At 38.2% G+C, this 72,089-nt stretch overlaps 2 protein-coding genes and 2 long non-coding RNA genes across 11 annotated transcripts; all 4 read left to right on the top strand.

Moving 5' to 3' along the window:
* Nucleotides 1-34,864: 34,864 nt before the first annotated feature.
* Nucleotides 34,865-38,546, top strand: LOC130410654 (uncharacterized). Its single transcript, XR_008905034.1, has 3 exons — nt 34,865-35,259; nt 35,997-36,083; nt 36,201-38,546. It is a non-coding gene; the product is annotated as an uncharacterized LOC130410654 (long non-coding RNA).
* Nucleotides 38,547-49,623: 11,077 nt separating this feature from the next.
* Nucleotides 49,624-53,253, top strand: LOC130410653 (uncharacterized). Of its 3 annotated transcripts, none has more exons than XR_008905032.1 (7): nt 49,624-49,717; nt 49,915-50,014; nt 50,253-51,354; nt 52,009-52,083; nt 52,294-52,386; nt 52,582-52,681; nt 52,918-53,250. It is a non-coding gene; the product is annotated as an uncharacterized LOC130410653 (long non-coding RNA). The 3 variants fall into 3 exon arrangements; XR_008905033.1 differs by having other exon boundaries at nt 49,630-49,717; nt 49,802-50,014; XR_008905031.1 differs by lacking the exon at nt 49,624-49,717 and having other exon boundaries at nt 49,724-50,014; nt 52,918-53,253.
* A 465-nt stretch (nt 53,254-53,718) lies between these two features.
* Nucleotides 53,719-57,133, top strand: LOC130409941 (polyadenylate-binding protein 3-like). 2 transcript variants are annotated; one of them, XM_056734173.1, is made up of 10 exons: nt 53,719-55,015; nt 55,093-55,208; nt 55,291-55,372; nt 55,460-55,555; nt 55,636-55,857; nt 55,947-56,034; nt 56,154-56,251; nt 56,347-56,434; nt 56,580-56,871; nt 57,020-57,133. In XM_056734173.1, exons 1-9 carry the CDS (start codon nt 54,833-54,835, stop codon nt 56,660-56,662), a joined length of 1,056 nt encoding a protein of 351 aa, XP_056590151.1. In that variant the 5' UTR covers nt 53,719-54,832; the 3' UTR covers nt 56,663-56,871; nt 57,020-57,133. The 2 variants fall into 2 exon arrangements, with proteins under 2 accessions (XP_056590151.1, XP_056590152.1); XM_056734174.1 differs by lacking the exon at nt 56,347-56,434.
* A 3,179-nt stretch (nt 57,134-60,312) lies between these two features.
* On the top strand, nt 60,313-63,712 carry LOC130409940 (polyadenylate-binding protein 1-like). 5 transcript variants are annotated; one of them, XM_056734172.1, is made up of 13 exons: nt 60,313-61,197; nt 61,393-61,586; nt 61,664-61,779; nt 61,862-61,943; nt 62,031-62,126; nt 62,207-62,428; nt 62,517-62,604; nt 62,724-62,821; nt 62,917-63,004; nt 63,148-63,212; nt 63,301-63,336; nt 63,367-63,439; nt 63,587-63,712. In XM_056734172.1, the coding sequence occupies exons 1-13, from the start codon at nt 60,978-60,980 to the stop codon at nt 63,640-63,642; spliced, it is 1,434 nt and encodes a 477-aa protein (XP_056590150.1). In that variant the 5' UTR covers nt 60,313-60,977; the 3' UTR covers nt 63,643-63,712. The 5 variants fall into 5 exon arrangements, 4 of the variants coding, with proteins under 4 accessions (XP_056590150.1, XP_056590148.1, XP_056590147.1 ...); XM_056734170.1 differs by having other exon boundaries at nt 60,314-61,197; nt 61,396-61,586; nt 63,301-63,439; nt 63,577-63,712; XM_056734169.1 differs by having other exon boundaries at nt 60,314-61,197; nt 63,301-63,439; nt 63,577-63,712.
* Nucleotides 63,713-72,089: the final 8,377 nt, after the last annotated feature.

Here is a 72,089-nt window from a genome sequence, read left to right as displayed (position 1 = left end):
ATATTCTTCCCTGCACGGTCCGGGAGGCAGACACACTCTGTCAGTTTAAATCTAGACTAAAGACTCATCTTTTTAATCTTGCATACACTACACCTCCATAATATTAATCCTCAGAGGATTTAGGCTGCATTATTTAGATCAACCGGAACCAGGAACACATCCAACAACAAATGATGTACTTGTTGCATCAAAGAGTGCAGAACAGTACTCTACTCTCAGCCAGTCTTGTCTCTTTGTTCCAAGGTTACCGCAGGTTGCAGTTCATGCCCAGACCTGATGGCAGAGCTGAGAATGGGAAGCGGTGACCTGACAAGTGCTAAGAGGATAGAGCTGGATAAAGGACGCGACAACTTTGTTTTTTTCTACAACATTTCAAATGCTATTAGATTGTTAATGATAATCTTTAATTTTTATATTTTTATTAAGCCTTGTTGTGCAAGCACTGATGAGCTTGTGCAGAGGCAGCAGCTTTTGCCAGAGGGGAACTGGAATCCCCTGGTTGGGCCTGGGTTCCCCTGAGGTTTTTTTTCTCGATGGGAGTTTTGGGTTCCTCACCACCATTTGCATATTGTTTTGCACTATCTGCCTGGCCGGGGGGGCTGCTTTAGAATTCATACTTGTATTCAATGTGTCTCATGTACAGCTGCTTTGTAACAATGAAAATGGTAAAAAGCGCTATATAAATAAAGTTGAGTTGAGTTGAGTTGAGTGTGCATATAGTGTGGGTTGCCCCCTTCAGGAACCGACCATTCGTTTGTGAAACTTATTAGAAATCGTGTTTCTATAGGCATTAAAAGTGGAAAAATTACAATTTCTCCCAAATGCTACAGTAAAATAAGTCCATATATGGTGTGCATATAGTGTGAGATGCCCCCTTCAGGAAGAGACCATCCGTTTGTGTAACTTATTAGAAATCGTTTATTAAAACCACTAAACTTTTTTTGAACAAATAACCCACCCAGCAAAAAGTCGTCTAAAAGACGTCAGTGCCAGACGTCTAAACAACGTCGAAATGTGGTTGAAAAGTGAAAGGTGAAACGACGTCTTTTCCGCGTCTTTGAGAAGATGTCTTGTTCGGGTTGTTGAAAGACGTCTATAAGAAGTTTTGTCTTTTCACAGACTTGAATTTAACTTCATTTTAAGCATAAAATCATTTTTATGCATTCCATATTATATTATATATCTCAAAATAAGACAACTGACTAAAAGTACTATGAAACATTTCCCACCCAGCAAAAAGTCGTCGAAAATGTCAGTGCCAGACGTCCAAACAACGTCGAAATGTGGTTGAAAAGTGAAAGGTGAAACGACGTCTTTTCCGCGTCTTTGAGAAGATGTCTTTTTCGGGTTGTTGAAATACGTCTATAAAAAGTTTTGTCTTTTTCCAGACTTGAATTTAACTAAATTTTAAGCATAAAATCATTTATATGCATTCAATATTATATTATATATCTCAAAATAAGACAACTGACTAAAAGTACTACGAAACATTTATTGTCAGTTACATAACATACAAATGATCGAAACATTCGAATAACAAAATGTAATAAGAACACTTTAGTTTTCACGGTGCCCGGTATCGCCAGATCGCCCAGGAGCCGTGTCGTCTCCCATGGCTTTGACTATGATGTGGTCGGTGGCCTTGCTGTTTCACATTTTGACTGCATCTGCAATAACAAAGAAAAACACATTTGTTCTCAGTTTGTTACTCAAAAGGAATAATTAATTTGTTGTAAAGATGGTTCAGTTCGCATATAGCCTAAATGAAATGCCTCGATTCACAGTTTAGGAATATAGATTTACGGCGCCTTCCGTACAATAACATTGGACCCGGAAAAGGTATTTTACATTATACGACAGCGGCCTTTAACATTATACGGTTCAGATGTAAACAGCACACAAAAGACAGGAAACCATGTGTGAGCAGATAATGCAGTAGCCTACATTTCACGGAAAAGACGGTCCGTCAACTGTTGTGTGAAAGCGTGAAAGAAACTGTCCCCTCAGACTGTCTGTGTCCTTACTCGATGATTATTACTATGACTATTATTACTTTCTTCATAATATGTAATTTCGTTTCGTCAATTTTTGTTGTAAGCTTATGGTTTAGGTTGAGTTTAAATAAAACGGCTAAGTAAAAAGCTTTTACCTCAGAAAAACGGCTGTAATCTGGTCCAGTCAGAAGTGAGTCCGGTGTACTGCGCGTGACGGTCACAGACCACAGTTTATATTCCATGTTTCGCGGGGTTGGCACGAGCAAGCAGCCAAGAAGTACTATTTTAATATATTTTTTATACATGACATTTTTAATGTGTATCTATGGAAACATACCTTGCGTTATACTACCTTATGACAAAAAAGTAGATAGGTTAGAAAAAAATTGCAGTGCGGCTCCGTAAGCTTAGGCTAACTATAGTGGTGTGTGTGGCTCTTTGCTAAAAAGTACACTTTCAAAATATACTTAAATTGCTCTTTTCCGCACACTAAATGTATAGTTGTATTCTAAAAATTAGCCTTTAGTATTTAAGCCTCCTCAGAGACAAACTCTTAAGTTGAAATCGTTGCTATAGTAACAGTTCCGCTCTATCTAGAAGTCATAGTTGATGTAGCGGAGCTTTCCTGCTCCGGGAGAAGTTATAGTTCACACTTCCTGTTTCTTGATTTATGTGCTTTTAACATACTATTTATGTAGGCATATTTAAAATGTATTTAATTACCACCTGTAACTAACTGCTAACTAAATAAAATTTGATCACATTTCATATTCGTGGTGTCTTAAAACAGGGCCGACCCATCCTGTGTTTGTACCCTATGCTTTAGGGTGAGTTTAATATATGACATTTTTAATGTGTATCTATGGGAACATACCTTGCGTTATACTACCTTATGACAAAAAAGTACATAGATTAGAAAAAATATGCAGTGCGGCTCCGTAAACCTAGGATAACTATAGTGGTGTGTGTGGCTCTTTTCCTAAAAAGTACACTTTCAAAGTATACTTAAATTGCTCTTTTTCCGCACACTAAATTTATGGTTGTATTCTAAAAAATCTGCTTTGTACTTCTGTTTTCAAGCCTCCTCAGAGACAAACTCTTAAATTGAAATCGTTGCTATAGTAACAGTTCAGCTCTATCTAGTAGTCATAGTTGATGTAGCGGAGCTTTCCTGCTCCGGGAGAAGTTATCGTTCACACTTCCTGTTTATATATTTATGTGCTTTTAACATACTATTTATGAAGGCATATTTAAAATGTATTTAATTACCACCTGTAACTAAGTGCTAACTAAATACAATTTTATATTTCATATTCGTGGTGTCTTAAAACAGGGCCGGTGTTATGCTGAAAAATGCACCCCTGCCAGATTATGCACCCCCTCATCCCCACAATGGTTAGGGTGAGGATTAGGTGTTAGGGGAGGGGTTAGGATTAGGTGTGTGGAGGGGAGTGGTTAGAATTAGCCAATCAGACAGCGTGTGTTTGAAGGGGGTGCTTAATCTGGCAGGGGTGCATTTTTCGGCACATGTTGTGCCGAGAAAAGCATGCCTGCCGTGAAAGGCACCCCAGTCGCGGGAACGCGCATTTGCTAAAATTCTTCTAAATATAAAAGGCGGAAACTGCAGTGCTGTTTAAATCCACTAGATGCCCTCAGTGTGTTAAATTACAATAGTAAGACCATCAAAGCACTTATGAAATGCAATTGCTTTTATAAAACGGTTACTAAATACGCGTAGCATAGTTTCATAATCAACATTCAGACATTTTATAATTTTATAAAGCAATTATAATTAAACATATTTAATAATTTTATAAAGCAATACAAATCAGGACCAGAATTGGCAGGATTTTTTGCCAATAACCTTGTAAAGGGTCATCTGCTGTGTAACAATGTACGTGCAGAGCAAGTTAACTGCTTTTCAGGACAAATCAACTCATTTAAATGAGCCAGTCTGCACCCTCTTGTATCTCCCAATAGCAATATTTGAATATTATAGCTCTTTACCAAAACGCTATAAATCCATTTTAATAGTTTTCATGAAAATGACATTTTTTAACCTAGACCCATATATTTTTTTTTAAATTCAATTTATCCTGTTAAAATGAACACGTTAAACAATGATTGTTAAATGAAACAACAATATTGTAAATTATAAATACACATTTTTTTTAAAAACGCTACAAGCCATCCTTTTAAAAAAATGGTTTATTTATTTTAAAAACAAACAAACAAGAGAACATGAAACATATGGACTCGCACTATAAATTAATTTAAATCAAATAAATGCAAATGCAAATGCATGAAATAAATAACAGCCAAATAACATAAATAGTAACGAAATAAATGGTAAAATAAAATAAATATTTTCATGTTTCAATATTTTCCACCACATACAACAAATAATTTGGAAATAACACATACAAATGCCACTAACGAACGAATTCTGATTGGTCCAGAGGACACATTTAGGCTAAAAACAGGTTCGGGAGTTATAGCGTTTTGGAAAGAAACTGCATCTTGCAGTACATTTTAAACAAGGAAATATAGCAATTTGGCATGAAACATTGATGGAGCAGTGAAAAGGTTTAGTAAACGGCAAAATGGTGTGACAAACTTTTTTTTTTATTTGGCACTTAATGCGTTTTGGAAAAGAGCTCTTAATTTACTTCACGCTGAGGCACCTGTTTGCCATAAAATGCACCCTCCCTTATCTCCCACTAGGAACGTGTCACAAGCATGAAACTCACCCAATCAGACTGTATGAGTACTATAACCATACTTTCTTAATAATTACATTCTGGGGCGAACACGAGCAAATTTAAGATGGGGTGCTTTTCACAGCAAGCCTGTTTGGCAGTAAAATGCACCCTCCCTTATCTCCCACTAGGAACGTGTCACAAGCATGAAACTCACCCCATCAGACTGAGTCCTATAACCATACTTTCATAATTATTTCATGCTGGGGCAAACACGAGCAAATTAAGATGGGGGTGCTTTTAACGGAAAGTCTTTGATCTTTCCGTCAATGTATAGTTTTTCATGATTAGATTGCAATTTGTATGTGAAATATAATATAAACTAAGATGTACGGTGATATTGGACGACGGAAGTTTTAAACATATTCGCCTCAACTCTTCTGGTGGGAAAGCATACACAAAGCATTTATTGCATTTTAGTTCAAACTATTACAAGAAACTTTTTTTTTATAAAAACAATATCTGTAAAACATCTTGATAACAAAATAAACAATCTAGGAAATAAATAAAATATAACTGACAAAATCTTCAAGGCTTGCATTGTCAAAAAAAGTGAAAAAGAAACATTTCCAAGATACCTCGACAAATACAAGTTAAACATAAACTACTTGGCACAGGTAGTAAAACAAATATTGCTGCAAGGGACACTTTTACTGGCATGCAGGTCCGTGTACGTTTTATTCATTTGATATCCTATATTAAATAAATTAATGGAAACTGAAAGATGACTCGTTTTTTCCTTTCTCGTTTAGTTCAACAAACGAAAAATTAGATTTCTCCCCGATTTTTCATTTTTCGTTTGTCGTTTAAAAAACGGATTTCGGACTCAATATGGGATTCGTAGAGGTGGGCGGTTCTGTAACGCCCCTTTCACCCGATTGGTCAAATCGCTCACCATTCTGTACGGACTTAATTCTACCCAGCAGATTAAGAGTCTGTACGAGTGCGATACTGACAAGTGTTAGCACTTAATTTATGTTTACTTGAACCACCAGACAGCCTCGCATATCTTTGACCCGCTATGTTAAGAGGGACGTGCTCAGTGGACTTTCTCTTGTTTACTGTGAACCCGTCACACAGCAGTTTTAGGCATTGTTATGTTTTTTGCTATAAATCAGAAATGACAAGGATGCATTTTTCCGCAATAGAAAGTCGGTTGGATTGTTTCCCCGGTGTGGGCGTGGCCTAAATGCGCTCTCTCTTTATGCGTTAGCTCAAGCTCAAAGTCTACTCCTGATGCAAGTTGGGCCAATTTTCACTTATCTTAATGTTTATTGTTATAAAAAAGTGGATGAATAGGCTCTATATCACGAACTTGGATACAAATCATTTAGATCAAACTCCAAAAATTCCATGATGACCATAATTCTTAATGCTGTCCACAAGAGGGGGTGTCAGCCTCTTTCAATCTACTTCATCCACTCTCCGTACAGATAAAGTAACAAATGTATCTATAAATGTAATCTGCACGGCCATGAATATGTCGTAGCTGTATGTCTGAAAAACAAACATCACACATAAGGAACAATCAATGAATCTGCACAGTTGGGAGCCTGCATGCAGATGTGTATGTTAGTTTGTAAAACACAAAATTTAATTCTGCAAAAATTTATTTTATTCTCACAACATCACATGTAACCAAACGAAATGTGACATGAAATGTTTTAGAAATTTGAGTCAATTTATCACAAATAATTTTCTTTAAACAGCAACAATTTTATAGTGCAAGTTTATGAACATTGCTGAACTTAAAACAGTATTCTATAATGATGATTGGGAATATTCATCGATTCATGTTTAAGGAGAAATAGTTCACGCCATGAAAGTGAAAGTGACCGATTCGTCAGATATGGTGACCCATGCCTGAAATGTGACCTCTGCTTTTAACCCATCCAGTGATTAGTGAGCACACACACAGCAAGTGGTGAACACACGTACACCCGGAGCAGTGGGCAGCTGTCACTGCAGCGCCCGGGGAGCAAGTAGGAGTTAGTTAGGTGCCTTGCTCAAGGGCACCGCAATCGTTACCCGCCGGCCGTGAGGATCGAACCGGCAACCTTCTGGTCACGAGTCCAACCCTCTAACCATTAGGCCATAATGACTACTACTAACCCTAATTGCCCCGTCAGTTATATTCCAAAAATAAATAATTCAATCAATATTCTTCTGCCCAATAATTATTGTGATCTGAGTAAATGTATGTACAGTGAGGGAAATAGATTATTTGATCCCAACACTGATTTTGTAAGTTTGCCTGCTTACAAATAAACGCAGGATCTATAATGTGTAGGTTTATTTTAACTGAGAGAACCTGAAAATCAAGCAAAATATCAGTCGAAATAAAGGTTATAAATTGATTTGCATTTCAGTCAGTGAAATAAATATTTGATCCCCTACCAACAAGCAAGAATTCTGGCCCCAAAGATTGGTTATGGGCCTACATGGCCCACAGATTAGTCCTGTCACTTTAAGAAAGTTCTCCTAAATCATCTTGTTATGTATATAAGAGAGGCCTACCAACATAATCTGTATCTCCCATTTCAACCTCTACACCACTATGGTCAACCAAAGAATGGCTTAAGGAGACGCACATTAAATGTCCTAGCCAGTCTCTATACCCTAGTCCTATAGAAAATCTGTGAAGGAGGTTAAAACTACAATTTACTGAGCGACAGCCAAGAAACCTTAAAGATTGACAGAGGAGTGGACTCAAATATATCCTGACACATGATCAAACCTGGTGACCAACTATCAGAAATGTCTGACCTCTGTGCTTGACAACAAGGGTTTCTCCACCAAGTACAAAGTTATGTTTTGCTTGGGGATCAAATTCTTATTTCACTGACTGAAATGAAAATCAATTTATAACCTTTATATAACATTTCCCCCTGATTTTTTGTTGTTGATATTCTGTCTCTATCAGTTAAAATAAACCTACCATAAAAATGATGAACCCTTCATTTCTTTGTAAGCAGGCAAACTTAAATCAGCAGGGGATCAAATAATTATTTCCCTCACTGTACGTATAATTAACAATAGTTTAAGCATTTGTCTTTTGTTTTAGTTTTTAGTTTAGGCATTGACTCTTTGTTTCTAGTTTAAAATAATAGCTTTATCTGGTTGTGAGAATCTACATATCACTATGTTTTGGAAATGTTTGAGATTAAGCTTGAGGGAGCAGTGTGTCTGTGTGTGTGTGTTTGGTGGTGGAATGACTATATGTAGAAGACCAGATTTATAGATATGCTAACCGTGTTGTGCCCAAACTAGGGCTTCTGTTGTCTTACAGTATTGAAGATATGCTGTGAATTGGACATCCATGTAGATATTATCCAAATTATCTTTGGCTTATTTGTATCAGTACCTATTGTATGATTGCTCCTGTTTGACATGTCGCTTATTGCTGCCTGAGCTCTCTGTAATACTCTTTGGATAAAAGCGTCTACTAAATGACTAAATGTTAATGTAAATATACAGTTCTATCATTTTGGTTTTGTAACAATTTCTGAACCAGCTCATGCAGACCAAATGAGGAACCCATTTATAAAGCACAGTTATATACACTGCCCGTTCAAAAACAGTCAACAACTGCATGAATTCAACTAAGCAAATAGGCAAGAGCCTCCAATTGGATTTGAGGTCTAGGTTCAGCAATGTTATGTGCCCAGAGTGTGACGTTTGTTGTATGTTTTGTTTGGTTTTTACCTCCCGTTGTTTATCTCATTATTAGTTCATTAGTTTCCACTTGTGTTTCATCATTGTTAATTAGTCCCACACCTGATTCTGTTTTTCCCTGAGTGTCTTCGATTGTATTTAAGCCCTGTGTCTCCCTCTGTTCTTTGTCGAGTATTGTTAATGCTACGTGTGTTTGTTTCCCGAGTTCCTGGTTCCCTGTTTTCCTTTTGTTCTTATAATAAAGTACTCATTTTGGAATATCCTTTGTGTGGACGTTACATTCTGCCAGCATCACCCGTGACACAGAGAATGAGATCAGTTGACTGAGTGACTCAAAGTTATGCCATCAATGGGTTCTTTCCTCCCGATGGCACGGGCAGATTTCAACATGACAATCGGGCTCAAATTGTGAAAGAGTGGTTCAGGAAACATATACATAATTTTCACTCATTGGCCACCACAGAGCCCAAACTTTGACCCTATTGAGAATCTTTGGGATGTGCTGAAAAAGACTTTGCGTAGCGAGTAGACTCTCCCATCAATACAATATTAGTTTTATCGTTTAGATTTTGTAATAATTTCTGAATAAACTCATGCAGACCGAATGAAAAACCCATTTATAAAGCAGATTAGTTTTTGAGGAGAAAAACCAGCACATCTAAATTTTCAGGTGAAAGTCGAGTCTGTACAGTAGCCTAGGAGTCGACAGAGACACTTACATACAGATGTCACGGTTTGTTCAGCGAACACTCAAGACAAGCAGATACTCCAAACTGGTATAATTTAATCCACAGAGACACAGGAAAAAGCACAACACCATAAACACATTCAACAGCGGACAAATATCAAGACCAAAGGAATAATTTAAATAAGACAGTAAACAAGGGGTAGACAAGTGATGGGAATAGTGTCCAGATGATGGGGATCAGAGTTATTCTGCTATTTTTTTTTATAATTGAGGAACATAAATTGCTGAATTGACGAAATGCATGCAGCAGGCAGTGAGTAGCTGGACTGATGCAACTCTGTCAAACACCCGCAATGCCCCGTTAAAAAGAATCTTTGTTAATGTTTTTACTTATGCTATTACACATGTATGTTTTCTATGTCTGCGTGTCAGCAGAGACCTTCTGTAGTACTTTGAAGAGGTCACATTTCTTATTCTTGACTGTCTGTGTCTTTTAAGTGTTTATTGTAATGGGTGACTTTTGTTGGAAAGATACTATATCATCATTAATCATCATAAATTACTGTATACAGAGGGATCTTCAACCCTGGACCTGGTGAACTACCGTCCTGCAAATTGCAGCTCCAACCCTGCTTCAGCACACCTTTCTGTAATTATCAAGCAACCCAGGTGTGTTTGATTGGGGTTAGAGCTGAAATCTTAAGGAGAGTAGCTCACCAGGAGCAGGGTTGGAGACCCCTGGTATTCAGCATACTGCATCTCTTAAATGTCGTACATTGCAACAGATATGTCTGCTTAAATATCACGCACTGTTAACAATAAGCAGTGGTTCGCGCCGACATACTTGCAATAACTTAAAATTGAAGGACTAGAGGTGACTCTTATTCTGCCTGGCAGAATTAAGGCCGTACGGGATGGTGAGCGATTTGACCAATTGGGTGAAAGGGGCGTTACAGCACCGCCCACATGTACGAATCCCATATTGAGTCCGAAATCCGTTTTTTAAACGACAAACGAAAAATGAAAAATCTGGGCGAAATCTAATTTTTCGTTTGTTGAACTAAACGAAAAATGAAAAAACGATATCAAATGAATAAAACGGTCCGTGTACTTTTGCGTCCATTCGTTTTTCTTTTTTTAACCATGACGATAAAAATAAAATATAAACGGTTGTTGTATTTTAAGCAAAAAAAGTTACATTCAAAATTTTGAATTAGAACTGTATTCAGAACATTCTACGAAAAAAATTTATATTGACTTATTTTCAGATTTTTGTTTATGACTTTTTGCACCTTACTTTACATTTATAAAATACACAAATTAATATCGAATAAAAGCGAATTGTACTAGTTTTCTGAGGCCAAATTAGTGACCCGGAAATATTTTTTCCCGCACCATTGAATGCGAAGCACCATGTCTCTGGAACCGTACAGACATGATTTTAAAACATCACACACACAAGGACGTTGCTGAGCATCTGTCTCAAATTGGTGTTGGACGAGGTTGTTCGGCGAGGACTGTTAGAAGATTTAGATTTTTGAAGCCATGATCCCGAGCTATCCGTAGTGCAACTAACACAAATTGCATATACATTACATTAAATATCCAGAAGTTAGACAATAATTATTTAAAAAATTGCATTTTTGTAAAACTGAAAAAATAGTTGTATACCAATAATTTGATTTTCATTTATAAAATAATTTTAAATAAGAAAATGTACTTTGTTTGTGGTTAATCTCTCCATTAACTTGAAAACAAATATAAAGAAAAGCACATTTTTTGTTTTTTATATAGTTGTTAAAAAAAGAAAAACGAATGGACGCAAAAGTACACGGACCTAAAACGTACCAATCCGTGTATCATTCGTTCTTTTCATATTCAATTGAGATTCCAAAATCTGAAAATTAAAAAACGGTTTGTTATTTCGTTATTCGTTTATAAATGTGATACCAAAAAACAAATAACGGGTCATTTTTCGTACTTTTGATTTAATGCTCAGATCAAAAATAGGAAATGAAATAAAGGGGACCCCAGCCGGCATTTCAACGTTGATTCACCGTTGAAACAACGTCAGGTACCATGGTTGAATCAACGGTGAATTACCTTTCGATTTTGCAAAACGGATCAACGTTGATATTGTGACGTCGTTTCACCGCGGAAGAAACAACGTTGATTCACCGTTGAAATCGCGACGTCGTTTCACTCTTGCCTTTCGGGTTATGGTCTTCTGTCGACGTTGAATCACCTTTCGATTTTGCAAATTGAATCAACGTTGATATTGTAACCCTGTTTCACCGGCGTACCTGTAATTTTGCTTAAACGTCAAACACTGAGATGTAAACTATGATTTTCGGTACACATAGTGTTTTCAGCAACTCATAAAACTTGCTGTACATGATTTGCAATTGGACGGCATAAAAAAATTCTCTTTCTAACAATTAGATGTTCATTAATCTGCAGTGCAGGGATGAGATGCTTCATTTTCTAAAGAAAAAGTTTTGAACAATTACACCAAATGGAAAAATAATTTTCTTAGAATTTAAATATACATCTATATTCCACATTTACACTTTCACATAATTAATTGAAAAAAATTCTCATTCAACAACAAAGCACTTTCTTAAGGGTTTAATGATATCAGAATGCAGAGGGAAAAAGCTTTTAATTCTAATTTCATACACACTGCAAATATACACAATAGCCTATATATAAATAATAACAAACATATGTACTCATTTCGTGACCAACATATGTACTCATTTCGTAACATTCTAAAATCTCAACAATTAAGTGAAAAAGAATCCAAGTAAAAGTAAGGAAAGTTTGTAGAACAAGAAGTCTTTAGTAGAACTTAACATTTTACTACCAACAGTCATTAAAAAGAAGAAGGAAAAAAAGGTGTCTTCAAGGAAGAGTCTTCTTATGGCCACCACCACCCATCCTCTCTGGTGCATATTTTTAAATATTTGGACATGGTCTGCATTACTTTTGTACTGGTTGTGTTGTGTGCATTGACGACTGCATCTAAAGGGAAAAATTAAAACAGCCAAGATCAACAAAATTGCTATAAATTTATGGAAAAGCTTTTAAGGATGTCAAAGTTATTAGGATCACAATTGACCTTATGCACAGTAGCTTCCCTGTTTTCGATAAGCCAGCTCAGTCATTCTCGCACATTATACATCATATATGTCTGCTTCAATTCAAACATCTTGATCCAGTAATACCAATTTTCTCTTCCATTCTATTCTGTTCTATTTTTTTTTTTTTTGAATTACATAACATTGTTGTCCTACTGTTAGTTTGAGAACACTATTTTATTAAATCATTGTGAATTCATTAGGTTTAGTTGCCGTTTGTGCGTTGTTCCAGGAAGAGGACGTCCGCAACAGTCACACATCTGACAAGCACACATCTGAGGCAGCGTTGGTGACAAGTTGTAGTCGTTATATTTGATTATTAAATAATTAATTTAATTAATTGATCAATCTCATCAAAACATTTTACAATCCTACTAACCATTGTCATTCATTTGATGAGGAACATAGCGTTTTGAGCAGGATTTTCAGACCCTGTCATGCTGTTGGCCATATGCCACTGCAGTAGCATATTGAAGTAACGTTACTATTATTTGCTCAGACAACTTGCAAAACAGTAAAACTAACCTGAAAAAGAATCGTGATAATATTGTGAATCATATTTAACACATAAAATAAACTCGATTGGATTGTTTTCCATATCGCCCATCTCTTTCATGCTCTTTCCTTTGGCCAGTCTCGCTTCCAATCTCGCGATATTACCGTGAATGGACAGTAATGACGACGACAAACGGAAAATTTAGCTTATGTAACGTTACACTTTTTTTCCTGAAATTTTGTATCTGTGTGCACACGTATAATGTCTTATCCTTTAAAATCGAAGTAGCAACCGCAAAAGCACAAAATGTCACTGAAGCGGCACGAGTAACGTTAGGCCTCAATCGACATCTGTAAAAGTAACGTTAGCCCTCCGCGACACAAATGTGGAAAAGCATTCCCTGAATATCGAGTTAGTAAATTCATTCAACAAACTGTGCATTTACAATTTTCCAAGAACTGACATAATGCGTTTAACTCCTGACCTTGCGTATATTTGTGAAATCAGACTTATCTTTTTGATCCCGCGCCCTCGCAGACCACTTTCTATCGTGCTCTTCCTCTGGCCAGACCAGTCTCGCTTCAAATGACGTCCTAGATCAGAAAGACGGACAGGATAACGGTCATATTTTCAAACATAAAATGGCGCGCGCAGTTTCATTGGCCAGTTTCATGAATGACAGACAGATTAACCAATCATAATCAAAGCAAATAAGGTTAAATAACCAATAGGAATTGTTTCAGTGTGGTAAAGCAGCGCAATCTTTTATTGCTGTTGATAATATTTATACCAGAAGGTTGAAGATAAAAATGTAAATGGATAATAAAATAATAATAATGATCTTAAAAATTTAAAAGGCAGAAATTATTTATTCTGTAAATACATTAATTGATTCAACATATGGATCTTGTAAAAAAAAAGTTGATTTATAAGTGTTTTTATTACCCTTTTTCAACCATTTAGCATTTCAATCAAAATTTAAACAACAGCTGTCATTATTTCAACCATATTTCAACGTTGAAGGTTGGTAATGTACCGGTTGGTTTTCAACCATTTAGCATTAAACGTTATATCAACGTTGTTTCAACGTTGAAACAACAACTGTCATTATTTCAACCATATTTCAACGTTGAAGGTTGGTAATGTACTGGTTGGTTTTCAACCATTTAGCATTAAACGTTATATCAACGTTGTTTCAACGTTGAAACAACAACTGTCATTATTTCAACCATATTTCAACGTTGAAGGTCGGTCATGTGCCGGCTGGGACACGACAGATTTTGATTTTGAGATTTAATTTGTTCGATTTGGGTAAACCGGAAGTTATCTTCGTGTGTATGTGTTGCACTTGGAAGTTTGCCGCATTTGCAAAAAGTTAAAAGAAGCCTGAAAATCCTCAATCTTGCAGTGATTGACTAAGTAATTGTTTTTGTAATTTCGTATCGACACCATGGCCGTACTGGAATCATATGCTGATTTAATTAAAGACTTATTTGAAACTGTCAAGACACATAAAGAGATGTCAACTACGCTGCAGAAGATGGGTATCCAGCGAAGTTCTGCTACAAAATGCTACAATAAAAATATCTGCTTTTTGGCTAGATGTTAATCATGAATACTGGGTATAACTCCAATGTAGAACGTCTAACGCACCCTCAAAGAACTCGAGATATGGCACCCCAAATTGTCCAATAACCCAAAAATGCTACAGTAAAACTGTTTTCTTGCATGACGGTAGACATCAAGACAAGGTGTAACCTAGCTGTGGAACTTTTAACGCACCATCAAAGACATACTTGTACAAAAACACAGTTCTGTGTCAAAGTTTACTTAAATATATATACATGTAACTACATAGCAGTAATATAATGTGTGTATAATGCACTGGCTAAGACCAACAAGAGTATAATAAATTGTATAAGAACAATGGATCAGTAAAAAATTAGAATAAGCTTTATTTTCAAATTGTGCACACAAAGACAAGCAACGTGTTGTGGTTTCAGGAGCTCAGAATGAAAAAATACAGTATAGACAAACAAAGGAAATAGAAAAAATAAATATATAGAATAAAAACAGTTAATTATATATATGCAAAGTATAACAAAACGGTGTATACTATGTTTTTTTTACAAATATACACGTAAATTACTCATGCATAAACCGTACTGCATGTTCTGCACCAGAATATTGCACTTTCAAACATGTAGGTACTTTTGGATTCGATTAATATTCATGGTGGACATAGGCTGCCTAAAAAAACTGTTCGATCAAAGTAATATAGAGAATGTTAAGGGGAGTGGGTGATGGAGGTTCCACGTGAAGTTCACGGTCATCTCAAGGGGCATTCAGCAGGTCATGACTTAGACAGCGAGCAGCAGCCCATCCTCTGTGCACTCTCTCTCACACACGCACGCAGGCAGGCACAGACACACGCCAACAGACACACACACACGCGCGCGCACACAGAAACACACACACAAAAAAGTTTTTATTTTAAAAACGTAAAAGAAGAGAAACGCGAGATGGTCCCTAAGAAGCTAAGCGTGAATAAGAAACTGCGAATAAGAAGCTGGATTCAGCCTCGTCTCATTTCAGAACTTCGCTGGATACCCATCTTCTGCAGCGTAGTTGACATCTCTTTATGTGTCCTGACAGTTTCAAATAAGTCTTTAATTAAATCAGCATATGATTCCAGTGCGGCCAGGGTGTCGATACGAAATTACAAAAAAAATTACTTAGTCAATCACTGCAAGATTGAGGGTTTTCAGGCTTCTTTTAACTGCAACACATACACACACGAAGATAACTTCCGGCTTACCCAAATCGAACAAATTCAATCTCAAAATCAAAATCTGTCGTGTCCCCTTTGTTTCATTTCCCATTTTTGATCTGAGCATTAAATCAAAAGTACGAAAAATGACCCGTTATTTGTTTTTTGGTATCACATTTATAAACGAATAACGAAATAACAAACCGTTTTTTAATTTTCAGATTTTGGAATCTCAATTGAATATGAAAAGAACGAATGATACACGGATTGTACACGGACCCATGAAGTGGTCCATGTTTTGAATTATAGGGTATTTCTAAAAATAGGTGATATCTGAATAAACTGAATTTTTATATTCTTACTATTCCTTTAATTTTGGAATTTCTCAACAACATAATCTTGTGTTCTGACTACAATAGGATTTCCTACATCACACCTCGTTCAATAGAGTTATCACAGATTTTTATACAAAATCAACATTAATAATGAATACATTAATAGATGATGCAGAAAGAAGTAATTACTACTGCAATCGTACATTTTTTTTTGTTTGTATATTTTGTAATGTGAATAACTCACCCTATGTGTTTAACCCTTGTCCTCCATCCCACAATAAAAGCACAAGCCGCTTAGATCATCTGGTAAGACAAACAGTATTTAACAAATAAGTTCACTAGCAAAAATTCACTAGCATAGAGCTGCATTTTTATGATAGGCCTATAAAATGCATAAAACCAACAACATGAATTGATTAACATGCTGAGCAAAAAATAAATAAACAGACTTGATTCTCTGAGGAGGGAAGTAGCTATCTCAAGCCTCAACTTGTCCACTGCCTTCTGTGAGGTGTGAATATTTATCACCCCCCCCCCCCCTTGTAAAATGTTCTCTGCAAGCTGAAGTGAAGTTTGATTAGCAAAATGGCACAATCCATGCACTATGTCAACCAACACTAGGAAAATACCCCATAACACCCAATTGTACTTGTTACTTTATGAATGAATGGCATCTACACTAATATTTGTTCGTTTGTTTCATTCTTATTCCAAGGTCACAGTAGTCATCTTGATCTAGTTTGTATCCAGTCCAGATGACCACTGTAGTCACCTGGATACAATCCTTATTCAAACAATGAAGTGACCACAACAGCACTGACAACTAGACGAGTCTTAAAGACAAATCGCCTGTGAAGACTTTGTCACTAGATGTCCACCTGCAGAAAACCTCAGCTAAAAAATGAGAACCAGACCAGTCCGTATATATATGTGTGTGTGTTATCTTTGTCATGGTTCCACCTCTCCTTGTCAGGTATTTTTTGGTTTAGAGGTGGAATCATACAGAATCCTCTGTTTCTTGTGGGGAGAGATGGTTTTGACACTTATGGCCATCCATAATGGTTTTGACACTTATGGCCTTCCATACTCTCCCCGAGTCACGTCATTGTTTCCCTACCCTCCTGTTTCCTAGTTTGTGTTAATTACCTTACCTATAAAGAGTCCTCATGTTTCTTTGTCTAGTGCGCGTTCATTGTTTGTGATACCTGATGTTTACCGGTGGTCTTACCTTGCCTGTAAGTTGTGGATGTTCTCGTATGTTTCATGCCCTTGTCTTGCCTTGTTCCTGTCTCCGGTGTTTAGTAAGTTTAGTCAATTGTTTGTTCCGAGTGTTTGTTTTATAGTTTAGTAAGTCGGTGTTCTTGCTTTTGTTAATAATTATTACATCCCTGTTTTCCCCCTCGTGGGTTTTGTTTTGTGTTTTATAGTCTTGTTATTATTTAATAAATCTGTTAACCCCTTCACCTCCTGTTGTCCTATCTGCCTGCACTTGGGTTCTGCTCACACCGCCCGTGACAATCTTTGTGCACCAAAGGTTTGAGAGTAATGAAATTTCAATCCTCTACATGTATGTAGTTTACATGTGGCAGAATTGACAATAAAGCAGACTTTGACTGTTACTAAATGGTTACAGCATTTCACACCCACTTTTAAGGCCAGGACACCACAGGATGAGCCATCTTGCTGACGTCTATGAGGGAGACTGCTGCATGTCCACCTTGAGGCATTGCAGCCCTTTTTCCTCATGAATGCTCTAAAAGAAATAGCATGTGTGAAATCTGTTTCACGTCACAATTTAACAACAGAAAAGACAGTACAACTACATAATACTTCAATTTTACCTTGTAGACTCCAGGCATCTATTGATCTTTGTGTCAGTTTCTCCAAGTGGATCCATGAAAATGGTTCTTTTCTCGTGTGGGTACATAACCTTTTATTATTGACATGGAATCACGGCATACATTAGGCAGAAACCTATGGTGTTAATGATATTAGTGAAATTACACAGTATGGGGTATTGTAGATCAATTTTAATAATTGAGGGCATGTATGGATTAAATATAGTATAAATATAGCCCAATTTAGGTAAAGGGATAGTTCACTCAAAAATAAATTCTGTCATGAATGACTCCCTCTCTAGTGCTCACTTTTCTCTGTGCTCATCTGTGACATTCTCGTCGGTCCCTAGTCTTGTTTTCTCCGTTAGTGCCCAAAAACGTTACTTTTCCCATGCTCCTTCATCGTTGACTGTTTTCACCTCTAGTTTATCTTGCCCCGTTTAGTACTTTTTATTGGTTTTATTTAATGTCTACCCTTGGAAATATATCGTACCATGTTCCGTGGATTTATTTGGATTACCTTGTTATTTGTTCCCTTGGATGTTTCCCTGTTTTTGGATTGTATCATTTTGTTCCGTTGATGTTTTTTGGCTTACCTTTTTGTTCCTGACTACACCTTTTGTTATTAAACCTTTTTTATTTAACTACTGTTCCTCTTCGATTTGTCATCAGTGAACATTACATCATCAGAACAAAGAAATGTGTACAGATGTGAAACCACTTGAAGAAGAGGAAGTTATGACAGAATTTTTATTTTTGTGTCATGGTTTCACCTCTCCTTGTCAGGTATTTCTTGGTTTAGAGGTGGAATCATACAGAATCCTCTGTTTCATGTGGGAGAGATGATTTCATCTCTCTCTTGTCTCGTCATCGCTCCTACCCTCCCGTTTCCTAGTTTGTGTCAATTAGCTTTCCTTGAGTGTAATCCCTTGCACCTGTTCCCTCGTGTTATCTCTCCCTATAAAGAGTCCTCATGTTTCTTTGTCTCGTGGCTCGTGCATTGTATGCAGTACCTGTGAGTGTGAGTGTTACCTTGCTTGTTTGATGTACTGTTGCTTGCTGATCCGTAAGCTGTTAGCTACCTGTTCTCGTATGTTTCATTGCCCTCGTCTTGCCTTGTTCCTGTCTCCCGTGTTTAGTAAGTTTAGTCAAGTGTTCGTACTAGTGTTTTTCTTAGTTTAGTTAGTCAGTGTCTTTATTTATATATCTTTATCCTGTATTGTTTTCCCCCTCGTGGGTTTTGTTTTGACCCTTTTGTAGTGTTCTTGTTCTGTGTTCAAATAAACCTGTTTACCCCTTCACCTGCTGTCACCACCGTCTCTGCCTGCAATTGGGTTCTCACGCCATGTCTCAATTTGAGGTTCATGACATTTTGGGTTAACTATCTCTTTACTAAATGTTATTTTGTGGAGTGTATATATCACTAAAGATAAAGAGCTTAAAGTAGTGAGATCTATGCAATGCTCTTGTTCTCACCACCAACATCCAATGATTGTGCTCATTCACAATTCCCACAATAATTGTGTGTGCCATTGGATCAATCTGAAAGTAGTCACAAGAAATACAAAGTCACTTTTACCTGAAAAGTGCATATTTGCATCATTTACAGAATGTGAAATTATTATGATCAAGTACAGACCCGGATTCTTCCAAAGGTTCCCTTCCAGATTGCGTTCATTGCAAAGCTGTCAATTACAGCTGCTTCACCAGCATTGCACTTGTTATATTTCCGAACAAGAACTGTCAAATATGCATTGATCACCTATTAAAACAAATTGTCCCACACATGGCATTATGTGTTAGACAGATTGTAGTATTATCAACTATTTTGTTGTTGAAGTGTTGTTGAATTTCCTGGCATGACTTAAGGTCTTTGTGTTGTAATACAGTGTGTGGTGACTGTAAATGTTTGAATCCTAGACATTAGGGAGTGGAAAGTCGTAATGTAATACAATAACAAAAAAGGGATACCTCACTCTCAAGGTCCCTGTTGGGACGAATCTTCAAAATATCGTCATAAAACAGTCTGTATGGACCAACTTTGGAAAGAAGTACATGCACATCTTTCCCTGCCCATGCCTCATGCAAATCTAAAAAATACAGTGGTACTTTATATTGTAAAATATACATTATAAAAAATATCATAGAAGTCAAGGTGATATTTATTTAGCTTATGGTTCTGTATATTTCATTAGCGTTGCTTTATTAGAATGTTGTTTCTCTCTCTAAAAAAACATGTACTGTATTGTATTCTATCTTTCACATTTAGTCATTTGGCAGACGCTTTTATCCAAAGCTTCCATCTTTTAAATGTTTTTCTTTTTTCCTTTAAAGCTACTTTGAAACAATGCAACATTGTCTAAACTGTATAACACTATATACATTTTTTTTTGAAAAAGGTCTTACTTTTACTGTATCGTACTACTTACATTTTTCAACTAAGATGGATGTTAAGACAGGGCCTGGTGCTGCAGAGGAGCTTGGTGCTGCTTGGACAGGGCCTGGTACTGCAGAGGAGCTTGGTGCTGCATGGGAGAATGGTGCTGCAGAGGAGAGTGGTGCTGCAGGGAAGAGTGGTGCTGCAGAGGAGCTTGGTGCTGCTTGGACAGGGCCGCAGAGGAGCTTGGTGCTGCATGGAAGAATGGTACTGCAGAGGAGCTTGGTGCTGCATGGAAGAATGGTGCTGCAGAGTAGAGTGGTGCTGCAGAGTAGAGTGGTGCTGCAGGGGAGAGTGGTGCTGCAGGGGAGAGTGGTGCTGCAGGGGAGAGTGGTGCTGCAGGGGAGAGTGGTGCTGCAGGGGAGAGTGGTGCTGCAGGGGAGAGTGGTGCTGCAGGGGAGAGTGGTGCTGCAGGGGAGAGTGGTGCTGCAGGGGAGAGTGGTGCTGCAGGGGAGAGTGGTGCTGCTCTTATGTCAGGGGCTGCCGAGAGGGTGGAGGATGCTGGTGCTGCTCTTATGTCAGGGGCTGCCGAGAGGGTGGAGGATGCTGGTGCTGCTCTTATGTCAGGGGCTGCCGAGAGGGTGGAGGATGCTGGTGCTTCCATAAAGTCAGAGGCTGGAGAGAGTGGTGCTGCTGGTGAGACTGGTGCTTGTGAGGCCAGTGGTTGCTTTATTTTATGAGGAATACGGTGCAGCTTTACCCTAGCAATTTTTAAGTGATCTGCATTCACTTTTTTAAAAACAGTACCATCCTCTCTGAGCAGATCAGAGCTTTTCCCCTGTAGTGCAATCACTGTAAAGGGGCCAAGGAAATTTGACTCCAGCTTGCCACCTTTTCTCTGTTGGCTTCTAACATTTTGTCTCCACACCTGGTCTCCTATTTTTAAGGCAGGTTTGGGAGCACCATGCTTCATTCGCCTCCTTGTGCTCTCCTGCTGTTTGGTGATATTGCCCTGAACAATATCCTTAAGTCATCAAGTCGCTTTTTGTCCTCTGAAACAGCTTCCTCAGCCACAACAACCTCACCACTGCTGTCTACCTTTGAACACATTTTTGTTTCTTTCATTCCATGATTTCAAATTTGTGTCGTTAGACCTAAAGTTATATTTAGTAGGGGAGTAACGGTATTTGTTTTCGTACAGAACCGTTACGGGGCAAATTTCACATGGAAGTGATCATTCCTTTGCCCTTTTTCCTCCGACTTCTGCTAACGGACACCATGCTGCATTGTCATGGAACATGCAAGCTGAAGATAAAGAGGAAGCTATGCTGCTCCATTTTGCCATGTGGATTCCAAACGTCTACATAATGGTACGCACATGCTCTGCTCACTCCAAAGTCTAAACTCGAAGGTCTCTGCCCTTCAAAGGGAGTTGGGCAAAGGTCGGCGACCTTTTTGACATGGCGTGTCGTTTTACTTTTTTCTTGGTAATCACTGTGCCGAATAAAAAAATGTGTTTCAATATAAGTCTCCAGTATATGTAATCTTCTTACCGTAACATTAGAATAATTTTTGAAGAACAATTAGAATCTTTTTCAGTGATCGTATGGTGATTACTTTCTACTACATTGACTGCATGCAGATCTACCTTTTTGTGTAGCACCATTACCTCAATAGGACCTGGCTGTGCACTAACTGCATGAGCCCTGGAGTAGGGCATACGAATGATCACTTCCATGTGGAATTTGCTCCGTGATGGTTCGGTCTGAATCCACATACCGTTACACCCCTAATATTTAGAAATTCATTTACCAACCATAAAGTTTTCTGGCACCTCTGTTGGGTACCGAGCCTCTCGCCCAAACATCAAAAAGAATGGGGAAAACTGAGCTGTTATTTGCTTCTTAGTCCGCAACCCAAACATGACAGCTTCCAAGTACTCGTCCCAATTTTCTGTTTTTTTTTCCACCAGCTTAACGAGAGCTCTAAAAAACAAAATTGTTACTGAGAATAGGAATCTATTAAGCCGATTTGTTTTATAATTATTGCCCCACTTGCATTTGCTGCTTTAAATTTAAAACGACATGGTAAAAATAAAAAATTATGTACATTAAGTTTTATAATGCACACGTGTTAAATCAACTATTTGTCTTACCTTTGTATGGGACCATTCATCCTCTCCACCAATCCGTTGGTTTGAGGATGGTAGGGAGAACAAAGGCTCCTTTTAATTCCCAACATTGCACATAGATTCTTGTTTATCTGTTAATAGAGAGAACATATAGGCTTAATGTCGAACCTCACATGCAGAAATCGGAAAACGGGTCTCATAGAATCCGGAATAAGTCTTTTGTACGCACTTAATTAAGTAAAAAGCCGTTTCAAAATACCTTTAAATGAGCTACCAAAGATTAGATAAGATGGTAATCACACAAACAGACTGAGAAGAAAAATAAAAAACCGGACTCAAAGACTTTTTAAATATTACAACAGCATAAAACTCCCAAAAATGGAAACACCTAACTATGTTTACTGATTACCTCAAAACACTGATAGTTAATACTGCTGTTAACATCTGTCAACTGTTTTTTTCAACAAGCGGATGTAATTAGACGTTTTAACCAGTTTAGTCAAGTGACATCCGACATATATCCTATTTTAACCTATATTATCCAAATATTGAAATATGGTTTTGAAAGAAATTTGTAAAGAAAGGGTAAATATGTTTGTGATAGGAAAGCATAGATCAAAACATTAAAATTAAACGTTTTTTGAAAGTACCGCATTCACAAACTCAGAGTCTTGATCTGTCAGTATCCTCTTCGGAGCCTCAAACTGATGGAAAAATGTAATGATGCATTCAGACACCTCAGCTGCTGTTTTGTTACGAAGAGGATAAGCTTGTGGCCATTTAGTCTGGTAGTCCACCATGACACAGATGTACTGATATCCACTTTTTGTGGTTTTCATTTTACCTATCAGGTCCATTCCCAAAAGCTCAAATGGATGTTAAACCTGAAAAAAACAATAATACAATCAAATATATCATATCATCAATCTGGATAAAAATCCAGAGTATAACTGTATCATTTAAGCACATCCACATTGCTGCATATTTCTTAATTTCCTAATCTTGTTTAAACGGAAAAAATATGTTTAAGAAGATTAATGAGAAATTAAAGAACCCAGTCATTTTCAATGAAACATTTTGAAGGTAAATTCAAGTACTTTATAATTCTTTTCACCAGCAAATTAAATCTCTATTTTTTCCAATTTAAATGTTTTTCTGTGATGACAAAAATATATATTTTCCTTAGATGTTTACATATTCCAAAGGTTCATTTAATATCTTATGGCGTACAAATCATTACTTTAATCACAAAATTCTTATGTTATCAGAAAAATGTAATAGTAATATCTGTTTGAATTTATGTAGGCTAGCAAATAATGAATTGCACAAAAATATGATGGCTGTTGTTGTGGTTTGCTCATTTTATTGGAGATTATGCACAGCATTGGTTATAGCCTAAAAATGTATATTAACTGTAAATTCATTCCTCAAATTGAAAAAGTTTTGCTCAAGGATTCAAAAGGATGTTGATTCAGGAATGTTGTGCTTAATCACTGTACCCCTTTCACAAACAGTTTGGCTTGTAGTCTATGTATGTCATCTTACATTTTTATCAGTCAATTAGGTACATTTCTTGAATCATCCTTAAAATTTGCAAACCACTTAATGCATTTCTCAAAAGAGAAATTATATTATTAGAAAACCAGAATGTGTATTTGTGTTTTGAAAGAAAACGTTGAACATTAACCATTAAGTAATCTCAATAGAGCAGTGCCTTGCAGCCACCTACAGGCGGTTTTATTTTTATATATTCAGTCACTTTGCATAAACATAGCCACTAAATTAAGACTTATTCTCACAGACTAGCAATTAGTTACCACTAATCATTCTTGCTTTTCAACTAAACCAATCCAGCTCTTTATGTTATTGACTTGTGTGAGTAGTGAAGAAATAAATTAAATGACTAACTTGTAAGAGTAGTCTAAGTGGTTTATGCATCTGGCCCCAGGTATTAAAGGGCTCTGGTTTATAGCTTGCTAGAAATTCATAATCGATTTTTTATAACATAGGAATTCAAAACATAATTGAGTGTGTATCCAAAAACACACATATCACATGCGATCACATGTGTTTTTTGCACCTGTGAATTCCGTGTGTCTTTTCTGTATGGGTTAAAGGAGCAAATGTCAATTTTTTTGCCTCTTTACAAAATAATGTCTTCATAGGTGTATAAAGACCTTACATAATGAACCGTTATATTTGATTACTTGGAATAAGTTATTTTTATCTACATACATAACAGGCTGCATGGACGGATTTCGCTGTATTTGGCCGCAATGTTTTGAACAGTAGCCCTTAACAGACAATCAGCTCTACAATCACGTTTCTTACATGTTTTAGCTTTTGCAATAGCATACAGGTTAAATGGATACTACGTCAAAATATTTTCTTAGGGTAGGGCTTCGTTTTATCCCTTAGTACAGATAGAAAACGTAATTCGCTCTGACTATGCCGGGCCCTTCCTGCAGTGTATTTATATCTGTATGTTATATATGTTTTGTGATAAAACAACAGACAGTGGATTTTGATTATGTATACAATACCTACCTTTATCGGGGTGTACTCCACCTCTTGTTTGATAATATGACCAGCTGCTTGGCACACTGTACATTCTGACACCTGTTTAAAACACACACATTATTTATATATATATCAATTTGCCTCTTTACATCATGGCCTCCTAATCAACCCCTATATGTAAAAATTGGCTTTGTGTAAATGTCTTTTCTCAAACAATAAGCTGGTGTTCCTTGGGCGTTTTGGTACAATATGGCATCATCCTGGAGGATACAGTACATTGGTGGTGATTGAGGAGTTTCTCTTCTTCCATGCAAAGTGCTTTGAGTACCAAGAAATGTGTTATATAAATGTAATGAATTATATACTATTATAATGATATACAGTATATATAAAGTCATGTAAAAAAGCTTCAATTCTGGTAACTTGCGACCAGACGAGTATGGCATGTCTGGAAGGATTGCCAGGAATAAGTCTCTTTTCTCTGTGAAAGACAATGCAGCACACCTAAGGTTTGAAAAAATCCAAGCTAAAACAAACAAAATACTTATGGAACAATGTCTTTTAGTCAGACAAGACCAAACGGTAAGTGTTTTGCCATAATGCACAGCACCATGCTTGCTGAAAATTAAACACATCATATCAGCAAACACTCCCCGTGACCCGAGGTAGTTCGGATAAGCAGTAGAAAATGGAATGGAATGGAATATCAGCAAACACACCCCATACTAAAAGTTAAGCATTTTGGGCTTGTTTTGTAGCCACAGGACCTGGGGACCTTGAAGTCAGCGAGTTGACCATGATCTCCTCTATATTAAAGACAAATGTGGGACCATCTGTCCAACAGAAAAAGCTTGGCTAGTATTGGGCATGCAACAGGACCATTACTGTAGCCTATCTAAAACAGAATGTCAGAAAAAGAGAAGAAGAATGGCGCAGTCACGTCCATATCTCATCTCAACTGAAATGCCGAGGTGATACAGTACTAGAACTGTGCATAAGCACGATGCCCACATCAATGAACTGAAGCACCGCTGTAAAGAAGAACCAAACATATTGCTGCTAAAAGTGGACCTAAAAGCGACTAAATCATAATGTGTCCTTACATTTTCATCCATGGCTTTTTCATTTCGGTTTTATTATATAAATTATTACACTGTGTAGTATGTCATTTGTGTTGTGTTTTTGTAATTTTAAGACAGGCCTTAGTGATTTTTTATTATGTCCTGATAAAGAAAACCATCAAATTCAATCTGCTGTCCTAGCTTTCTCACAGCCAATCTGTAGCGAGGAAGGCGTGGCGAGAGCTGTCAGACAAAGGGGCGGGGCCGGTGGCGTGAGTGATAATGGCTATCAGCTGTGCGCACACCGGCTCCGCATTTCTGACGGTGGAGATCGGAAGCATAAAAGAACGAGCTGACAGAAGGTACGACGAGAGAGGACCGGGCCCGAACATGTTTGTATTTGTATTTGTATTTGTATTTGTATTTGTATTTGTATTTGTATTTGTATTTGTATTTGTATTTGTATTTGTGTTATGTTCGCCGGCGGTCGGCCGGCCGTGAGGGGCCGCCGGCTATTATTACTTTATTAAATGTTTGTTTAAATGTTTGCCGGTTCCCGCCTCCTTCCTTCCATGTCTGAATCGTATTACACAATCAAACTGCAGATAATCTTGATGGCAAGCGGGAATCAATTGGCGCTCGGTTGGTGCCTTTTTCTTTCGCCTTGCCCTGCTTTTACGGGAGAGATGCACAATAAAAGGAACTAGATCCCTATTACTAGAAAGTGATCCAGACTTATAAAAAACTTTCCGAAACAAGTATGAAGCACAGAAACAGTACGTCACACGTCCAGCATAAGAAGACAGCACGTATAACAGTGTAAAGAAGTCAGAATGCATGAAATAGCATGTTACCCGATCTTTAATATTGTACACTTAAATTATTGATTTTATTGTAAAATATAAAATAAAGGTACTTTTTCGTTTAGCGTGACGCCATAAGGTTTTGTAAACCTTTTAAATTGATACATTTAAATTGATTTTAAATGGCAAATACATTTTTTAATTAAAAGTGCATATTTTCAAAAATTTAAAAAATCCAGTGTTCACTTACCCATTTGTCGATGTCATTAGACATCCCAGGCCAGGAAAACCTTTTTGAAATCGCGTCTCTGGTCTTTTTTTGTCCAGTGTGAGCACCTGTGGAAATGTCATGAAAATCCCTAAAGATGTCGTTAGCCTCCTCCGTACCTCTAACCACTTTGGTTTTGATGGCTTTACCAGGACCTTTCAAATAGTGCAATGCTCCATCTATAAAAATAAAGTATACATTTACATCGGAAATATATCAGACTGATTAACATTAGGCTATTAGACAATGAAAATATCCAGAAAACAATCAATGCCTTGGCCTATATTTAGACAAAACCATAAATCCTAACAAAGATTTACCTTCCAGGACATACTTTGAAGCTTTTCGTCTAATTTCATTTTTATCCCTCTTTGAAAAGTTTGGCGAATACTGGCCTTTGGTTTTGTAATCCAGAATAATCTGTTACAGTACTGGATCCATATTGTGCTAAAATCGTAAGTGTTAACCTCGTGTAGTCGTCGCTCTCTAATTCCGGGGTCTTAATGGAGCTCCCACAAATTTGCCTTCACCCGCAATTTAATAATAATAATATGCTACAATAAAGTCATTTAGCATCATATACTTATATGTATAGTTAAATGGGGTCAGTTTCATGCTTGTGACACGTTCCTATAGGGAGACAGGAATTATCAATTTTATGGCAAACAGTCTTGCCGTGAAAAGCACCCCCATCTTAAATTTGCCCGTGTTTGCCCCAGCATGAAATAATTATGAAAGTATGGTTATAGGACTCATACAGTCTGATGGGGTGAGTTTCATGCTTGTGACACGTTCCTAGTGGGAGATAAGGGAGGGTGCATTTTATGGCAAACAGTCTTGCCGTGAAAAGCACCCCCATCTTAATTTTGCTTGTGTTTGCCCCAGCATGAAATAATTATGAAAGTATGGTTATAGTACTCATACAGTCTGATGGGGAGAGTTTCATGCTTGTGACACGTTCCTAGTGGGAGATAAGGGAGGGTGCATTTTAAGGCAAACAGTCTTGCCGTGAAAAGCACCCCCATCTTAATTTTGCTCGTGTTTGCCCCAGCATGAAATAATTATGAAAGTATGGTTATAGGACTCATACAGTCTGATGGGGTGAGTTTCATGCTTGTAACACGTTCCTAGTGGGAGATAAGGGAGGGTGCATTTTACTGGCAAACAGGCTTGCCGTGAAAAGCACCCCCATCTTAATTTTGCTCGTGTTTGCCCCAGCATGAAATAATTATTAAAAGTATGGTTATAGGACTCATACAGTCTGATGGGGTGAGTTTCATGCTTGTAACACGTTCCTAGTGGGAGATAAGGGAGGGTGCATTTTACTGGCAAACAGGCTTGCCGTGAAAAGCACCCCATCTTAAATTTGCTTGTGTTCGCCCCAGAATGTAAATATTAAGAAAGTATGGTTATAGGACTCATACAGTCTGATGGGGTGAGTTTCATGCTTGTAACACGTTCCTAGTGGGAGATAAGGGAGGGTGCATTTTACTGGCAAACAGGCTTGCCGTGAAAAGCACCCCATCTTAAATTTGCTCGTGTTCGCCCCAGAATGTAAATATTAAGAAAGTATGGTTATAGGACTCATACAGTCTGATTGGGTGAGTTTCATGCTGGTGACACGTTCCTAGTGGGAGATAAGGGAGGGTGCATTTTATGGCAAACAGGTGCCTCGGCGTGAAGTAAATTAATAGCTCTTTTCCAAATCGCATTAAGTGCCAAATAAAAAAAATAGTTTGTCACGCCATTTTGCCGTTTACTAAACCTTTTCACTGCTCCATCAATGTTTCATGCCAAATTGCTATATTTCCTTGTTTAAAATGTACTGCAAGTTGCAGTTTCTTTCCAAAACGCTATAACTCCCGAACCTGTTTTTAGCCTAAATGCGATATGTCCTCTGGACCAATCAGAATTCGTTCGTTAGTGGTATTTGTATGTGTTATTTCCAAATTATTTGTTGTATGTGGTGGAAAATATTGAAACATGAAAATATTTATTTTATTTTACCATTTATTTCGTTACTATTTATGTTATTTGGCTGTTATTTATTTCATGCATTTGCATTTATTTGATTTAAATTAATTTATAGGGCGAGTCCCTGATGTCATATATTTCATGTTCTCTTGTTTGTTTGTTTTTTAAAGAAATAAACCATTTTTTAAAAGGATGGATTGTAGCGTTTTGAAAAAAATAAAAAAATAATTTATAATCGACAATATTGTTGTTTCATTTAACAATCATTGTTTAACGTGTTCATTTTAACAGGATAAATTGAATTTTAACAAAATATATGGCTCTAGGTTAAAAAATGTCATTTTCATGAAAACTATTAAAATGGATTTATAGCGTTTTGGAAAAGAGCTATAATACAAGATGGTGCAGACTGGCTCATTTAAATGAGTTGATTTGTCCTGAAAAGCAGTTAACTTGCTCTGCACGTACATTGTTACACAGCAGATGTCCCTTTACAAGGTTATTGGCAAAAAAATCCTGCTAATTCTGGTCCTGATTTGTATTGCTTTATAAAATTATTAAATATGTTTTAATTATAATTGCTTTATAAAATTATAAAATGTCTGAATGTTGATTATGAAACTATGCTACGCGTATTTAGTAACCGTTTTATAAAAGCAATTGCATTTTATAACTGCTTTGATGGTCTTACTAATTTAACACACTGAGCTCATCTAGTGGATTTAAACAGCACTGCCGTTTCCGCCTTTTATATTTAGAAGAATTCTAGCAAATGCGCGTTCCAGCGACTGGGGTGCCTTTCACGGCAGGCATGTTTTTCTCGGCACAACACCGGCCTTCAACGCCTGTTGTACAAAGCATGAATAACGGGCAAACGATAACCGCAGCCATCATCATCATCCGCTGGGGCAGTTGAAGGACCAAGATTTAAACTCGGCAGCAGTATGGTAACTGGAAGTCTCGGTCTAGAAAAAAGTAAGAAAACATCTAGGAAATGCCCTTAAGTGAAAGTGAAAGTGACCAATTTGTCAGTTATGGTGACCCATATCCGAGATATACCTCTGCTTTTAACCCATCAAGAGAGTAGTGAACACACGCACAGCAAGTGGTGAACACACATACACCCAGAGCAGTGGGCAGCTATCGCTGCAGCGCCCGGGGAGCAAGTAGGGGTTAGGTGCCTTGCTCAAGGACACCTCAATCGTTTCCCGCCTGACCTGAGGATCGAACCGGCAACCTTCTGGTCACGAGTCCAACCCTCTAACCATTCGGCCACGACATAGTTTACGGCAAATTCGGCAAATTATAGTTTACTTTTCGTTAAGCTGTGTTTGTTATTACAGACCCAGGACACAATACCATCGGACTTTTAATAAGGACGTTATATTGTTGACCTCCCCACACGATAATGTGGTTGTAAAACAAAAGAAAAAAACAACACTTACATGAATTTGGACACATATTAAATGCCTTTGAATTTGATAAGGCTTGGGACGGTAAAACCGTACTCGGTGAAATAAAACAAGGCTTCAAAGAAAAAGTGCCATCTGATGTAAGGTAAAGGTTATTTTTTATTCGAACAAGTTGTATTTATCATAATGTAAATGTTCTGCCTGATGTATTATTACATGGTGTATTTGTACTGCTGTTTTTATTGTGTGCAGTTTAGAAATACTTTTGGGATGTGGCAACAAGCTCATGACACCAAAGTTAATTGAAAGCCAGGAACTAGATGGCAGATTGATTTTAAAAGTGTTCAAATTAAAAGCCTTATATGTGTGAGACCCTCAGGATCACTACTTTTGGTAAGACTGTTATTGTTGAATGATTTATAATAATCTTTATTTTTCATATTTATTTAGGCAAGACTGTTGTTTAGAAGGAGGCTTTTATGTTAACTGTTGTGAAACTTTTGTAAATTCACAGAAATATTATGCAATTATTGTTCTTAACAAGATATTACATCTTTGCTGTAATATTTTCCAAGGCTGAAACAGGCAACTCCGATGACAGCCGATATGCCTGATGATGAGAGGGCCTGCCAGTCAATAGATTCTGTTTCAGAAAATAGAGAAAACGTGACCATTAACTTGAATGACCAGTCAGTAGTTGTATCATATACTGTGTGTCAAATAGTTTGATTGATTTATGACCCCCTGTCAATTTTCCTGTCCACCAGTCACTCAAACTGAGACTTTTATGGTATGACAGCCCTGATGACAGATATGTTTTATGGTTGTTTTTGTGGGTATCCTCTGACCCCAACCCATCCTTTAGTGGGTCTAACTACCTCACCCCCCTTCACTACTTCCTTATCAAGAAGTCTTGTTTTCATCCTGTTTAGCTTTTACTGCATGATATTAGTGAATAACAATTGTCAACTAGTGTGATAAACTAAAGGTGTTATAAGTGTTTTTCCTCTAAGAGTGTTGTATCCTTTGCTTTGTGGTTTTTATCATGCAAATGAGTGAGTTGATGTTAGTTGTTTGAAATCTTCTGAATGTTTGTGTGTCTCCCCACTTTCCCCCTAAGTCAGTCATTTAATCAGTAAATCATAGTAAGTGAGTTTTTTATGATCTGGCAGACTTGTTTGATAGTTTACATTTTATAGTTGTGTTAATGTGTATTTGTAATCATCCTGTTGGCCTGACATCCTGATGGCCAGGCAATGTTTGATCTTGCATTAAACGCTTGAAAACCTGGCAGGGGGTGTGTTAGAGTGGCGTCCTAACGTTTAACGAAATGTTTCTACTAAGAGTGATATGGGGGCATAGTTTAGTTTTATATGATAATGATTAAAAGCGATTGGGTTCCGTTTATCATCAATAAGACATAAATTACATATGCTTCAAGGATATGTCTCTGAACTGTTTCTTCTAATGTGTGTTATAAATATTTTATAGAATAAGAAATGTCAACGATAGTTAGTTAAGTTTTAACAGGCGTCTGGTATTGTTCTGGATGGCTGTGTATTTTTCACATATTAAACAGGGTGGTGTTCTCTAACGAAAAAATTATAACGTTTTAGAGTTAATGCAATGATCCATTTTTAAACAAAATGGTGTTCTGAGGCGCGTCATGGCTTACCGACTGAGTGGTGAGACGCCAGTGTGTCTACGTGAACCAAACTGCTTTAAATCGTGTTCTTTGAAATGTCCGTCACCTGTACATCGCTTTTTAAATTAAATACTTCCTTATGTCTGAGAGGATATCGTGGATCTACGATGATTTCAACATGATAAATAATTTTTGGTTTGTTGGAGACTGTGTAAATGGTCATTCATGTTTATCACAGGTAGTCTAGTGTTAGTGCGTGTGAATATGAGTGTGTAAAGTTACAATGACCGGGGGTGTGTTTTGCATATGTTAATAGGGTCACCCCTTAACTTTTTTTAACACCAAGCCCCGTATGTCTTTATAAGTTGAAAATGTTTTGGTTTCTTTCGTTACGGAATCCTGTGTGTCAAGACGGTCGTCCAGAGTCGCGGTAAACAGACATTCATCTCTTTGTCGTTTTGAAAAACTACCCAAACTTCTAAAATGGCAAGATTCATTAACGGTATGTGATTTTCGTTTTTTTATTTGAAACAAATAAAAACAAAAAAGTATAACTAGTCATTGTATTGGTGCCTTGTTTAAAAACAGGTTGTGTGTAATGAAATAGGTACATTGAACGACCCCCGATATTCCTGGCTTATAGAAGAAATTAACGAGCTAAATGGTCCAACTGGTATGTAATTATATAATAGTATATTAATATGAATCATAATAATAAATACTAAAATATATAATAAGTGTGTGTAATTTTATTTACAGTATCGAGACCCCTGAGTCATGGGCGTAAATCCCGGGGGGGACGGAGGGGACATGACCCCCTCTATCCGAGGGTTGTCCCCCCTCGATCAATTAAATTTGCTATTGTCCTAAATATATTTATATTTACCTAAACTAATTGTGTAATTAAAGGAAAATAAAAACGCAAAAAATGCGTTTAAAGTTAAAAATCTGTTGAGTTCCCCCTCCCCAGCCTCTTACAGTGGTTTGGCCCACTGCCTGCTCTCCCCGTTCATCTCACCTGCGCATTGCGCAACACATTCAAATCAGGTATGCGGTTTACTTCATCAGTGGCTGTTGAACTCTAGGAAGAAGGCTGTTTTATTCACTTTAAATGAAGTGATTCTCTTCACTGTAGTTGATGCTGATTCATTAATAAATGAGTTGTTGCAAAACATGCTGATTACCGATGTATTTTTCCATGAATCTGCTATGTTAGCGATTAAAACGTTACTTAGCTAGTAAACGTTAGCTTGTTATATAGGACGTCACACTGCAACTAACACGCCGAAGCCGTTTCATTCGGCAGTTCAGTGCACTGCAGGGGAAAATAACCACTCATTAATGTCAATGTACGGTGACTTTGTCAGACGATGTTGCAGTAAAAATCAGGATAACATTTTAATAGTGTTTAAGTGTTTAAAAAGTGACTCATTGTCAACATGTAGTATCGTGGGTAGTGTGTTTTTATATTTGTTTCCTGTCTTCAAAGTAAAGATAAAAAAATATATAAATTGTAAAAAGCTTTATTGTTCAGTTCTATTACAATATGTGACAGTTCAGTTCAGTTATAATATGAATGCAAGTCTGCATGATAAACCTATGAACCTAATGCAAATTGTCGCTTAGTGTCGTAGTAAGTAAAATTTTGACTGTATTATTTGTGTCCCTTTCAAAAATTGCTCTTGAGAGATTTTATTTGTATTGTCCCCCCCTACTGTTAAATGAGATTTACGCCTATGCCCTGAGTGCCAACACAACACAGCAAAACCCCGGCTGTTTAAGAGGACGCAATGGTACGTAGAACTGTGTGTGTGTGTGTGTATGTGTGTGCGTGTGCGTGTGCGTGTGCGTGTGCGTGTGCGTGTGTGTGTGTTTGAGATAGTGTTGAATATTAATAATGATATATGTTATACTCTTTTTATATTACCTATAGTTTCGGATGAAATACAAAACGGGGGAAATGTGCATCGTGTGTATGACTCTAGTAACAGTGCCCTAGGTAAAGTGTTTGAAAATACTACTTTTGTTTATATACTTTGTCTATATCCGACAGTCATAAGTTTGAGTAAATAAAATAACATACTGTTTTGTACTTTATAGGGTCTTTATCGAACCTAGTGAACAATTTACCCAGCTTGATTGGTAACCCCCGAGATACGTTGAACCCTGTTGAATTACCCACACGTGTTAGCACAACAGCAACGGTAACACGAGCTCAAGTATTTGCGACTGCCTCTGGACCAATCACAACAAACCTGCCTCAGACAGAACAATCAACAAGTGGCATAGACGCACGTGAGTATGAATAATACAGCGTAACCATGCGTTTGCTAAGCTATCTATATGCCTGATAAATGTTTTTGTATTATTTTTATTACAGAGTCTGTTGTAAACGACAACGAAGTTTGGGACGATAATTTGTTTGAAGCATGGGATGCGGCCTCATTTTCCCAAGATGAACCCTCCTCACCACCGCTACCAGACAATCAAGAAGCGTACAGGGCGGCGTCTACTACGAACCAAACGCCAAACATTGTAGAGGGCTTAAAAAAAGAAGAGTATTCGGCGTTGTGTGATCGTTTGGATCTGATTACCGAAGACTTAAGGATCGCAAGAGAGGAATGCCGGAGGGATCGACGAATGTTGGAGAACTTCAAGCGAGTTGTCAGCGATCAGATATCAAGAAATTCTGTCGGCCTCAGAGAAAACATCGCGAGCTCCCGCCTGATACGTAACGCCGTAAAAGACATTTTGGACAATCAGGCACAAAGTGTTGTTTTATTTATGGAAATTATCAACATGTCTGGACTAAAAACTCTAATTTAAAAAGTTAATCAAGTGTTTATTGTGGTTAAAAATGTATTTTATTTCGTGTTGGCCATGGTGTATTTTATATGATTATTAATGTTATTCTATAGATAGCACACGTCAGTGATTTTTTTTTTTTTTTTAACATATTTTTTGAAAATGTCGCCAAAACGTTGTCAAGATTCAGATGGTTCTAATGCAAAAAGGTTTAAACGTGAAACTGTTGGCCAATTACGACCCCCACAACAAAGTGTTTCGGATGTGTTACAAGGATTAATTTACGCAGTCAGGGGTATGCATAGGCCGACATCTACACTCTAAAAAATGCTGGGTTATTTGTTTAACCCAACAGCTGGGTTGAGCCTGTTGGGTCATTTTGTTGGGTTATTTTCTCAGTGTTGGGTCATTTTTTGAGTAACCCAAACGCTGGGTTAGCAGTCGGGTCCAATTGAGTGACAGTTGAGACAGTAAACCCCTCCCACTCCTCGACGCATCAGACAAACTTTACCTTCGCGGGCATTTTGATCCACCTCATCTCGGAAAGTTGTTATTCGGAGAAGAAAAGGTATGTTTACGAGTTTTTAATGTATAAAACTATTACTGTACAAAAAAAAATGCAAAAGTATGCAAAATTCGGCTCTTCGCATTAGGTTTGAAAAGTAACGTTACAATCTAGCTTCGTTAGCTTTGTATAGCTAGGCTGTAACGTTATGCCCACGTTGTTCTAACTTACAGCTTTTTAATCATTTAAACTTCCTTTTTGGTGAACATTTCCTCTGAAATGTGTGACTTGTGTGAGTCATTTAGTTTAGTAACTTACGCATCTTGATATTAGTTTAAGGTTGACACGAGAGAGCGTCGTGTCAAAAGCAAACATCCAGCAATTTTTTTATTTTAAATACTGCTAATGTTCGGTGAGGGAACTTAGTTTAAATAGTCTTTTAGACGAGAATTTAGTTGTTAAGAACACAAATACGTGATTTATATATAAACATAACGCCTCTTTGAGATTTTGTTAAGACGCTGTCGGAGGTGTGAGCTTCAGGCTGTCAGCGGTCGTGGCTCCGTGGCATCTCGGCCATTGCCTCGGGAGTAGCCGCTCTTATAACGTTAGTGGTTAACAATGCGATATAATTAATTTTGGGTATATGAAACGAACAATTGTTGCTCTTTTTAGATTTCTACTTATTCCCGAGTGTGTCGAATTAGTTAAGAGTTGTGTTAACGTTTATAATATTATTTTTTAAGACTGTATTTCAGTTTCTGTACTATATCCCACTCATCTTTTTCCCCCACTGACAGGTTACAGAATAACAGCTAATATTAATGGATCATTCTATTCAAGAGAAAGTCAACTGGAACTTGGATATTTTCATAACAGGCTTAAAGGTAAACATTATTTAGGTAAAATGTTAATGTACTTCTTTATATGTTTATTATAATCCATTGTGCTCTGGGTAGGCCAGTTTCCTTACATTCTTCTCTTGTCTCTTTTTCTCTTTATAGATGAACAAATTGATAAAGAAACCCTCCTGCTGAACATCCACTTCCAAAAGTGCACGCCACACTGTTGTCTACAACTCCCAGGAAAAGAATCCTCTTTAGTAAGACTGCTCCGTGGATATGTCAGGTTAAGCAGTGCTGAAACCGAAAGAACTAACGCTCTTTAAAATGTTTTGTGAGTTTATATGAAGAGGAAAGTTACGGTGTCCCTTTTTCACATCCATAACGCTTGTTTATTTCTTTTTTTATAGAAAACTTGTGCATAGACTGATATTTTATCATATAAATGCGGTTCTATCAACAAGGGTTTAGTAAAATACTTTTTATAGTGTTTTTATGTCGCATCCATAATGCTGGAATTGCCCTAAAGCATTTTACTCGTGCCACTTTGTTAACTGTATATGAATTTTTGAAGTGTTAAGTTGTCTAACTATTTATATTTACTTGTGCCACTTTAATAACCTTGTTAAAGGTACAATGTGTAGGATTTTGAAGGATTTATTCACCTAAATGTAATATATAATACAAAACTATGTTGTGAGTGGTGAAGAAATACCTTACAAAATGAAACGAAATGTTTATATTACCTTACAATGAGCCATTTTATGTATATACACCGCGGGCACACCCTTACATGTAATTTATTAATGTGCACAGCCATGTTTCTATAGTAGCACTACACGGACAAACTGAGCGCGTTTCGTAAAACGAAGGATGCGCGAGAATATGTTCTTCTTCTTCGGCTGTTTTTTGGGGCAGCTTCAAAGCGACTACATAGAAGGATTAGCAGAAGAAGAGGAAGAACAATAACAGCATTTACTTGTCGTGTTTTTTAGTAGAAATATAAACGGTTCTTTGTTGCGGTAAGAAGTGAAATTTGCTCTAATGGCGGACCACACATACTCCGCACAAGAGCCGTTAGAGCGTCAATCTGTTCGTTCAAAAAAGAGAAAATACGACGCAGCAAGGCGAAGTCGAGACAAAAAACAGCAGAAAACCCGAATAAACATCGGCATGGCTTTTCCCAAATGGAGGGCACTGAAGCAGGAAAAGGGTTTGCTAAGCGACGCCGAAGTTGCCAGCTTTCTGCTGGACCGGTAAGTTTGTCTAATTTCCGCTATATAAGTGAAGTGTTTGTTTGATAGCTTTAGCTAATAGATGAGCATGAGCATCAAGTGAGTTTTTCTTGTTTTTAGCACTTTGTTATTGTACTATAATTCCTTTTTGCATGGCCGTGTGCAAATCAAGTTAGAAATCATTTTTACAATCATAATTTGCATACATCGGGTGTAAATTATATTATAATACTGCTTAGCCTCTGTGCATACAAATGTGTAATTTAATAATTGATAGGATAAAATCCAAACTTCCACGTTGCATAGTTTATCAGTAATACAGTGTCAACGAAGATTTGAGAAGATACAATTGATCAATTGGGGTGATGCCTTACTTTAGCATTAGCAAGCGGTTTAAATAGGCTGTATGTTACGAACCAAGTTACCGTGCCAAAAAATGCTATGCAAAATAAGCGAATACATCACTGACACAATGTTATACAAGTAACAATAATTTTCACTATAACGATTAGAGTAAATAATGAATTAAGTCAATTTAATTAATTTGTTTTTCTTTGTAAATAAACCTCGTCACTTGATTTGCAAAGGTTACTTTCTGCTGTCTCAGACGACGACATCTCTGTCCTGTGTCCGTAACTTCAGTGTGTTGTTCGCCTGTGAGATGTAGATTGCAATTATCAACACCACCGATAGTGGCCGCTATCATTTATTGAACCCTTTTGTCCTGTGACGGCAACCGTAGCTACTCTAATAGAAGGGAGAGGATGGTGGCGGAGCTTTAGGTTGCAATTTCCAACTACGCCAATAGTGGTCTCTGTTACTTACACAGTTCACCTTTAAATGTATATGTTAAAATCTAAACTAATGTAATTTATTGAAGTTAATTTTCCTTAAATATGTATAAACATACATTTCATCAAAGTGTTTTATATGCCATTTTATTGTTCATTGAGCATAACCTATTGCATGTTTTTATGAATTCCTTTTATTTTGCATTTTGATCCTTAATAAAACTTTTGATTCTTACTGATGCCTCGAGTATTTCTCTGTGATTTTGTTATTATTATTTTTAAACATTTCGGGTTTGTTTAAAACCAGCAATGTAATTTTTAAGCAAAAGTTGATTGAAATAAAACAACCCAGCATGTTGGGTCAAAGATATAACCCAACTGGCTGGGTTAAAATAACCCAACGCTGGGTTTGTCCATATTTGACCCAGCGTTGGGTTACCAAAATAACCCAAATTGGGTTGTTTTAACCCAGCCTTTTTTTAGAGTGTACAAATGAGTCACTTATAGCATTAATAAACACAGTTCGATCAATGTCGGACGAACAGCCAGACCCTATATTGGAGATAGATGTCAATGATTTAAACCAACATCAGGTTGGTTATGGTTTAGATGACCATACAAGTGATGAAACAGACCCCCATATGTCTTTAACGCATAATGATGATGATGTTGAAATGGCCGTATTAGATGATCAGACAAATCATACAAATGAAACAAGAACTTGTACAAGTCTTGACGAAACACAGGAGATAGTAAGAAAGGGAGGTCGCATAGGTGAATATACTGTGGTCCCTAGAGCTAAATTTAACAGTTTGGAAGTACACAGGATTTTAAACCTACGATCGATAACAACTACAGACATGGCAGATTATGTTACATTTTTACACGACGCATTATCTGAAATAGTAGCATTTTCCAGACAGTTGGCTGGTGATGGCGGCCTAATTAACCTCACATTGCGGGGTCCTAGTCTGACGTCAGATGTTGATGCAATTCTGTCATCTGTCAATAACTATAGTGTGACTATTCTTGAAGATCAGCTCGAAAAGATAATGCAAAGTAACTCCAATGTATGTGTTGATGAGAGTTTGGAATTGAAAGTGACTATAGCTATGTGTAGACAAGGGGGGGCGTACAGAAAACTCCGTGACACCGCACATAACGAGGTGATAACTAGAAACAGAATGAATCTTTTCTGCCCGCTTAATATTTCAAACAATCTGTGTTTTATCTATTTGTGCATTATCTGAACCCCCAAGTACCACACACAGATCTAATACTCATTGCATCAGACTTGCAGAAAGCTGCGGGGTACACTGATCAGGATACGATTGGTTTTAATGACATAGCCAAGTTTGAACGCATGTCATACATTAAAATAGTGGTCTTTCACAGGTCAGAAGAGGGCATGCTAGAGAAATATATCACAAAAGATGCGCCACACTCCAGAACAGTGTTTTTGTACCTGCACGATGGTCATTATTTTATGATTAAGAATTTGAAAGCGTTCATAGGCACACCATACATTTGTGACTTTTGTTACAACGGGTTCACGTCACGTAGAGACCATAGATGTAAATATGTGTGCAATATATGCAATGGATCTGAATGTTTCAGACATCATGTAAAAAAAAGGCAATGTAACGATTGTCTAAGATACTGCCGTTCCGACTATTGTTTTGACATGCATAAGAAACCCCCGTTAGGACAAGAATTCTCACAATGTGATGTGACCAAATATTGCCCAAAATGCAACAGACGTTATCACATTAGTGGTACAGACCCGAAACCGCATAGGTGCCCAGCCTCTTGCTGTGTACATTGTAGAGAAGGATTGATTAGTGATGGCGTGCATCAGTGTTTTATACAGCCTATACCGCTCGCTGACCCTGGTGTCAAATACATTTTTTATGATTTTGAAACGCGTTACCAAGACGGCAAGCACGTCCCCAATTTTGTGTGTGCAATTACATTTTCTGGTGAGGAATTCACAGCAGAGGGTACGGATTGTGTCGAACGTCTACTAAAACGATTCAGACAACCTCGTTATAAGAATTACACATGGATTGCACATAATGCATCGGGTTTTGATAATTTTATACTTTTGGAACATTACACAAAAGTAGGACTCACCCTTAAGATCACAATGCAGGGATGTCGAATAATATTGATGTATGACAATGCGTATAAACAACGTTATATCGATAGCTACTCGTTCATACCGATGCGTTTGGCCAATACAGCATCTGCGTTAAATCTAACCTGTGATGACAAAGGTTTTTTTCCGCACATTTTTAACACATTATGTAACGAATCTTATGTGGGGCCATATCCGGATAAACATTTCTACGGTTATGAGACTATGTCTGATAAAGACCGAGCCTCGTTCAACGAGTGGTATGATACAGTCTGTAATAAGACATTTGATTTTAGAAAAGAACTAGCCCTTTACGGCAGGAATGATGTAGTATTGTTGAGGGAAGCCTGCATGAAATACCGTGATGAGTTCATACAATGTACAGGTCTTGATCCGTTTACGTGTACAACACTAGCCTCATGTTGCATGGCAGTTTATAAAACCCACTATCTGCCTAAAGACACCATAGCTCTGACACACAACAATGCGTACACTAGGCAAAACAAAGCGTACTCCGATGTCTCCATCGAATGGCTCGAGTATGTCGGAAAAACGCAAGGTGTAGAAATTCGTCATGCTTTAAACCACGGCGAGGTGTCAATTGGTAGATATTATGTTGACGGATATTTTGAAAACACAGATGTAAAGACATGTCTGGAATATTTTGGTTGTTTCGCACATGGCTGTACATTATGTTTCAGATCTGATCATACAAATCCGCTATCAAAATTGACCTATGGAGAACTTCGAAGACAGGCGGATGAAAAAATTGAGGTATTGAAACGGACACACGGCATGAATGTGTGGGTTATGTGGGACTGTGAATGGAAAGCTGCCAAGCAGACAGACCCTAATGTTATTGCATTTATGTCTACATATAAACACCCCGAGAGATTGAGACCACGCGACGCACTTTTTGGCGGGAGGACAAATGCTTACACACTTTACTATACGTGCACTGAAGGTGAGAAAATAAAATATGTCGATTTCACAAGTCTGTATCCTTTCTGCCAAGCCAGAAAAGATTTCCCCTTGGGCACCCTCAGATAATTTTCAAAGATTTTGAACCTATAGAAAATTATTACGGACTTGTGAAATGCTGCGTTTTACCACCACGTAAATTATTATATCCAGTTCTCCCCATGAGATTCGGAGGAAAATTAATATTTTCACTCTGTCGGACGTGCACCGAACAACAAAATCAGACAAATACGTGTAGACACACTGATAAAGAGAGATCCATCACCGGTACATGGGTCAGTATCGAATTGCTAAAAGCTGTAGAGAAGGGATATTCTATTATTGATATAACAGAGATATGGCATTTCCCACAGCGCTCCGAGACATTGTTTTGTGAATATGTTAAGACGTTTTTACAACACAAACAAGAAGCCAGCGGCTATCCAGAACATGCGATAACAGATGCAGACAAACAAGCATACATCGACGATTATTTTGAACAAGAAGGTATTAAGTTGAATCCTGATAAAATATGTCACAACCCTGCACGCCGTTCGATTAACAAACTTTTGCTTAACAGCTTGTGGGGGAGATTTTCAATGAGGGAGAATCTTCCCACAACAGAACTGCTTTCAGACCCTGAGCAGTTTGCTCAACATATTTTTGGCAACGGATATGACATTAAACACTTCTCATTTGTTTCAGACACAGTTGCCATAATTCAATGGTGTTACGCCGATGGTAAGGGGGGTCAGACAAGAGACATAAACATATTTTTAGGGGCATTCACAACTGCTCATGCTCGTTTAGAACTGTACGATCTAATGGACAGGTTGGGTGACAGGTTGTTGTACAGTGACACAGACAGTGTCATTTATGTTTCCAAAGATGGTGTGTGGGAACCAGAATTGGGGCCATATCTCGGTAATCTCACCGATGAACTTGGGTCAGGTTCGTTCATCACAGAATATGCCTCAGGCGGGCCTAAGACCTATGGGTACCGTACAAATATGGGTAAAGTATGCATGAAAGCTAAGGGGATTACTTTAAATGGGCATAACTCAAAGACAATCAAACTAGACACACTGATTGGTCTAGTCAATAACTTTGTTGTGGGGGACAGCGATAGCCAACATGCAATGGCCCGTATGGACTGCATCGTGAGGGATAAAAAACGGTTCACACTCCATAATAGATCATTAGACAAACGTTTTTGTGTGGTTTACAACAAACGAGTTCTGCTTGGTGATTACACAACATTACCTTATGGATATTGACAATGTTTCTGAACACAGAGGTGTGTTGGACACTGATACTTTTGATTTCCGACTTCAACACCCTTTTTCTTGTGTGATTAGTGGTCCATCTAATTCCGGTAAGAGTTATTTTGTAAAGATGTTGTTGCATAATGCTGTAAAACTGATTTCTAAAAATATTGATAATATTGTCTACATCTATGCATGTTGGCAACCAATGTATGACGAATTGTTGAAAATGTATAAAATTAAATGTATTGATTGTATTCCAAAAACTCTGAATGATGACACTTTATTTCCTGTTAATAAAACGAATTTACTTGTATTGGATGATTTAATGAAAGAAGCCAGTGGTAACAACGAAGTGGAGAAGGTATTTACCCAGTATGTACACCACAGAAATCTTAGTGCTATATATATTGTGCAGAATTTATTCTGTCAGGGTAAAGTGAGTCGTACGATCAGTTTGAATACAAACTACTTGGTCTTATTTAAAAACCCTAGAGATGCCACCCAGGTAATGATACTAGCCAGACAAATGTATCCGGGAAAAGCAAAATATTTTATGGAATCTTATCAGGACGCAACCAGTAAACCTTTCGGTTACCTTATGATTGATTATAAAGCAAAAACACCCGAACACTATCCTCTCAGAACAGATTTGCTCTCACCATATCCAGTAGTGTACATGCAGAAAAGATAACATTGATTCCTAACACAGGTGCTGAAACATGTCTGTCAAGCTTTATAGAAATCTGCCTGTGCTGAAATTGCTTTTAAACGCCACACCCCATCAGAGACGTATTATTTTACAATCTACCACAGACGAACTTATTCTAACATTGTGTGAGATTGCACTCAATGTGCTTCACAGTAACATACCGCTCACATCGCAACAGTACCAGAAACTAAAACGTAGGAAATCAGCACTTAAATTTGTGACAAACAGGAAAATTGCTATTAAAAGAAAGAGGCATATGATAAATCAAAAAGGTGGGTTCTTATGGCCACTACTAAATATCGCAATTCCGTTCATCTCTAGCCTGATTACATCTAGATAAAAGAAAAACAATGGAGTATGCGGAGAAAATGTTTTTAGTTCCACAGCATCAGCTCGATAAACTAAAATCAGGCTCACCACGCGAATCTATACAACAGGCTGCGGAGAATGAAATGGATGCTGCTATAAGAGATATTCTTCACAGTTCTATGGACTCTCATGAAAAAGCTAAACGTTACACAAATATCTTACATGCATTACTTAACACAGTGGTTCCCAAAGTGGGGGTCGCGACCCCCCGGGGGGTCGCGTAGTGGGGGACGGGGGGTCGCGAGATGATTTACAGAAACTTAATTTAAAAAAAAATTGTATATGTTAAAAAAGGTAGTAATGATGCGAGTATAAATTTAGGATAATTAAAATAAACTGGAAATAAAACTTCCCGACCAATCTGACCCCAGCCGGCACATGACCGACCTTCAACGTTGAAATATGGTTGAAATAATGACAGTTGTTGTTTCAACGTTGAAACAACGTTGATATAACGTTTAATGCTAAATGGTTGAAAACCAACCAGTACATTACCAACCTTCAACGTTGAAATATGGTTGAAATAATGACAGTTGTTGTTTCAACGTTGAAACAACGTTGATATAACGTTTAATGCTAAATGGTTGAAAACCAACCGGTACATTACCAACCTTCAACGTTGAAATATGGTTGAAATAATGACAGCTGTTGTTTAAATTTTGATTGAAATGCTAAATGGTTGAAAAAGGGTAATAAAAACACTTATAAATCAACTTTTTTTTTACAAGATCCATATGTTGAATCAATTAATGTATTTACAGAATAAATAATTTCTGCCTTTTAAATTTTTAAGATCATTATTATTATTTTATTATCCATTTACATTTTTATCTTCAACCTTCTGGTATAAATATTATCAACAGCAATAAAAGATTGCGCTGCTTTACCACACTGAAACAATTCCTATTGGTTATTTAACCTTATTTGCTTTGATTATGATTGGTTAATCTGTCTGTCATTCATGAAACTGGCCAATGAAACTGCGCGCGCCATTTTATGTTTGAAAATATGACCGTTATCCTGTCCGTCTTTCTGATCTAGGACGTCATTTGAAGCGAGACTGGTCTGGCCAGAGGAAGAGCACGATAGAAAGTGGTCTGCGAGGGCGCGGGATCAAAAAGATAAGTCTGATTTCACAAATATACGCAAGGTCAGGAGTTAAACGCATTATGTCAGTTCTTGGAAAATTGTAAATGCACAGTTTGTTGAATGAATTTACTAACTCGATATTCAGGGAATGCTTTTCCACATTTGTGTCGCGGAGGGCTAACGTTACTTTTACAGATGTCGATTGAGGCCTAACGTTACTCGTGCCGCTTCAGTGACATTTTGTGCTTTTGCGGTTGCTACTTCGATTTTAAAGGATAAGACATTATACGTGTGCACACAGATACAAAATTTCAGGAAAAAAAGTGTAACGTTACATAAGCTAAATTTTCCGTTTGTCGTCGTCATTACTGTCCATTCACGGTAATATCGCGAGATTGGAAGCGAGACTGGCCAAAGGAAAGAGCATGAAAGAGATGGGCGATATGGAAAACAATCCAATCGAGTTTATTTTATGTGTTAAATATGATTCACAATATTATCACGATTCTTTTTCAGGTTAGTTTTACTGTTTTGCAAGTTGTCTGAGCAAATAATAGTAACGTTACTTCAATATGCTACTGCAGTGGCATATGGCCAACAGCATGACAGGGTCTGAAAATCCTGCTCAAAACGCTATGTTCCTCATCAAATGAATGACAATGGTTAGTAGGATTGTAAAATGTTTTGATGAGATTGATCAATTAATTAAATTAATTATTTAATAATCAAATATAACGACTACAACTTGTCACCAACGCTGCCTCAGATGTGTGCTTGTCAGATGTGTGACTGTTGCGGACGTCCTCTTCCTGGAACAACGCACAAACGGCAACTAAACCTAATGAATTCACAATGATTTAATAAAATAGTGTTCTCAAACTAACAGTAGGACAACAATGTTATGTAATTCAAAAAAAAAAAAATAGAACAGAATAGAATGGAAGAGAAAATTGGTATTACTGGATCAAGATGTTTGAATTGAAGCAGACATATATGATGTATAATGTGCGAGAATGACTGAGCTGGCTTATCGAAAACAGGGAAGCTACTGTGCATAAGGTCAATTGTGATCCTAATAACTTTGACATCCTTAAAAGCTTTTCCATAAATTTATAGCAATTTTGTTGATCTTGGCTGTTTTAATTTTTCCCTTTAGATGCAGTCGTCAATGCACACAACACAACCAGTACAAAAGTAATGCAGACCATGTCCAAATATTTAAAAATATGCACCAGAGAGGATGGGTGGTGGTGGCCATAAGAAGACTCTTCCTTGAAGACACCTTTTTTTCCTTCTTCTTTTTAATGACTGTTGGTAGTAAAATGTTAAGTTCTACTAAAGACTTCTTGTTCTACAAACTTTCCTTACTTTTACTTGGATTCTTTTTCACTTAATTGTTGAGATTTTAGAATGTTACGAAATGAGTACATATGTTGGTCACGAAATGAGTACATATGTTTGTTATTATTTATATATAGGCTATTGTGTATATTTGCAGTGTGTATGAAATTAGAATTAAAAGCTTTTTCCCTCTGCATTCTGATATCATTAAACCCTTAAGAAAGTGCTTTGTTGTTGAATGAGAATTTTTTTCAATTAATTATGTGAAAGTGTAAATGTGGAATATAGATGTATATTTAAATTCTAAGAAAATTATTTTTCCATTTGGTGTAATTGTTCAAAACTTTTTCTTTAGAAAATGAAGCATCTCATCCCTGCACTGCAGATTAATGAACATCTAATTGTTAGAAAGAGAATTTTTTTATGCCGTCCAATTGCAAATCATGTACAGCAAGTTTTATGAGTTGCTGAAAACACTATGTGTACCGAAAATCATAGTTTACATCTCAGTGTTTGACGTTTAAGCAAAATTACAGGTACGCCGGTGAAACAGGGTTACAATATCAACGTTGATTCAATTTGCAAAATCGAAAGGTGATTCAACGTCGACAGAAGACCATAACCCGAAAGGCAAGAGTGAAACGACGTCGCGATTTCAACGGTGAATCAACGTTGTTTCTTCCGCGGTGAAACGACGTCACAATATCAACGTTGATCCGTTTTGCAAAATCGAAAGGTAATTCACCGTTGATTCAACCATGGTACCTGACGTTGTTTCAACGGTGAATCAACGTTGAAATGCCGGCTGGGACTGGATAAGGTCACCATTTAATGTAACCACGGAAAATAATGTGGCGTCAGATATGGAAGATGCGCTGATAGAACTGTTAGAGTTCTGGGTTTCTGTTGCGCTGGAATATCCACAGTCGTCGAAAGCCGCGTTGGATGTACTCATGCAATTTGGCTCAACGTATTTATGCGAAAAGACATTCTCCGCGCTGACTTACATTAAGAATAAACACAGTTCACGGTTTAACGTGGAATATGATCTGCGGGTGGAATATGATCTGCGGGTGGCGATCTGCTTTGCTCCGCGCACAGCGCCCATCCAGCACATTAGGCGTTTTTTTCTGAATACAAAGTTATTGTTGTATGCGTGTTACAGGCAGCTTGTTCTTATTCTGTCTTTATTTCACAGTTATGGGATGTATTTGTTTTTGTCCGTAATTTGTTAATAAAATAGCCTGGCTTAGAGATTATGGGATCTTTTTGTTTTTGTCCGTAATTTGTTAATAAAATAGCCTGGCTTAGAGATTGTGTTCCTTTTTGTTTTAGCTCTGTCAGTATGTAACCAAATCGCAAATCCTTACAAGCTGTCGCAGGAAAACACAAAGATGAGAAAGGAGGGGGAGGAGGAGGGGGTCGCGGGTCGTCAGCAGTCTAATATCGGGGGTCGTGGTCTGAAAAATTTGGGAACCCCTGACTTAACATACCTCAATCTACAGTACCTAACCGAGATGTACGCCGTGTAATCACTATGCTTAAACATGGTTCGGCACGCGATTATGATGTTTCGACCCCTGCGGTTAATAAGAAAACGAAAAAAGCTAAGGTTCGGCCGCGTGCAACGCACCACGATTCTAGTCATTCAGACGCATCCATTTTCACAACACCTGAACACGAACTTAACCGATGGATTACTCTCTAATATTATATGATGTTTTTAACACAACATTCCTTCATGTATATGTATGTATATGTGTTTATGTTATGTGTTAATAAAACAATCAAAAGAAGACGCTATCTCTATTATTTTTATTTTATTACGGTTTTACATATCATCAATTACATGTCCAGTCTGAACACATTGAATACAATTATAGACATTTTTCCTATAATCATAATCATGGGGTTTTATTTTTTTCACAAAAAAGCCAACCATATCCCAACAAACATTTAGACGTTTGATGACCGTTGAAAAGACGTCATTTCGACAGGTCCCGTCACGGTTGAAAAATAGTTCCGAAATGAAAATTGAACCGACGTCTTTGACGTCATCTGAACGTGACACGACGGCAACGTCGTGTCCCTGGCCTAAAATAGTCGCGGTAGGACGGCATAAACTGGTAAAAATATGTGACATATAACATTTCCTAAAAATGCATTGAGATACATTTGTACATGTCAACAGATCTCTATGGGTTGCATGTATGATTGTTACTTTGACTTTAGCTACGTGTAATTATATAAATATTGAAGCGGTTGAAAGGGCGTCCTCTTGTGACGTCCTCTACACGTGCATTTTTAGTCCATCGTGACCCTTTGTAAAGTTCTTATGAAATAAGCAAAATAAATTGTGCTTACCTTGCATAATACTGCAATGATTCATTTGAGTGCCCAATTAGTTATAAAAATGTTGTGATAGACGTCCGTTGACGTTACACGTCAAACAACACCCATTGCAAAAAGCAGGAAATCTTTTTTTTAAATACACGATCATTTGTATTCATCTTAGTTAAATGACACATTTACATATATAATGTTATAATATCTGCTTTCACAATTTAAAGTGGATGATTGCCAAAACTGTGCTGTCAAAATCGGTGATTCATACTCCACTCCAGTTGGTGGCGGTAATGCGCCTTCAGTTGATTTACCATCAGCAATAAACTCTAAAGAAGAAGAAGACTCGGGAATGGCGGTGTGGTTTATTTCGAAAAGTGACGGAGTTATACAAATACTACTGTTGGGTAAGTGCATTTTGTTTAGTTTTATTAATGTGGTTGAGTCTTACTTGTTGGACACGAAGGAACTGAAAGAAATGTTGCGCACATTGTCAACTGCCATGTAGTTTGTGTTTGGCTGAAATTAGCTAGCAGGCTAAAAGGTAGTTTAAGTTACGCTAGTTTCTACACTTGAACTGTGCTGTGTAACGTTAATGCTTCTTGCTAGGATATTTATAGCAAAATCATTAATCCCCCAAACTGCTAACTCGTTCCCTGCCACAGTTATCTTGTCATTTAAAAATCAACCGTTCACTGCCAAAGACGAGTTATTATTCATTACAGAAAATGTATTGTGAGCCATCAAAGTTTAGAGAAAATGTTAAAAAACCCTGAAGCTTGCTGAGAACTTTTTTTGTAAAGGCTGGCAGGTAAAGAGCTAACGTTGGCTGAGTTTTGTGTCAGTTACAATTAACATCAAGTTGAGTAATTTCATGCAACTACAGGAACAATGTGTAAATAAATCAGGGGTTCCAAACCTTCTTCCTTTGGGACATCCGCCCTAATTGTTTGTATTAAACACAAAATGTGACAGCAAGTGTCACATTCAGTTTAGAAGTAGTCATGTGTCCAGCTGTGTGTACATATTAATGAACAGATTTTTCTTTCAGGATTCCAAAGGAATATTTTCCATGCTTTTCGGTTTTAAAGATGAACTTCAGTGAATATCTGGCATTCTGGAACATGGCAAGTCTACATCTTCTATTAAGAGATTGCATTGTGACAAAGAATGTGTGTGTTTGTGCGGATGTAGTTTGTATTTGTTTTTTTTTCTCTATCTCTTTCTCTGTGTAGATACAAATATTTGGGTAGTAAACAAAATAACCATAGTGACAGCAACAAATCTGAAAACAAAACTGTAATTTTTCTGAGGTGAAGTAATCCGGAGTCATTTATTTCACAGAATCACGTTAAATGCATTTATGGTGAAATTCATTATGAGGGGTGGTGGTCAACTTAAAAAGAAGCCATTCAAAGCTATACTATGTAATTCAAGGTAATTTTGGCCTTATGACATTGCAAAAATCTCTTGTTCCTTGTCTATTTTTTCATTTATGTAATTTTTATTTTCTCTATTTAGTGGACTTCTCTGTAAGAACATCAGGTTTTACCAGAAATACCACTTTTACAAAGTTTACAGGGTCTTTCTCAAGGGCACCGCTAATCTAACATATATTCTTTGTCACAATCTAGACTCTTCATAGAAGATGAAGACTTGCCATGATCAAGAATACCAGCTATTTGCTGAAGTTCATCTTTCAAAACGAACAGCATGGAGTACAGTACTCATCAGGTGCTTTTGCTACCCTTAAATAAATTTATTCTAGTGTTATTAGTAACTTTTATTGACATTCGGTTATTCTAGAGAAGAATAAAGTGTAACACATGTTAATTACAATCTTGTATGTATTTTAAATTTAGTTGTGGGATAATCTGACATTTTCTAAATAAATTAATGTAATTTACCTCAAATTTTGCCTTTGATCTTTTTTCTACTTTTTTTAATATTCATATTCTTTTCTCTCACTCAGATGCTGTGAACAGGTGTAGCCCAAATGCAACAGATTCAGACTTTGATGCAGCAATGGCAGATCACCTGAAGCACACTGGGGTTGATGGATACTTGTTTTATGGCTGTTTTAACAGTAATACAAGACTGTTAGGAAATAATTTGGTAGTGCCATAGCTCTGACTTTTAACCATTAATGGTGGAACACATGAATCACACTCCCGGAAGAGCCGGTGGTCGGGGACCAAGAAAATGGAAAAAAAGTAGTGTCATATGTTTTTGTAATACTGTACTTTTGTCATTTTCATGTTTGATTAATGGCTGCTAAACATCAATGTTAAACTCCATTGCTTTCGAGATTCTACTATTTTTATTTTCTTGTTTGAATAGTAGCTGTCAAACAAATGGAAGACCATTCAAAAATGTGATGTTCACTATAAAATATGCTGTGCTAAATTAAAAACACTAAATTTTGCCTAAATCCACAAATAAAGTGTTATTGTTTGTGATGTGCACGTGATTGAAACGTTTTATAGACGTTCAGGTCAGACCGGACCGATTTTGGACCTTTTTAGAACTTAAGTCAATTTAAGACACGTAAACCTTAATACATAATTGCTTGCCTTGCACGATGTGCATTTAGATACATGCGTAGATGTCATCAGATCTCTAGGGTTGCATATATGATTGTTACTTTGACTTCAGTTACGTTTAATTATATAAATATTGAAGCGGTTGAAAGGGCGTCCTCTTGTGACGTCCTCTACACGTGCATTTTTAGTCCATCGTGACCCTCTGTAAAATTCTTATGAAATAAGCAAAAGAAATTCTGCTTACCTTGAATAATACTGCAATGATTCATTTGAGTGCCCAATTAGTTTTAAAAATGTTGTGAATAGACGTTGACTGACGTTACACGTCATGCACCCTTTCACAATTTAAAGTGGATGATTGCCAAAACTGTGCGGTCAAAATCCGTAATCCATACTCCAGTCCAGTTGGTGGCGGTAATGCTCCTTCAGTTGATTTACCATCAGCAATAAACTCTAAAGAAGAGGAAGACTCGGTAATGTCGGTTTGGTTTATTTCGAAAAGTGACGGAGTATTACAAATACTTCTGTTGGGTAAGTACATTTTGTATAGTTTTATTAATCTGGTTGAGTCTTACTTGTTGGACACGAAGGAACTGAAAGAAATGATGCGCACATGGTCAGCTGCCATGTAGTTTGTGTTTGGCTAAAATTAGCTAGCAGGCTAAAAGGTCGTTTAAAGTTAGGCTTTACCCTAGTTTCTACACTTGAGCTGTGCTGTGTAACGTTAATGCTTCTTGCTAGGATATTGATAGCAAAATCATCAGTCCCCCAAACTGCTAACTCGTTCCCTGCCACAGTTATCTTGTCATTTAAAAATCAACCGTTCACTGCCAAAGACGAGTTATTATTCATTACAGAAAATGTATTGTGAGCCATCAAAGTTTAGAGAAAATGTTAAAAAACCCTGAAGCTTGCTGAGAACTTTTTTTGTAAAGGCTGGCAGGTAAAGAGCTAACGTTGGCTGAGTTTTGTGTCAGTTACAATTAACATCAAGTTGAGTAATTTCATGCAACTACAGGAACAATGTGTAAATAAATCAGGGGTTCCAAACCTTCATCCTTTGGGACATCCGGCCTAATTGTTTGTATTAAACACAAAATGTGACAGCAAGTGTCACATTCAGTTTAGGTGTAGTCATGTGTCCAGGTGTGTCTGTACATATTAATGAACAGATTTTTCTTTCAGGATTCCAAAGGAATATTTTCCATGCTTTTCGGTTTTAAAGATGACTTCAGCGAATAGCTGGCATTCTGGAACATGGTAAGTCTACATCTTCTATTAAGAGATTGCATTGTGACAAAGAATGTGTGTGTTTGTGTGGATGTTAGTTTGTGTTTGTTTGTTTTTCTCTTTCTCTGTGTATAAACAAATATTTGGGTAGTTAACAAAAGAACCATAGTGATGGCAACAAATTTGAAAACAAACTGTAATTTTTCTGAGGTGAAGTAATCCTGAGTCATTATTTCACAGAATCACGTTAAATGCCTTTATGGTGAAATTTATCATGAGGGGTGGTGGTCAACTTAAAAAGAAGCCATTCAAAGCTATACTATATAGTTCAAGGTCATTTTGGGCTTATGAAATTGCAAAAATCTCTTGTTCCTTGTCTTTTTTCATTTATGTCATTTTTATTTTCTCTATTTAGTGGACTTCTCTGTAAGAACATCAGGTTTTACCAGAAATACCACTTTTACAAAGTTTAGAGGGTCTTTCTCAAGGGCACAACTAATCTAACATATATTCTTTGTCACAATCTAGACTCTTCATAGAAGATCAAGACTTGCCATGATCAAGAATACCAGCTATTTGCTGAAGTTCATCTTTCAAAACGAACAGCATGGAGTACAGTACTCATCGGGTGCTTTTGCTACCCGTAAATACGTTTATTCTAGTGTTATTTGTAACTTTTTGACATTCGGTTATTCTAGAGAAGAATAAAGTGTAATACATGTTAATTACAATCTTGTATGTATTTTAAATTTAGTTTTGTGATAATCTGACTTTTTCTAAATACATTCATGTAATTTACCTCAAATTTTGCCTTTGATCTTTTTTCTACTTTTTTTAATATTCATATTCTTTTCTCTCACTCAGATGCTGTGAACAGGTGTAGCCCAAATGCAACAGATTCAGACTTTGGTGCAGCAATGGCGGAACACATGATGCACACTGGGGTTGATGGATACTTGTTTTATGGCTGGTTTAACAGTAATACAAGACTGTTAGGAAATAATTTGGTAGTGCCATAGCTCTGACTTCCATGCATCAATGGTGGAACACATGAATCACACTCCTGGCAGAGCCGGTGTTCGGGGACCAAGAAAATGAGTTAACATTTTGAAAAAAATGGACTTAAGTAGTTTCAAATGTGTTTCTGTAATACTGTACTTTTGTCATGTTCATGTTTGATTAATGGCTGCTGAACATCAATGTTAAACTCCATTGCTATCGAGATTCTACTATTTTTATTTTCTTGTTTGAATAGTAGCTGTAATACAAATGGAAGACAATTAAAAAATATAATGTTCACTATAAAATATGATGTGCTAAATTAAGACACTTATTTTTGCTTAAGTCCACATATAAAGTGTTATTGTTTGTGATGTGCACGTGTTTGAAACGTTTTATAGACGTTCAGGTCAGACCGGACCGATTTTGGACCTTTTTAAAACTTATGTCAATTTAGGACACGTAAACCTTTAGACATAATTGCTTGCCTTGCACGATGTTACACAACGCGAGTATGATTATATTAAACGCATTCTTATATAAACGCTTACATTAAGCAGCTACACATCTAGTAATAAACGTCCGGAAGCGGACACATTTGGACGTCCAGGGACGGGCAGAAAAGACGTGGAAATCACGTTCAGATGACGTCAAAGAAGACGGTTCAACTTTCATTTTGGAACTATTTTTCAACCGTGACGGGACGTGTCGGAATTACGTCTTTTCAACGGTCGTTAAACGTCCAAATGTTTGTTGGGTATGAGCAACTATTAATAACAAATCGACCAACCTTAGAAACGTCTGAAAGGTATGTGCATCATGAAGAAGCGGGGAAAACAGTTTATAAAAACGAATTAGCAGTCTAAACGTTATTTTTATGGCTATTTTATATTGAATATTACGGCTTCCATTATAAGTATATCGGCTAATTATATAAATATTTGTGGGCTTTAGCCACATTGTTGAACTAGTTAAATTATATCTTAAGAAGTAGTCGCAAGACACGTTTTTATCAAGAAACTACTGCAATGTGATATTCTTTTCATGTCAATATTAGTGACATAGCCTACGTCTATCTTTGGGCTGGTTTCGACCAAATTTCGACGGGCCAAATAAAAACAACATTTCGACGTCGATTTTTGGGCCAATTTCTATCAAATGTCGTCGGACCAAATAAAGACCAAATTTCGATGAGACGGAGCGATCTTCAGATTTGCCTTTACATCTCTTGACTTTTATTGAACAATTCATTTCGTTAATTCATCCATTTAACAATACATTTTCATCTGAATTACTGGCTGTCCTATTTTTGTCTTGTTTTAACATTTCTGGTGAGTTGGTTATTTTTACAGGTCAGATGACATCGTTCGTCGGAGGAAGCTATTGTCCGGCTGGCGTACCGAGGGATCAGGTCGCCTCGTTGTTCGTCGGGGACCTTCATCCAGAAGTGTCCGAGCTCATCCTCCAGACGTTCAGCCCGTTCGGTCCGATCCAGTCCGTGCGGGTCTGCAGAGACAGGGTGACTCGGCGATCGCTGCGGTATGGTTATGTTAATTTTGTTAACCTCGCCAATGGTAAGTTCTCTTTCCATTCTTCACCTTGACATCTTGGTAAACACATTTTGAATTGAAATTTACAGCCTCGTGTATTTTTCTCCTCGATGTTGCTTCCTGTAAATCGTCTTTAAATTAAGCTCTATGAATTGTGCCCGTATAAATAAACTTGCAATGTCTTGTCTCGTCTCGTCTCTTATCAACTCTATCTTTCAGCAGAGAGTGCCATGGACAACCTGATGTGCCAGGACCTTCTGGGCAGACCCATGCGGATCATGATCTCCCAGCGTGATTCCACGCTGAGGACGACTGGTGTCGGGAACATCTTCGTCAAGGGTCTGGCCAGCAGCATCGATGGTGCCCGCCTTCATGACAGCTTCTCGCTTTTTGGGAAGATCCTGTCCTGCAAGGTAATATCCGCAGTTTGATTGTTTTCTTATATAAGGCAGATAATGCGTTGACGTCTGAATTCATCTCGGTGGTCAAGGTGGTCTGCGATGCAAACGGATCCAAAGGTTATGGATTCGTCCACTTTGCCACCTTTGAAGCGGCAGAGAAGGCCATCAAAGCGCTTGATGGCATGTTGTTGGACGACCAGCTGGTGTAAGTGGATCTCAGTTGTGCTTCTTGTACTTTGTCTTGTCTAATCGTATAGAGCTGAGCTCATTCGGTTTGTCTTTTAAAGGTCCATTGGCCACTTTAAAACCTTTGAAGAGCGTCGTGTTGAGCTGCAGGTCATGGCTCAGGACAATGAGAGGCGCTACCCGGTATCCAAACCCTTTGATCACTTAACAAATCTTTAGTGAATGTTGAAGTGTTCTTGTGTCACTGAAAGGATCTTGTCTGTTCGACAGGGGGTGAGTCTGTACGTGTGTAATCTGCCCTATAGCTTCAGAGAGCAGCAGCTGTACAGAGCGTTCTCACCCTTTGGAAGCATCGTCAGTGCCAAGGTATGATGCACGTTGTTTTATTGTGATTAGTACATAACAATTGAAGTGAAAGACTTCAACGAGTGCGCCACTCTGTGCAGTTGATGATGGAGGCCGGACGCAGCCGAGGGTTTGGATTTGTCAGCTTCTCCACCCTCGAAGATGCCACCAGGGCTGCGTCGGTCATGAACGGGCGCGTGGTTGACGGCAGGGCGTTGCGGGTCACTCTGTCTCGTCACAATGAGCAGAAGACCCAGACCGAGAAGCAGGACAGCAGCAGTGAATCACTTCCTGCTGGACGGTTTACGTCTGCTGTTCCTCAAGTGAGATGAGCCACTATTATAGGTTACTCGAGTTTCAAGCCAAAAACAATTCACATAATTAGCTGAACTTCGTTTTATGCATGTGACAGGTTCAAAAACGCCCTGACGTTCACCCTGAAAACCAGCCGCCGCTCCAGCACATCGGTCGACAGACAGCAGCGTGCGTCCTCGCTCAGGGTCAGTGGCCTCTTTATATCTTTCTCATTCTGTAAATGATGCTTCGTCAGCCCTTCATATTCACGTTATTGTTCGCTCTCACGTATTTATGGAGGATGTACATCTTTACCTGTCTACAGGTGAGAGTCTCCGCCCACCCATGCCTGTCGTCCCGTGGGATGGCGTTAATACTCGGCCTCCGCGCCTGCTGGTCTCTCGGGTGCTCCTGGAATACTGGGTGAGTGCTCATGCATCTGATCTCACTTCGAGATTACCGAATACCACTCAGGGCTAGTATTAAAGTAATAGAGTGATGTATGTTGGTGCGTGCAGGCAAGCCAAGCAGAGTTGGATGTGTTGCTTCCTATGCGACTGCTCGCCCTGCCTGCACCCAGTGATGATACTGAAGTCATCACTCACTGTGAGTAGCTTCACGTTTTGTTAATCAGACGTTCGTGAGGCTCCTCTTGGATGATCACTTTAGATTGAATAAATCTCAGACAAACCAACACTCTTGGAGAGCTTTAATCGCTTCATACTACTGTCTTTTCTCTTGTGTCCGGCAGTATCTCGGATTCCTAAAATTCTGCCTGATGGTGCAACAGCTCCTGTCCAAACAAAAGCTCAACAGTTAGAAATGTCTTTTTGAAACTTTGGATCGTTCAAAGTTTGAGTTGAATTAAACAATCGCCTACACATCTCTCTCTCTACCGTAACAGCTGGTTAACTCTTCACATCGGTCACCATCCACGTGGGGGCGCCGGTTCTGGATGACGTTAAACAGATGTTCGGAGTCCAGAAGCCTGAGCTGCCCCACCAGCTGGAGCATCGTGAATCTACAGACGACACGCAGGCATTGTAAGTGTTGGAATTCTGCTGTTAAAGCATGTCAATGCAGAATCTATGCTTTGAGGTTGTGCTTGAGCAGACAAAGTTGCAATGTGGCGTGAAATATGACGGCCGTGCTCGCTTTAGTGTGTAACCACTCGTGTTTTGTGTTTTTCAGACAAATGGATCTATGGCAGAACACTCCCGCGGAACAAGACCAACGTGAAGCTTTGATGAACACGTCGAAGCTGTTTATTGTAAATAACTGTACATAATGTAAATAAAATAGCATAAGAATGAATTTGGGTCGGAATTTTTGTAAGCTTAGACTTTTTATTGATCTGGGCTTTAAAAGCTGCTTTTTTAAAATACAGAAAAGTATTTTATGGGCAGACACATTACTCTTTATGAATGTATGTGCCATCTCGAACACTTTACATTGCTCATAAAATGTTCCTGTAGCTAAGTTTTGTTAGTAGTGCCAATGTGAGGAATTAGATTCTCAGGGAACACATGTTGATAGAATCTACAACTTAAATGCAGCCTGAAGTCACTTTGGATAGAAAGCAAACCGAGAGACAAACAGCAATTTTAAGTGCTAAGCTTGCTTACGTTGAGTGGGATTTTGCATGACGCTCTCTGTGTTACTTGAAAGTTAGTTTGTACGCAAGAACGCTATTAACTCAACAATGTAGCAGCGAGTGTCTTAGGGCTTTAAACAGCTTTATTTATAGTTCATACAAAACAAGTTTGTGCTTCAGAAACGCAGTGACGTGACGCCGTGTGGAAACAACCCACGAACGATGTCATCGGATAACCTGTCAAAATATTACACACACAAAAGTAAATGAGTTAAGACAACAGAATACGATAAAAGGCTGAAAATGAAATGAACATTTCTGAACTGGAGTTATCATGCGAAACGGCTTCGGGGAGCAGCAGCCGTGCAGAGCGTTCTCGCCCCATGATGCACCGTCAGTGCCAAGGTGTGACGCTCATTGTTTTATTGTGAGTAGTAGATAACAATTGAAGTGGAAGACTTCAACGAGTGCTTCCCTCTGTTCAGTTGGTGATGGTGGCCGGACGAAACAGAGGGTTTGAATCTGTCAGCTTCTTCACCCTCAAACATGTGACTACTGCTGCGTGGGTCTTGAACGGGCAGATATGGTTGCCGGCCGGGCGTTGCGGGTCACTCACCACGATGAGCGGAAGACGCGGCCTCAGAAGCAGGACAGCAGTAGTGAATCACATCCTGCTGGACGGTTTACGTCTGCAGTCCCTCAAGTGACATGAGCCAACATTACAGATTACTTGAGACTAAAATCCAATAACAATCAAGGTAAATAGTCGAACTTGGCTCTTGTTGGCTTCTATAATTTATAAGACATAATTAATATTGCATATAAGAATTTAGGGTCCGTTTAATAGTTGACCTGTGGTTCTCTCTCCTTTATCTCAAATGTGTGCTTTCACTGTGCGTGTGTGCCGAGGGTTTGGATTTGTCAGCTTCTCCACCCTCGAAGATGCGACCAGGGCTGCGTCGGTCATGAACGGGCGCGTGGTTGACGGCAGGGCGTTGCGGGTCACTCTGTCTCGTCACAATGAGCAGAAGACCCAGACCGAGAAGCAGGACAGCAACAGTCAATCACTTCCTGCTGGACGGTTTACGTCTGCTGTTCCTCAAGTGAGATGAGCCACTATTATGAACACGTCGAAGCTGTTTATTGTAAATAACTGTACATAATGTAAATAAAATAGCATAAGAATGAATTTGGGTCGGAATTTTTGTAAGCTTAGACTTTTTATTGATCTGGGCTTTAAAAGCTGCTTTTTTAAAATACAGAAAAGTATTTTATGGGCAGACACATTACTCTTTATGAATGTATGTGCCATCTCGAACACTTTACATTGCTCATAAAATGTTCCTGTAGCTAAGTTTTGTTAGTAGTGCCAATGTCAGGAATTAGATTCTCAGGGAACACATGTTGATAGAATCTACAACTTAAATGCAGCCTGAAGTCACTTTGGATAGAAAGCAAACCGAGAGACAAACAGCAATTTTAAGTGCTAAGCTTGCTTACGTTGAGTGGGATTTTGCATGACGCTCTCTGTGTTACTTGAAAGTTAGTTTGTACGCAAGAACGCTATTAACTCAACAATGTGGCAGCGAGTGTATTAGGGCTTTAAACAGCTTTATTTATAGTTCATACAAAACAAGTTTGTGCTTCAGAAACGCAGTGACGTGACGCCGTGTGGAAACAACCCACGAACGATGTCATCGGATAACCTGTCAAAATATTACACTCACAAAAGTAAATGAGTTAAGACAACAGAATACGATAAAAGGCTGAAAATGAAATGAACATTTCTGAACTGGAGTTATCATGCGAAACGGCTTCGGGGAGCAGCAGCCATGCAGAGCGTTCTCGCCCCATGATGCACCGTCAGTGCCAAGGTGTGACGCTCATTGTTTTATTGTGAGTAGTAGATAACAATTGAAGTGGAAGACTTCAACGAGTGCTTCCCTCTGTTCAGTTGGTGATGGTGGCCGGACGAAACAGAGGGTTTGAATCTGTCAGCTTCTTCACCCTCAAACATGTGACTACTGCTGCGTGGGTCTTGAACGGGCGGATATGGTTGCCGGCCGGGCGTTGCGGGTCACTCACCACGATGAGCGGCCTCAGAAGCAGGACAGCAGCAGTGAATCACATCCTGCTGGACGGTTTACGTCTGCAGTCCCTCAAGTGACATGAGCCAACATTACAGATTACTTGAGACTAAAATCCAATAACAATCAAGGTAAATAGTCGAACTTGGCTCTTGTTGGCTTCTAGAATTTATAAGACATAATTAATATTGCATATAAGAATTTAGGGTCCGTTTAATAGTTGACCTGTGGTTCTCTCTCCTTTATCTCAAATGTGTGCTTTCACTGTGCGTGTGTGCCAGTCTGTTTGCGTGTGTGCGTCTATGTCAATGTGTGTAAGTATGTATGCATATTGTGTGTGTGGAGCATTTGTATGTCTGCCTTTTGTTGTTTTCACCTTTTTCTTCTTTTTACAGGTATATGCCTTTAGTTGTTTTTCTTGTATTCAGTGTGTGTCATGTACAGCTGCTTTGTAACAATGAAAATTGTAATAATTAATAAAGTTTTGGCTTGAGTTGAGTTGAGTTGTCATCGAAGAACCTGTAAAAATATTAAACTGGCAGAGGTAAATAAGTTAATACAGCAAAAGATAACGCAATGGAAAAGCTGAAAATATAACAAGAAAAGTATTTAAAAAAGTTAAGAAATACGATTCTGTAAATCCATCCGTTCATCGTTTTGTGTAGAAATTGAAGTTGGCCTAATTCGTTGAACATTGTAAATCGCTTTAAAAACAAAAAGTCTAATAGGTAGTTCCAGTTATAAAAATCAACAAATTGGATGAATAATAAATGAATATAAATAATAAATGAATCATATGGTTATGCTGTGGGGCGTGCGCAGCTCGGGAGAAAGCGTGCGCAGCTCGTGAGAAAGCGTTCATTGAGCCTACGTCACTGCGTATTGGTTCCGCCGCTCGTTTTATTTTTAATTTTTTTAGTCCACTTGGATCTTTTATTTTAAATTTGATCGTTTTAGTTTTTACGGTACGAAGTTTTATTTTAGCATTGTGATTTCTGCTCACGCATAGAAAAACACGAATGTCAAAAGAATCTTCATTTTTATCGGACTCCGTACTAAGCAACGCCACTATCCGGCGATGTATTCTTTTGTTAACAATCTCTTGCTAAAGCTATTTCTCATTTGTATTATTTTTAATTAACGCGATTGGTATTAAAAAATAAATCGATTTTGTCTTCATTGCAAAACGACGTATGACGTATATGTGGTCATCTGCGTATCACGTCAAACATCGGTCACTAGGCAACAACTGCGTAGCTGACGTTCTACAAAAAACAAACATTCGTTTGACGAGCCGCTGGATGAGACGGAGCGATCTTCAGATTTGCCTTTACATCTCTTGACTTTTATTGAACAATTCATTTCGTTAATTCATCCATTTAACAATACATTTTCATCTGAATTACTGGCTGTCCTATTTTTGTCTTGTTTTAACATTTCTTGTGAGTTGGTTATTTTTACAGGTCAGATGACATCGTTCGTCGGAGGAAGCTATTGTGCGGCTGGCGTACCGAGGGATCAGGTCGCCTCGTTGTTCGTGGGGGACCTTCATCCAGAAGTGTCCGAGCTCATCCTCCATCAGACGTTCAGCCCGTTCGGTCCGATCCAGTCCGTGAGGGTCTGCAGAGACAGGGTGACTCGGCGGTCGCTGCGGTATGGTTATGTTAACTTTGTTAACCTCGCCAATGGTAAGTTCTCTTTCCATTCTTCACCTTGACATCTTGGTAAACACATTTTGAATTGAAATTTACAGCCTCGTGTATTTTTCTCCTCGATGTTGCTTCCTGTAAATCGTCTTTAAATTAAGCTCTATGAAGTGTGCCCGTATAAATAAACTTGCAATGTCTTGTCTCGTCTCGTCTCTTATCAACTCTATCTTTCAGCAGAGAGTGCCATGGACAACCTGATGTGCCAGGACCTTCTGGGCAGACCCATGCGGATCATGATCTCCCAGCGTGATTCCACGCTGAGGACGACTGGTGTCGGGAACATCTTCGTCAAGGGTCTGGCCAGCAGCATCGATGGTGCCCGCCTTCATGACAGCTTCTCGCTTTTTGGGAAGATCCTGTCCTGCAAGGTAATATCCACAGTTTGATTGTTTTCTTATATAAGGCAGATAATGCGTTGACGTCTGAATTCATCTCGGTGGTCAAGGTGGTCTGCGATGCAAACGGATCCAAAGGTTATGGATTCGTCCACTTTGCCACCTTTGAAGCGGCAGAGAAGGCCATCAAAGCGCTTGATGGCATGTTGTTGGACGACCAGCTGGTGTAAGTGGATCTCAGTTGTGCTTCTTGTACTTTGTCTTGTCTAATCGTATAGAGCTGAGCTCATTCGGTTTGTCTTTTAAAGGTCCATTGGCCACTTTAAAACCTTTGAAGAGCGTCGTGTTGAGCCGCAGGTCATGGCTCAGGACAATGAGAGGCGCTACCCGGTATCCAAACCCTTTGATCACTTAACGAATCTTTAGTGAATGTTGAAGTGTTCTTGTGTCACTGAAAGGATCTTGTCTGTTCGACAGGGGGTGAGTCTGTACGTGTGTAATCTGCCCTATAGCTTCAGAGAGCAGCAGCTGTACAGAGCGTTCTCACCCTTTGGAAGCATCGTCAGTGCCAAGGTATGATGCGCGTTGTTTTATTGTGATTAGTACATAACAATTGAAGTGAAAGACTTCAACGAGTGCGCCACTCTGTGCAGTTGATGATGGAGGCCGGACGCAGCCGAGGGTTTGGATTTGTCAGCTTCTCCACCCTCGAAGATGCGACCAGGGCTGCGTCGGTCATGAACGGGCGCGTAGTTGACGGCAGGGCGTTGCGGGTCACTCTGTCTCGTCACAATGAGCAGAAGACCCAGACCGAGAAGCAGGACAGCAGCAGTGAATCACTTCCTGCTGGACGGTTTACGTCTGCTGTTCCTCAAGTGAGATGAGCCACTATTACAGGTTACTCGAGTTTCAAGCCAAAAACAATTCACATAATTAGCTGAACTTCGTTTATGCATGTGACAGGTTCAAAAACGCCCTGACGTTCACCCTGAAAACCAGCCGCCGCTCCAGCACATCGGTCGACAGACAGCAGCGTGCGTCCTCGCTCAGGGTCAGTGGCCTCTTTATATCTTTCTCATTCTGTAAATGATGCTTCGTCAGCCCTTCATATTCACGTTATTGTTCGCTCTCACGTATTTATGGAGGATGTACATCTTTACCTGTCTACAGGTGAGAGTCTCCGCCCACCCATGCCTGTCGTCCCGTGGGATGGCATTAATACTCGGCCTCCGCGCCTGCTGGTCTCTCTGGTGCTCCTGGAATACTGGGTGAGTGCTCATGCATCTGATCTCACTTCGAGATTACCGAATACCACTCAGGGCTAGTATTAAAGTAATAGAGTGATGTATTTTGGTGCGTGCAGGCAAGCCAAGCAGAGTTGGATGTGTTGCTTCCTATGCGACTTCTCGGCCTGCCTGCACCCAGTGATGATACTGAAGTCATCACTCACTGTGAGTGTTCACGTTTTGTTAATCAGACGTTCGTGAGGCTCCTCTTGGATGATCACTTTAGATTGAATAAATCTCAGACAAACCAACACTCTTGGAGAGCTTTAATCGCTTCATACTACTGTGTTTTCTCTTGTGTCCGGCAGTATCTCGGATTCCTAAAATTCTGCCTGATAGTGCAACAGCTCCTGTCCAAACACAAGCTCAACAGGTAGAAATGTCTTTTTGAAACTCTGGATCGTTCAAAGTTTGAGTTGAATTAAACAATCGCCTACACATCTCTCTCTCTACCGTAACAGCTGGTTAACTCTTCACATCGGTCACCATCCACGTGGGGGCGCTGGTTCTGGATGACGTTAAACAGATGTTCGGAGTCCAGAAGCCTGAGCTGCCCCACCAGCTGGAGCATCGTGAATCTACAGACGACACGCAGGCATTGTAAGTGTTGGAATTCTGCTGTTAAAGCATGGCAATGCAGAATCTATGCTTTGAGGTTGTGCTTGAGCAGACAAAGTTGCAATGTGGCGTGAAATATGACGGCCGTGCTCGCTTTAGTGTGTAACCACTCGTGTTAGTGTTTTTCAGACAAATGGATCTATGGCAGAACACTCCCGCGGAACAAGACCAACGTGAAGCTTTGATGAACACGTCGAAGCTGTTTATTGTAAATAACTGTACATAATGTAAATAAAATTTACGCATAAGAATGAATTTGGGTCGGAATTTTTGTAAGCTTAGACTTTTTATTGATCTGGGCTTTAAAAGCTGCTTTTTTAAAATACAGAAAAGTATTTTATGGGCAGACACATCACTTTACTCTTTATGAATGTATGTGCCATCTCGAACACTTTACATTGCTCATAAAATGTTCCTGTAGCTAAGTTTTGTTAGTAGTGCCAATGTGAGGAATTAGATTCTCAGGGAACACATGTTGATAGAATCTACAACTTAAATGCAGCCTGAAGTCACTTTGGATAGAAAGCAAACCGAGAGACAAACAGCAATTTTAAGTGCTAAGCTTGCTTACGTTGAGTGGGATTTTGCATGACGCTCTCTGTGTTACTTGAAAGTTAGTTTGTACGCAAGAACGCTATTAACTCAACAATGTAGCAGCGAGTGTCTTAGGGCTTTAAACAGCTTTATTTATAGTTCATACAAAACAAGTTTGTGCTTCAGAAACGCAGTGACGTGACGCCGTGTGGAAACAACCCACGAACGATGTCATCGGATAACCTGTCAAAATATTACACACACAAAAGTAAATGAGTTAAGACAACAGAATACGATAAAAGGCTGAAAATGAAATGAACATTTCTGAACTGGAGTTATCATGCGAAACGGCTTCGGGGAGCAGCAGCCGTGCAGAGCGTTCTCGCCCCATGATGCACCGTCAGTGCCAAGGTGTGACGCTCATTGTTTTATTGTGAGTAGTAGATAACAATTGAAGTGGAAGACTTCAACGAGTGCTTCTCTCTGTTCAGTTGGTGATGGTGGCCGGACGAAACAGAGGGTTTGAATATGTCAGCTTCTTCACCCTCAAACATGTGACTACTGCTGCGTGGGCCGATATGGTTGCCGGCCGGGCAATTGCGGGTCACTCACCACGATGAGCGGAAGACGCGGCCTCAGAAGCAGGACAGCAGCAGTGAATCACATCCTGCTGGACGGTTTACGTCTGCTGTCCCTCAAGTGACATGAGCCAACATTACAGATTACTTGAGACTAAAATCCAATAACAATCAAGGTAAATAGCTGAACTTGGCTCTTGTTGGCTTCTAGAATTTTTGAAGTAAGACATAATTAATATTGCATATAAGAATTTAGGGTCCGTTTAACATTTGACCTGTGGTTCTCTCTCCTTTATCTTAAATGTGTGCTTTCACTGTGCGTGTGTGCGAGTCTGTTTGCGTGTGTGCGTCTATGTCAATGTGTGTAAGTATGTATGCATATTGTGTGTGTGGAGCATTTGTATGTCTGTCTTTTGTTGTTTTCACCTTTTTCTTGTTTTTACAGGTATATGCCTTTAGTTGTTTTTCTTGTATTCAGTGTGTCTCATGTACAGCTGCTTTGTAACAATGAAAATTGTAATAATAAATAAAGTTGACTTGAGTTGAGTTGCCATCGAAGAACCTGTAAAAATATTAAACTCGCAGAGGTAAATAAGTTAATACAGCAAAAAATAATTCATTGGAAAAGCTGAAAATATAACAAGAAAAGTATTTAAAAAAGTTAAGAAATACGATTCTGTATACTCTTACTTATACTTAATACATCATTGCTAGTCTAGACTCGGTTGGCTTGCATCCGCATATTGTGTCATGTTGTGTGATTGGTTCTAGTCCCGCTTGAACCAGTTGCGGAATATAAGTATGTCTTGTTATGTTTATCTGTGTCACAGGGATTGTTTATTTATATATCACCATCTTCGTGGTTAATACATATATAGAAAGTCAGGAATAAGAGCTCTTTATAATTTATAATTATAATTCTAACATATTGCAAAAAGGATTAAATTGAATGTTGCTTAAAGTCCATCCATCCATTTTCTACCGCTTATCCGAACTACCTCGGGTCACGGGGAGCCTGCGCCTATCTCAGGAGTCATCGGGCATCAAGGCAGGATACACCCTGGATGGAGTGCCAACCCATCGCAGGGCACACACACTCACTCATTCACTCATTCATTCACGCACTCACACCCTACGGACAATTTTTCCAGAGATGCCAATCAACCTACCATGCATGTCTGTGGACCAGGGGAGGAAACCCCCGAGGCACGGGGAGAAAATGCAAACTCCACACACACAAGTCGGAAGCGGGAAACGAACCCCCAACCTTCGTGCTAACCACTAAGCCACCGTGCCCCCCTTTCTTAAAGTCAGTGCAGTTTAATATAATAAATAATAAAATGACTAAATGCTGAAACGATATATTCAGTTTAAACTGCGACTGCGCGTGACGTCATAGAACCCCTGTAAATCATGCGGGTGTCAAACATATAATACCCCCGGATTTGGTGAGGTATTTGAGTAATATTGTTCAATTTACTGCAAACTGGATGTTATATTGTTTATTGAAAGTTTAGAAATGTTTCTGAAGTGTTTAGAGTGTGAAATAGTTCAGAAGAAGTGTGAAAGCTGATACAATTTTACATTTAAGCACTTAAATGTTATATTGTACAAATTGACAGATTCTGGTATGTTATATATGTGATGACTAGAGGAAAAAAAGAGTATTTAAATACTATTTTCATATATATAGATGGTTGATTGATGAATGTAAAGAGTATATATTGCGTTGTTTTAAAAGAAATAGTGTGCAAATGTGTATGATGCTTAAGACGCTGTTTTTGTGAACAGGTCAGTTTTTTTTGTGCGATTGGATGAACCCTTTGACATCGATATGGCGAGCCTACCCACCCGAACCCACAGTGATTTGAGAGAAACGCAAACGGAAGATACCGGTAGTGCTTTCAACTAAACAGGTGGAATCCGTTTTTTTTCATTGTACATTCTGATCGGAAGGATTAGGTTCTTTTCCCGACGTGGATCATTGTGCACTATTGACTGTCGCAATACAACCTTCATCAAAGACTCTTTGCACACACTAACATATTTTACACTTTGATTGACGAAAGAACATTTCTATTGAGGAGTAATCGACTGTTATACTGTTGAAAAATTTAATTGTTTCAATTTGTTTTGATTTGTCTATTGTGATTTAATGTAATTTACTTCCTCATATTTTGTTTTAATTTTGGTTAATCATTTTATGAGTGGGAACTAAAAGAGTGAAGAGGAACTAAACCCCAAAATAACAAAAGCTCTTATTAAACTAAAAGTTAGCGGAACTAAATATCTATAACTAAAATTAGAAACTAAACGACTAAAATATAACTTAAATAACTAGAAGTAAATAGGAGAAAGCTATTTAAATAGTGAACAGCGCTCAAAAGATATCTAAAAGAACAGCAAGGGATTGAAAAGGATAATTGTTTCGTTTGATTTATTTTTATTTCATTGTTGTTGTGATTGTTACATTTGCTTTTATTATCATTGTTTTGCACCAATCAAAATACATTCATATAATTTGTCATTTCCTGTGTCTTGAGTGTTTTGATTCTTACCCTCCTGTAACCGAACCTAGACACTGGTCCAATATCAGGTCCTTAGAGCGACCTGTCACTGTAACATAGTTAACCACACTATAGAGTTGTTACAGAAGTCAATCGGGACGATTGGTTAACTATGACAGAAGTTTCGTTTTAGGGGGGAGCTACGGTACCTTTAATCCTGACTTGTCTTAATTTGACATTTTACACATAGTTTACTGGAACATACTGCATTAGTAATGTGGTATTCTTTTCAGCAGGATTTTCTTTAATTTCTTTCCATTTTTTGTTTTTCCACAAGGTTAAGCTGGATATGGATTTGAGATGACACAGGCCTCCGACTTGCCGTGGAGCGCGCAAACCCAGAAGAGGAGGGGCTATGTATATTAGCTAATGTGTTTGCATTTTGAGTGATGTGTGACGTTAACTTAACGTCGATCGGCGCTTATTTAACGTTAAGAAATCGGCGTTTTAAAATTAATACGGCGATCCAAAACACGCGAATTGTGATAGCCCTACTGTTGGCTTTCGATACATGTGAGATGAACGGGGAGAGCAGGCAGTGAGCCAAACCATTGTGAGAGGCAGGGGATGGGGAACTCAACAGTTTTTAAACTTTAAACGCATTTTTTGCGTTTGTATTTTCTTCTAATTACACAATTACTTTAGGTAAATAGAATTCTATTTATGATAATACAGAATTCATTTGATCAAGGGGGGACAACCATCGGATTGAGTGGGACATGTCCCCTTCGTTCCCCCCGGGATTTACGCCCATGGCTGAAGCATGCAATTAAAACTACTTGGGTCATAAATTACCATCCTGACACTGGTTTGAGTGACACCACACTAAAGCTTTTTTATGGTCATAGCAGAGACCTCTGCAAAAACATCTGCATATGGTTATCTGCCACCAACAGGCCATTAATCGCCCTGTCAGTACAGAAAAGATAAATTGTATATAGGGTTTCTTTGCCACAATCCAAGTGTTCCGTTTTGCTCCCATACTTTCCCTCGCAGCACTGACAGAACACAGATTCATGCACTGAGCCAGTTGACATCCACGCTTAAATTGTTTTAAATGAATATGTTCCCCTATTGAAGCCTGTCTGTTCATTTAGTTCTTTGATCAGTATAGTTTTCACGTTGTAACGCTTCCTGTGTCTACCAGTTTGCTTGATTAACTCTGTCTGGCACCCCTAAATAAAATAATTTACTGTCATTTAATCAAACAAACTTTTAAACTCCCTCAAGAAACCTACAACGGCCTGGGTATCGAAATAACCACAGACCCTTCAGTTATGATTTAGCAAATTCCGATAAAGTGCAAAAAACTATCGTTCACCTAGAGATAAAGCCACAAAGATGGAACGCAATAAATCACCTTATTCATTTTTACTTCTGTGTATATTCGAAATCCAAGATCATCAAATCATAAACATAATAAATTCATAGAAAAGTCGAGAAATCATCATTAGATCAAAAAATCATAAACATAGTAAATTCATAAACAAAAAAGGAACCATCCATCATTAGAATTTCTCCCCTTTAACAAGAAAATCCCGCCAGGGAACACATGAGAATCAAATCCAGCCAATGAATAAAGTTCAATTTAATGGAGGGTAATCCCGCCAAGGAAAAAGAGTAGTTCCCAGCCAATGAATAAAGTTCAATTCAATGCAAGGTAATCCCGCCAAGGGAAAAAAGAATAGTTCAGTAGAAAATAATCAAAACATTCAGTTCCTTGCATCAAGAGAAAACTCTCCCACAAAAACATTGCAGCAAAACAAGCGGTCACATAATACGATCATGCATCCGCAAGGATCTCCACAGCCCTTGTAATTTATTCACAACCTCCTTTTCATGCAGTCAAATCCCATTCCATGACTCGGCAATTCCGTGAGCAGTTAATTAATTAGCGTTAGTACTCAGACCTCCTTCCGTCCGAATATACCTTTGCCAAACGGTATCCTTACAGTGTATAAAACATTCTGTCTGGTAATCCGTGCGAAAGGATAAATATTCGATAATCCCGGAAATTAGCAATCTCTAGATCACTATAAGAGTCAAGAGTCTAGATCAAGAGTCTCTAGATCAAGAGTCAACATAGAAACCTCCACGAGATACTGTTTGCCGACGAGCAAACGCCATCTTAATCAACGGAAGTACTTCCTAATAAAGGCATCTATATTGATTGGATTGTTACCATACCCAATCAAATAACAGGAATCGTTACATAAGAATCTCACTAAGGCTGTATGCATTTAAACATAAGATTGAGTTGGATAGCACTGTGAATGAATAATGATTATTATTTTAATTAACATATAACTATGTCTGAAATACGTTTCTAATAATGAAGAGTAAAAAATAAAAAAACTGAATAAACGCTGGTTTATCTATGTTTCATGATGACATCGTCACAACGTGTTAATGCATGGCTGTATGTGTGTGCTCCTGGTTTATCATTGAAGTATCTTTTGAATTCTACTTCGTCATGCGTCTTTATTATAGTGCTTCTGTGACAATAAGAGACTTTCTGTCCACAAAACCACATCTGATTGCAGTTTATATGCAGAATATTGCTGTTGATTTTATTGTTGTGTACTGTATGATACATTATTTGGTGAAACTACTTTTTTTGAACTAAATGAATATAAACATGTTAAAATAGCAGCGTAAAAAGAGAGTCAATTTAATGTCACCTGTCAATGTATTTTTTTTTGTAATTTCACATGTTACATTCCTCTGTGCTTCACGATCATGTCATTGTGGAGTACATGGATTTACCTGTTTTCGTATTGAATTTAGTATTTTGGATTATTCATCGTGTATGTCTTATCCTCCTTGTGAATAGTTTTCGGTTTGAAGTCTTGTATTATTTATTTTGCTTTTCCTCCATTGAGGGTGTTTGTTTTTGTGGTGGATTGCCCACGGAAAACTGGTTATTAGGTATTGATCACTACGGTACTCTGATCAGGGAGTTGGAGACTTCGGATTGAGTTCAGCCGTTGTGGCATGGGTACAGGTCCCAGATCAGCGTCACCTGGAGAACAAGCCGGCAGCTAATCGCCCACACCTGTGGCCGATTACTGCCAGGCATAAAAGGAGCTCACACAGCTCATTCAGGGCTCGCTCTAGAGACAAGGATTAACTTGTTTTCTGTTTTCCTCTACAGATTCTAGCAAGTGAACGAACCAAAAGACGGGACTTACTTGGGACACCAGTCAGCCGTGTTCCAAAGACATAGTCAGCGGATGTCAAACCTACAATTGTGTGATTTGCTACAGTTTATCAATAAATTCCCCCTTAAGGGTTGTTACACCAGCTGACTCGTGTCCATCAATTCTCTTACCCTGCCACACCGTGTATTGCACTATTGCTTTTTTTATGTAGTCAGACGGTAAACGTCTTGGTAACGTCTGTAACCTCAGTTCACTGATGGAGGGAACGAGACGTTGTGTCGAGAACGACAGATGGGGTTTGCCCTTGAGAACCAATCAACTCTGACTACTATAGAAAAGGCCAATGAAATTTGGCGAATGAAATTTGCATGCCGGATCCATCGTCTGATCATTAAATTATTGCATTTGTAGTCTTTGGCAACATTTAATCCATTGGCTTTGGTGTTGTTCACCATTTCACGATAGAGAGGAGGAATGTGAGAGATGAAACTCACAAACTAGTGAATAAAACGTGGTCTATTGTATGATAAAAGTTATTGTATCAAACTCTAATATGCATTAGCTAACTAGAAATTAAGCAAGTCGCTAAGGCATCCGATTTGAACTCTTCTGCTGCTCATAATCACATGTTGATCGATCACATATCGATGTGATGTTCCCATGAAGGACAGCTTTCCTTTTCTGCCTTTCAGGCTGTAATTGGACCGGGCCTCATTCGAAGCGATTTTACGGAGAATTCTTCCCACAACGTCCCCGATGCTGCTGCCTCCGACCATGCTCAAAAACTAGATCTATGTCAAATATAAATAAAAATGTTTAAAAGCAAGTGTTAGTGTTGCAATATAAAATATTATCTTTAAAAGCACAATGGGTCTTTAAAGTACATTTTATTCCACCCCAAAATTAAATTGTTATCATTTAACACTTACCCTAGTGTCGTTCCAAATCTGTAAAAGTTCATCTTCGAAACACATATTAGGATATTTTTTATGCATTCTGACAACTCTTTGGGCCTCCCATGGACAGCAATATAATTAACATAATCAACGTCCAAATACGTAGGGAGATTGGTAAAATAATCCATGATATCAGTGGTTCGACCATAAACTACAATTTTGACAGTTTTTTGCTACCATTTGGGGCGAAGCGCTGAACGCCTGAAGTTGGAAAACAGTCAACTCGGAACACAAAAGTGCTTGAGGTCATTTGCCTGGATAGCTTTTTCAGTGGTTCGGTCTGATCGTCCACTTAGAATGCATACAGATATCTTAAATTGTGTTCCAAAAACAAAGCCTTTATGGGTTTGAATTGATATTAATGGCAAAATGTTTATTTTGGGGTGAAGTATCACTTTGACATACCATCTTTCTTTTTTCCTCTGTGCCCTCCAGTTTTAAAAGCAACACTTGAAGCTCCTGCGTTGTTTTGCAGGGCCCCTCAATGATCTCCTGTGGTGGTGTTGAGGTGGATGCAGGGACAGGACGGTTCTGCTGAATGGCCTGAAGTAGGCGCTCAATAAAATTTGCAACGTCTGTCTGCATTCTTTCGATAGCTACAGCACCCGCTGCTCAGATTGCCTAATAAGTTGCTGGAGATCTGACAAATAAAGATAGAAAAAAAGGCATTTTAACATTCAATTATTTACATTTAATGTAATTTGATACAATGCACAAATTAAGTACATATAAGGGATGCTAATGATTAATCGAGGATCGATTGATTGTGGATACTTATTTACTCGATTAAACTTAAAGCAAGGTCATGCACATGCGTGCGAGTTATGCGCAAAACA

The sequence above is a fragment of the Triplophysa dalaica genome, chromosome 21 (genome assembly GCF_015846415.1).
Source record: "Triplophysa dalaica isolate WHDGS20190420 chromosome 21, ASM1584641v1, whole genome shotgun sequence".
Classification (NCBI taxonomy): Eukaryota; Metazoa; Chordata; class Actinopteri; order Cypriniformes; family Nemacheilidae; genus Triplophysa; species Triplophysa dalaica.
Note: the sequence above shows the minus strand (reverse complement) of the source record. Positions and strands in the feature narration are given on the sequence as shown.

Excerpts from the sequence above, each read along its gene's own strand:
- LOC130409941 (XM_056734173.1), top strand. The coding sequence starts at position 54,833 with ATGGACAACCTGATGTGCCAGGACCTTCTGGGCAGACCCATGCGGATC. Across the intron at positions 56,035-56,153 it reads AGCGTGCGTCCTCGCTCAGG|GTGAGAGTCTCCGCCCACCC; the intron begins GTCAGTGGCCTC and ends ACCTGTCTACAG. Across the intron at positions 56,435-56,579 it reads TACTGAAGTCATCACTCACT|TATCTCGGATTCCTAAAATT; the intron begins GTGAGTAGCTTC and ends TGTGTCCGGCAG.
- LOC130409940 (XM_056734169.1), top strand. The coding sequence starts at position 60,978 with ATGACATCGTTCGTCGGAGGAAGCTATTGTGCGGCTGGCGTACCGAGG. Across the intron at positions 61,587-61,663 it reads GGAAGATCCTGTCCTGCAAG|GTGGTCTGCGATGCAAACGG; the intron begins GTAATATCCACA and ends TCGGTGGTCAAG. Across the intron at positions 62,605-62,723 it reads AGCGTGCGTCCTCGCTCAGG|GTGAGAGTCTCCGCCCACCC; the intron begins GTCAGTGGCCTC and ends ACCTGTCTACAG.